At 44.3% G+C, this 72089-nt stretch overlaps 1 protein-coding gene across 1 annotated transcript; it reads right to left on the bottom strand.

Annotated features, from left to right (window-relative positions):
* Window positions 1-12524: 12524 nt before the first annotated feature.
* LOC146069234 (vomeronasal type-2 receptor 26-like) lies at window positions 12525-65128 on the bottom strand. The gene is made up of 6 exons (XM_083179294.1): window positions 64878-65128; window positions 54634-54925; window positions 44754-45587; window positions 24310-24522; window positions 13977-14100; window positions 12525-13444 (listed from the first exon to the last, which is right to left on the bottom strand). Exons 1-6 carry the CDS (start codon window positions 65126-65128, stop codon window positions 12525-12527), a joined length of 2634 nt encoding a protein of 877 aa, XP_083035420.1.
* Window positions 65129-72089: the final 6961 nt, after the last annotated feature.

Below are 72089 nucleotides of genomic sequence, written 5' to 3'. Positions count from 1 at the left end.
AGAGGTGGGGGCTGCTAAGGGCTGGGAAACCCCCCTCCCCCTGTATAATAATAATAACTGGACACCACCGGGTTCTCCCCCTGCATAATACCAGGACACCACAGGATGCTCCTCCTGCATAATAGCAAGACACCACAGGCTGCTCCGCCTGCATAATACCAGGACACCACAGGCTGCTCTCCCCCGGCATAATACCAGGACACCACAGGATGCTCCCCTGGCATAATACCAGGACACCACAGGCTGCTCCCCTGGCATAATACCAGGACACCACAGGCTGCTCCCCTGGCATAATACCAGGACACCACAGGCTGCTCCCCTGGCATAATACCAGGACACCACAGGCTGCTCCTCCTGCATAACATCAGGACACCACAGAATGCTCCCCCTGCATAATAACAGGAGGACACCACAGGATGTATATGGCAGACATATAATATGACCACTGTCAGCACTGCCGCGCTCACACTCTTCCTCTGCGGAGTGTTACACAGCACCCAGACTCACAGCAACAGCAGCCCCCCAACCACTCATGGGCACCAGCACCAGTCCCCGCTCTCCACCGGTCCCCGCTCTCCTGTCCACAGCCTTACCAATTGCTATCAGCCTCCTCCGCATCCAGCTCTGGTTAGGGGCTGACATGATGGCTCCCCTTTGCAGTGGCTGTCCGGCTGCTTCGTTCCTGCTCCATTCCTCCCCAGTCACCTCCTCCTCGCCGGCTCCCGCTTCACTCCCTTTTCCTGCGCCCGCCCAGACTCTTCCCTAAACCCCACGTGTCAGACGCAGGGGTGGACAGTCAGTGTCATGTGCACTGAGGACATGTCCTCAGTGCCGGGGGCCGGTGGCCATTTTCCTATAGCCGCGGCCATGTTCTGGCAGCCGCGGCCAGCGCTGGACGGCTGGAGGAGGAGGTAGACAATGTGCAGGATCACCAGATGGTGATCCAGCACGGCCCGCAGGCAGTAATTGGTAAAGCGGCCCGGGGGGGGCACATGGCACCCTGACCCCCGGCCCAGCCCGCCCCTGCATACATGTCTTCCTCAAGGTACTTATATAGCTTCCCTTCTGGAATTGCAACTTGGTGGGACTGATATGCTATTACTGATGCCTGTCCTTTTAATACTTGATTAGATAGGGGCATTACGGTTTGACAATTAATATGCTGCCATGTGACCTCTCATTTTCCCTACCTATCAATCTACTACTCAATAATCACATTTGCTGCATTCTGCACTCCAGATGTGACACTTGTCATGCAAGACCTCTGAAGGCCCTTCTTGCTCCTGATAAAGCCGGACGTGTAAGAGCCGGAGAAACACGTTGAGCCCACCTATTGAGTTGCTGACAATCCATCTCCATCGTGAGACCTGTCCACCTCCCACTAGCGTGCCTGCAATTTCTGGACTCCATCTCTTGGGATATGCCTTATTGCTAATTGTTCCAGCCACAATAAGAGGAAACGTCAAAACAGGAACCTTGAGCCCTTGAAATCATACGGCAATTCAGGTCTCACGTGTCACCCCCAATCTGGATCAAACAATCACCAGATGGGATCATTTGATGGTAATATACAAACTATTTGTCAGCAACTCCTAACCCCAATATATACCTTGCCACCATCCATGCAATCAGTGCTTAATTCGGCACCAGAACTTGACATGTTCAATTTTTAGATACATTATTGTGTTATTTATTTTAATAATTTTCATGTATTTTTAGTGATTAAAATAATTGATCAAAATTATTGATTTTTTATTGAGAACCTTCTTGTCTAAATCATTGGAACAGCCTGCGCTGGCACTTCTGTTTGTTTTGCACATTATATTAGGGCTTGACAAACCCATGCCAGCAGCAGTTGATAGTGCACCACTCCATTTTTTTCTTGTACTCTGAAGGCCCTTCTTAGTCTGCTGCAGCAGAGGGCAGTACGGATGGTGTAATGGTTAGCAGTACTGCCTCCCAGCACTGAGGTCATGGGTTCTATCCCCACCATGTGTTATATATACGGGGCAGTACAGATGGTGTAATGGTTAGCAGTACTGCCTCCCAGCACTGAGGTCATGGGTTCTATACCCACCATGTGTTATATATACGGGGCAGTACGGATGGTGTAATGGTTACAGCATTACTGCCTCACAGCGCTGAGGTCATGGGTTCTATTCCCACCATGTGTTATATATACAGGGCAGTACGGACAGTGTAATGGTTAGCAGTACTGCCTCCCAGCACTGAGGACATGGGTTCTATCCCCACCATGTGTTATATATACAGGGCAGTACGGATGGTGTAATGGTTAGCATTACTGCCTCCCAGCACTGAGGTCATGGGTTCTATTCCCACCATGTGTTATATATACGGGGTAGTACGGATGGTGTAATGGTTAGCAGTACTGCCTCCCAGCACTGAGGTCATGGGTTCTATCCCCACCATGTGTTATATATATACGGGGCAGTACGGATGGTGTAATGGTTAGCAGTACTGCCTCTCAGCACTGAGGTCATGGGTTCAATTCCCACCATGGCCCTAACTGTGCGGAGTATATTCTCCCCGTACTTGCCTGGGTTTCCTCTGGATACCCCAGCTGCCTCTCACAATCCAAAAATATACTGCTAGATAAATTGTCTTCCAACAATCTTAACCCTAGAATTGGTGTATGTGTACATACCGAATATGTGTGCACTATATAAATAACTGTTAATAAATAATCAAACCCCAAATCCTATATTTGAGGCAGGCACAAAAATCAAAGTGATGTTTAGATTTTTTAAACTGTGACACTGCATCAATGTAACTAATTAAATGTAAAGGTGTGAATAGTAGATGTAGAATAAAACAATACTATACGTTGGGTGAAATTTAATAGCATGAGAGATTCAGAAAGTGAGAGATTTGGTAAGAAATCTCCAATTTTTTTAAAGCAGCAATCATTTACACTGCAAAACCAGCTTGATTTTGAAGTGTAAATGATTGCCGCTTTAAAAAATTTGGAGATTTCTTCCCAAATCTCTCACTTTCTGAATCTCTCATCCTATTAAATTTCACCCTTTAATTCTGCAAATCCGTACAGGCCACAACTGTTATACTAGATCTAGGCAGCACTGTTGGGCAAGTTGGATGGACAGTGTAATTTCAATAAATTTATGTTAGCGCAATTATTCAAACTCATTTAATAAACAGCATGTACTCTATAACAGTAACAAAAAAACAATATAATAGAAAGCACACAATCCTCTCATTAACCTTATGAGTACAATAGGTTCTGTAAAGGTATCTATCCTAAAGGCCCCCATACACTACTCAGATTTGGTCCAATTTTACCTGATTCCGACAAAATCAAAAATTGCACTTTTTGCCGTGAAATCGCAAAGTCACACTTCAATTCACATCCAGATGTTTTCCCATTGGAAAGCATCTAACTCACACATGTAATAGGGGGCGATTTTTGGTAAAGGTTACCAAAAATCGCAAAAAAATTAGACTAGGTTCTGGCTGGTGAATTTGACAGAACCATGCACAGATCATTGTGATCTGTTCATGGTTCTGTCCAAAATAATTGTTTAAAAAAAAAATGGAAAAAAAAAACTGCGTGGGATCCCCCCTCCTGAGCATAACCAGCCCCGGGCTGAAAGAGCCGGTTCTGGTTTCATAAAATCACAGGAACAAACAAGTCGGGGTTCCGTGGATTTTATAAAACCAGCACCAGGCTCAAGGGCTGGTCCTGGTTCCAAAAAAACGGGGGACAAATTGACTAGGGGTCCCCCGTATTTCAAGAACCAGCCCAACCAGCCCGCAGGGTAATGCCACAGCCGGGGGGAGACTTTTTATACAAGTACCCCCGGCCAAAGCATTCACCCCCTGACTGGTCAGCATGGGCAGTGGTCCTGAAGGAGTGGGGACCCCCCCAAAGAAGAGGTCCCCCCTCCAAAACTTACCTGCCCATGCTGAAGCCCTGGGCTGTCCTCGATGCCCCTGGGTGGTGGGCATCGAGCTGATAAATGGTGTAAAAAAATAGATGAAAAACTAATCTTATACCGTGGAATTACGAGTCCCAGCAAGCCTCCCCCCGCATGCTGGGACTTGGAGAACCACAAGTCCCAGCATGCGGGGCATTAAAGGGTCCGCTGGCACTTGTAGTTCCACAGTAAAAGAAATAGGTAAAAATAAACACACTGACACCCATTTAAAATAAAACTTTAATACATACAAAGCCCACACATACCTATCTTGAGCCTGTCAGTAGGTCCCTGGGTCCTGTCCGGTGGCTTGGTTCCGGGGCTGGTCCGGGGCTCCAGGGCTGAAGAGTCCGGGGTCCTGGATCAAAAGAAATCCATGGGGGACCTGTGGAAGGAAATCCTACTCACCCAGGTCCCCTGGCGAAGATCCCGACATTTTCTCCATCTTCTGTGTCTCCGCCGTCTCCGCTGCCGGTACACGATTGGAATGAGAGGCGCAGAGATGTTTCAACTTCCGCGCCTCTCATCCAAATCAGGCCAATCAGGAGCCGAGAAATAGCAAAAACATTGGTGGCCAGTGGCCAAAATACTTAAATAAATATTGGTGGCCAGTGTCCAAAATACTTAAATAAACATTGGTGGCCAGAGACCTTTAACATTGGTGGCTAGTGCCCTTATACTTAAATAAACATCGCTGGCCAGTGTCCTATTATTGGTGGCCAGTGGCCTTTCTACTTAAACATTGGTGGCCAGTGGCCATTAAATACATATTGGTGGCAAGTGGCCTTTAACATTGGTGGTCAGTACCCTCATACTTAAACATTGGTTGCCAGTGCCATCATTGGTGGCCAGTGGCCTTACAGTACTGAAAGCATTGGTGGCCAGTGGCCTTACAGTACTGAAAGCATTGGTGGCCAGTCGGATTCATATTCTTTTAATACAGCAGACAATCCTTTCTTTCAGCAAGCAGCTCCTCTGGATGAATGCTGCTGCTAGTTTGTGCTGGGTGGGGAGTATCCGGCAGGGACGAGCAGCGGTCATAGCTACAGGGGGAAGTTGCTCATGTCATTTGTCTCCCATACACACTGAACAATCTGTACAAACAACATGAGCGATTTCGACCAGAATAAGCTGAATGTCAGGAGGACATCAATGTTTAATGATGCGTGGGAGAGCGCATCATTAACGAAACACACTAAGCAATAATGTGCAGTATGTAGTTCATGAAGCTCTTTCTGAAAGGTATCTTGCACAATATCTTCTAGTGTGTATGGGATTTAAAGGCTCATACACACTAGGTAATTTAGGTCATTTTGAGCAACTTTGAGCTGAAAGTCGCCTAGTGTGTATGCCACTGTGATGGCTGGCTAGCATTGTGGGCCGTCGACTGATTTTATGAGCACGTCAAGCGATGATTACCAGTTTTTCAGCCATCATCACTATGTGTGTGCAGCTGCCGGACTGAAAGATGAGCCACTTGCAGCCTGGCTAACCGCCCACTTTCTCCCCCTGCTTCCCCGCACTGCTCCAGATGGAGCATAGTTACGCACCTGTCCATACGGAGGCCTTTTCCTCCTGCACTGCTCCACAGCTGGCTGACCGCTAGTGGCACAGGACAGCAATGTATATATTACTGGCACCACTGCCTACCAATAATTATTTATTAGCCAGTAATATACAGTATAGATTGCTGGCACCACTGCCTACCAATGATTATTTATTAGCCAGTAATATACAGTATAGATTGCTGGCACCACTGCCTACCAATGATTATTTATTAGCCAGTAATATACAGTATAGATTGCTGGCACCACTGCCTACCAATGATTATTTATTAGCCAGTAATATACAGTATAGATTGCTGGCACCACTGCCTACCAATGATTATTTATTAGCCAGTAATATACAGTATAGATTGCTGGCACCGCTGCCTACCAATAATTATTTTTTAACCAGTAATTTATACATTGCTGGCACAGACCAGCAATGTTTATTTATCTATTAGCCAGTAAAGCAGGCCAGCAATATATACGTTTCCGCCGCCACTGGTCAACATATTTTGTTATGGCAGTAATGTATACATTCCTGGCACAGGTGAGCGGATTTCTGCCTATGTGCACGGCTGCAAATGAAATTGTAACTGCGCACATGGGTGGGATTTTGCCTGAGTGGGGCGGCTTTTACCTGATCGCTGAGCTCCGAGTATACACAGCCCAGCAATGAGTTCTGAATTAGGCCCCAAAAACAGGAATGCACTGAATTAAATGACACCCTCTCCCACCCTTGGAATTCAAACCCAGATACGGTATATACTCGAGTATAAGCCAAGTTTCTCAGCCCTTTTTTTGGCTGATACTCGAGTGTGGGTCTGGGGCAGTAGTGTGTATTAGAAAGTGCACTCAGTGCACTCAGGAGACTTAATTGTAAGTGAAAAGCTGCAAGTTTAAGCCGACATATGTTTTGAACGGCGACGACGAGCGTTGCCGCTCAAAACAGATCAGATTAAATTTACAGTACAGGTTGAGTATCCCGTATCCGAATATCCGTTATCCGAATTATTCCGAAAACCATACATTCCAGAAAGTTTTAAAAAAAACTCACTGAGGACATCTGTAACAGCACTACTGAGGGAATGATTTGTAATTGGCACTATATATGTGAAAGACAATGATTGCTTGGCATTCAAATTCAATATCTGAAAAAGTACACAAATTTTGTTTCATGTTTTGAAATCTTGTTTTTTGAACAAATAAAATCTATTTGTGTGCATTTCATGTGCTTGATGTGTTTATACAGCAAGATACTTCAAAATACATCCTTGAAATATTAAAATATTCCGAAATATGGAATAATCCGTTATCCAAAATTCTCCTGGTCCCGAGCATTTTGGATACGGGATACTCAACCTGTATTTCACTTGCAATTAAGGGGCAGATTTATTAAGCTTGGAGAAGAGATAAACTGGAGATAAAGCAGAGAAAAGGTAAAAGGAGATAAAGCACCAGCCAATCAACTCCCAACTGTCTTTTTCAAACACAGCTGATTGGCTGGTGCTTTATGTCCTTTTACCTTTTCTCCGCTTTATCTCCAGTTTATCTCTTCTCCAAGCTTAATAAATCTGCCCCTAAGTCTCCTGAGTGCACTTTCTTTGACTACTATATATATATATATATATATATATATATATATATACACACAAACAGTTGCGGATTCAGGGGGGGGGCACCTGGGCACGTGCCCCCCCTGTCATTTCATTTTGTAGCTGAGGACCAGGGCTTTCCAACAAGCCCAGCCCGGTGTCTCTAGCCCCCCGGGAACCGGAGATATCGCGTGGCAAAGCTGTAACGTTTTTTCCCCATAGGATAATATGGGACCCATCAATTCCGACCCCCACCCGGGTCCGACGGCTGCCAGTTTTCCCCCTGGCATCACAGAAGCTTGTGGTTCATCTCATTCAATTCCATATCGCTGGGCCTTCAATATGATACTGGTCAATATCGGTCAATCGGTTCCAGAGATATTGCGGGTAAACCGTTTTTTTTATTTTTGAAATGTAATTTCATAGCTGTTTATGTTCTTTGAGGGCAGATTACTCTGGAACCAAATATTCCAGTTTCACGGGACCAAAATCATTCAAAGCCCACTCAAAAGTTCTTCAATATGATACTTGTCTCCTGTAAATGGGTCAGTTGGTTCCGAAGATATACCCGGTTAAATGAGATAACTGGTTAAAGAGGGGGAGGGGTGATTTTCTCTCCCCCTCACACCAGAAAATGCAGGGACTAGGCTGGTGTAATTGGGCCAACCTGGGAATGCATTTTCTGGTGTGAAAGGGGTATTATTTCAAATAGCCGGGACCTGCAGTGCTCTGAATACAGCCAGGCTCTGCCACTGTTAGTGGCTATCACTTCTGCCTGGCGGTGGCTGTCCACCATTTACCGCGATCATGTATTCACCCTTGGCAATGAGCATGTAATCCCACATGGCAACAAGCATGGAACCTCTGGTAATGAGCATGGAACCCTTGTCGCCATGGTGGGCCTGCGTACTTTAAATGCCAGGGCCTATTTTTAATCCCATTTCCACCCTCTCTCTGCCGCTCTCTTAGCATGTACACTGGCACCACTAACACCGCCCCTCTCCCACCCAAACCCTCTTTTATCATGGTGCCCCCCCCTGTCATTTTATCCTGGATCCGCCCCTGTACACAAACACAGGGGGCCCAGCACTCACTACAACAAACTAACTCACCTAAACATTCAAATAATCAATTAAATAAATAATGGGGTTTTAGTTCATGAATTGATCAATGCATTTAAGCTTGCAGCCCATCGCCAAGTGACCCCATTTCACTGCAAGTCCTACACTTTTTTTATGGGAACCTGGCAACTGTTTGCACATCATAGCTAAAATGAACATGTGTTATTTTCCTGGGTTAAAGCTCAACTGCCAAGTACCTTATGGCTTTTAAAGGTGACACCATCCCAAACACAGCACCTGAATTAGTACTAAAGGGGCAGGAGCCCACATTTTTTTTGGGGCGTGGCCTAACGATATGGGGTGTGGTCTATTTCAACTAGGCCATGCCCCATTCTCGCCGCTGTGGGGGCATGGCTAGTGGCTCTCTGAGCTGCTGGCTATATCCCCAGCCCCTCAGGCTGCAGAATAGGCGCATGCGCACAGCATCTATTCTGCAGCCTGTGGGGCTGGGGAGATAAAGACAAAGGGTGACAGGGGGACAACCAACCCTACCTCCCCACACCCGCCGTGGGACACTGCCAGCCTCGGGCGGGACACGGGAACGTCCAAAAAAAATGTGAGGTTCCCGCGAAAAGCAGGACAGTTGGGAGGTATACATATGACGCAGGACATATATACACACACACACACACACACTGTAACAGCAACGTTTCAGTTTTATATACTGTAACTGTTGTCAAGTCATATAAATGGAAATTTTTCATACCTTTGTACTACCTGTTGTTAAGTCATATACAAAAATAACAGTGAACAAACCTCTTTTAAAAAGAGCATATCACCCATGCAAATGAGGACCGGCGTTGCTGGACAGTGCTACTGTCCCGGCTACGGCCACCTCTGATGACGTCAGCGCGTCCTATTTTCAAAAAGAGAGGCTGGGGGGACAGGCTGTATGTGTGTGTATATGGATGGGGACTATGTAAAAACCGGACCGGACTAAACCCTGGACTGGACATCAAAATCTGCAGTCCGGAGCTTGTAGGGTCCGGTCCGGGGGGTGTCCTGTCCAGGGGTGTCTTGTCCGGGGGGGGGGGGGGGGGGGTCCCTGTGATAGCTATCACCAGGGACATGGGGGAGGGGAGATTACAGCCTCCCCGTGTGGTCCGGACCGTCCGGTTTTTGCTACATGCCCGTACCATACAGGGAGGCTTTATTTTCCCGCTCTGTACTTACACAGGATGAGATGCTGGCATCTGGACTTGCTGCACCCAGGCTGCGCTCTTCTGTGCAGGAGACCAGGTGACTCAGGCAGTTGCCAGCCCCAGTGCTGCTGTACAGTGAGTGTGAGGACAGGCCAGGGTGGGACACTGTTTGTCTCTGCTCCCTCCCTGCATGCTTTCCGGCTCCTCTGCCTCTGGCCTCTCCAGCGTGTGACATGATTAAGTCACATGAATGGGAGATGTACTTATGGAATAAACCACATATTTTTTCTTCACTACTTGTGTGCCGGTTTGGACTCCTTCCGCAGTGGGGGGGGGGGGGGGGGGAGGGGGGGGGAGGGGGGGGGGAGTGTACTGTATTACTATTATGGACCAGGCACCGAATTCTACTGTTTAAATGATTGGAGTGCCGCCCTGTTACCCAATCCCATATATATATTATACATACAGCACTGGTCGCACACTCATAACAGTAGCCATATACCCCCATGCTGTTCACATGCCCTTTGCATACCCTCCAACATTTGGAGGGCAGAAATCGGTACAAATCCAGAAAGGGGCGTGGCCACAGGTAAACGGGGCGTGGCCATCAAACCTTTCAGAATTTGTGCAGGAGGGGGATTTCTCTATGGGGGGATGGAGGTGGCAGCAGTCAGACTGATGGGCATATGAGTACAAGCCAGAGAATGACCCTGTCCCCCTCTGAGCATGCACAAGACAATCCCCGCCAGGCCCTGTACCTAACAGATGCTGCTTGCCTCCTCCGTCTGGTGCTCAAAACCTCCAGTTCTCCTGCAGCAACAACCCCAGCACAATGTGGCCTCCCTGTAGTACAGGCTGCCTGGCTACATGCTTCCACAGCTGCACATACTCCTGGTTCTCATCCCGCAGCACGACCTATGGTCACGGACGCTTGCTCCTGGAGTGTGAGGTGATGGATAAATCCGGGGCACAGTCCAGCACAGGCGAACCAATGCATAAATCATAGTGCTCACGGCCCGTAGTACTACCGCCGCATGCCCGATAATTAATATGCACTGCCTGCACAGCCACAGCGGTTCCAGACTTCTCCGTTCAAGTAGCCCGCCCCGCGACTGCTGAAATCAGCCAATCGTAGCATAGCACAGGCAGACGTCACAAAGCCTATGGTGGCTGGCAGGGACAAAAAGAACAAAAAGCGGAGCTCCAGCTGTGCAGATTATCATCAGCAGCGTATATAATCTGTGATTCCTAAAAACCGGTACAATCGGTACAATGGATTTTAGCCGGTACAGACCGTTAAAAAACGGTACTGTACCGGCTTAATCGGTACAGTTGGAGGGTATGCCTTTGTGGCACATAATAGGCCCTTAAGAAATTACAGCTCCAGGCCCAGGAGGCCCTTAATCTGGATCTGGGAGGGAGGGAAGGCCGTCGAATGGGAAGTCGGGTGGGAAGGCGTGGCCTGGGACAGAGTGTCAGAGACAGGGGAAGCAGCAGTGTCTGCTGGTCTCTCTGCCTCAGCTTCAGCTTCTCCCATTCATGTGACTTAATCATGTCACACGCTGGAGAGGCCAGAGGAGCCGGAAAGCATGCAGGGAGGGAGCAGAGACAAACAGTGTCCCACCCTGGCCTGTCCTCACACTCACTGTACAGCAGCACTGGGGCTGGCAACTGCCTGAGTCACCTGGTCTCCTGCACAGAAGAGCGCAGCCTGGGTGCAGCAAGTCCAGATGCCAGCATCTCATCCTGTGTAAGTACAGAGCTGTCCTCTCCTCTGTCCCTGCAGCCAGCATAAAGCTTCTGCACTCCAAATTTGCATGCACGCTCATACACGGATTCAGGGGGAGGGCGCCAGAAAATATTTTGGCTGGGGGGAGCAAAATTTATAGTTACGCCAATGCATCAGAGATATTTTTAGCTGCTGCATTTCCCACCCTAGGCTTATACTCGAGTCAATAAGTTTTCCCAGTTTTTTGTCGAAAATTAGGTGCCTCGGCTTATATTGGGTCGAGTTATACTAAAGTATATATGGTAATTATGTAAATAGCCTTTTATAATGAAAGATTTTTATCAACGTCTTTCGCCTCCTGAAAATCTCTTGCTCTTTTGGAAAATAGCTCAGTGTGTACACACTACTCTGGTGAAAAATATATGTTTCAGAAATGAAAATCTCCTAGTGTATATGGGCCATAATAAAGTCCCATACACAGTGGGCGACTTTTAGCTGAAAGCAGCTCATTTTTGTCTTTTGAGCTTGTGTGTACAGCACTGGTGTCAAACTCCTGGCCCTCCAGCTGTTGTGAAACACGTCCCAGCATGCCCTGCCATTAGCAATCCATTATATAAAATCTGTGGCAGGGCATGCTGGGACGTGTAGTTTCAAAACAGCTGGAGGGCCATGAGTTTGACACCACTGCTGTACAGGGCAGCCTTGAGCGGTGTGCACTGAAGCGCACGCCCGCATCATCGCTGGCCCCACTGCTCATCTGCTGGTATGACCTCTGCAGTTTTGGATTCAGCCGGCGGGTCCCTCTGCACATGATCCGGCACCAGAGGTCCTGGAATGCGGCAGGGAGGTAAGGGGGCAGAGCTACAACTGGGTGCTGAGCAGAGAGCAGGGAAACAGTTAGGGTTCTTGCAATTTTCGCAGATATATTCTGATTCTGTGATCGCAAACCTGAATGCCATGGAGAAGCAGAAATCACAGATATAAATTCTTTCCTTTATGCCACAGAGTTGGGGTGCCACTGGAAAAGTCTGGAAGTTCTTCATGGTAACCTACTCCGTGAATAGCCTGAAGCACAGAAAAGTCAAAAGTGGCATTTCTATATCTTATGAATAGACCCAATCAGTGGCGGCTCCAGAGGGGTGGCTGCAGCACAGCCCAAAATGTAAATGGATGAGTTACACCAACTGCCACCCAAAACAATGCCAGTAAGTCAGTTGGCTATGTTTGGTGTGGCAGTTGGTGTAACATGCCCCAACAATCCTTTGCCAACAAGTTAATAAGTATTTTCCTGATCTAACTACTAATCACATTATTTTGACCCAATTATAGTACTTTTAAAAATGGGACACTTCAGTAATTATTTTGGCTTACCCAAAGGGTACCTCGACTTCAAAAAGTTTGGGAATCACTGGTCTAGGACATAATGATTATTGCTATTTACTATTGAACTGAATCTGTAGGATTTATTTTTCCTAGTAAAATACTTTTTGAATTCAAGTCTGGCCTCGCCAGTATAATATAACATTTGGGATAAAATATACAGCCTAATATTCCAATACTGGAAGACATTATAGCAAATATCTCTACCAGCACTGTGCCTTTCCCAGTGACACTCATATGTGCCGGGATAAAAGCCACCCAGACACTGCAGAACACCAGCATGCTGAAAGTGATGTATTTGGCCTCATTGAAACTATCTGGCAAGTTCCTGGCCAGGAAAGCTGCAATGAAACTCACAGCTGCGAGAAGCCCCATGTCATCCAGCATTATGGAAAATGCCAATATTGAGCCTTCATTACACTTTATAATATTCTTATCAAGATACGTGTTACTGTTACTTTCTGGAAATGGAGGTGCTATACATAGCCAAATTATACTAATTACTACTTGGATACAAGAACAAATGAGGACCACACAGTTGGTAATTTTGACTCCAATAAATTTTCTCCAGGAGCTTCCAGGTTTGGTGGCTGTGAAAGCCAAGTAGACCATCATAGTCTTGGCCAGGATGCAAGAGATGGCTACTGAGAAGATGATCCCGAAGGAGGTCTGGCGAAGCTTGCATGTTATATGTACGGGACGTCCCAGAAACAGCAGGACACACAGGAAGCTCAGCATGATGGAGACCAGAAGAAGGAAACTCAGGTTCTGATTGTTAGCTCTGACAATTGGAGTGTCCCGGAACACAATGAAGATGACCAAGATACTTAAGGTTATAAGAAAACATAACATAGAAATAAAGCAGACAGCAAGAGCTATGGGGTCATCTCTGTAGGACAGGAATTCAACTGGTTTTGGTACACACTGGAACTTGTCATTTGGCCAGTGGTCTTCTGGGCACTTCTGGCATGATGTTTTGTCTAGAAAGAAATGTATTATTTAGACAATTATTCATATATTGCTTAATATAAAATGAGACAAAGTAAAGAAAGGAATACAGATTGTATCATGTAAATGACCAATGAACAAAGCTCTTATCAATAAGCAGATTGTGCAATGATTAGATGCATTCGTGTTTTGACACTTTAGTGCAGGGGTTCCCAATCTTTTTTGAATCACGGCACCCTAGAGTATCAGAATTTTTTTACGGCACCCCTAGGCCCCCCAAAAAGGTAGAAAAATATATTTAAAAAATTAGATTGTGTTTATATGTGATCCTGATGTTCAGTTATGTGGTAAAGGGCAGGATTTGCTTCTGTTTGTACACATAGTTTATGATTGACAGCCACCAGCACTGGTTTTGTCCATAAATAATTAACCATAAATAATTTGAATTGATCCAGCACCACCAACCCGTGGCACCCCTGCAAGTGTCCCGAGGCACCCCAGGGAGCCGCGGCACAAAGTTTGGGAACCACTGCTTTAGTGGCTTCAGAAATTGGCCATTCTCACCTGTGTCATTGGATATTTCTCCCACTGAGCATTGTACACATTCAAAGCAGCACTGATGGATCCCTCTCTGTAACACTCTCCTGTATCCTGAGGGACAATCTGCAGAACATACAGACACCGGAACCTAAAAGCAAATACCAACATGTGGAAAATGGGTATTAACAAAATGATACCGGAAGGGATCAGTGGGAGGTAATAGCTTTATTATTGATTATTTAGATACAGTTGAATCATTAAAATTACTTTTGTATGATAAATATTAAAACCTCATAAAAAAATGCACAGAGACTAGGAGGATTCAAACCCCAAGTGTCTATGCTACTATGTGCAGTGACTGTACCCCTACACCACAATACCTGCAGGTAGATGTCATCTGTCATCTCCCTCTGACTCCCATGTACTATACTTGCTTTTCTAATAAGATAAAATATATATTTTTTACTAAACTGATTTTTGACATTGAGACAGCATATCTCCACATGAAAGCAATGTGGAGGATCCAGACCAGGGTTTGGAGCAGTAGCAGAAGCCAGGTGTGTACTTAGCAGCACCTAGGATTTCCTGATATAAGGGTTTCCAGGGTAGAGTTAGCTTGTCCTTGATGGTGGATTTGCTGCCCAACCGATAGGCTTAGTTGTGGGCTATGGTAGGGACCATTGTAGCCCTTACAAGAGGGAGGGAGGAGAAAACACGCCAATGCATACAGTTAAGGTTCTTTTGGCCTGGCATCTATGTCTCTGTTAAGAGGTGTTGTTAAGAATGCACAGTGTACCAGAATTTCGGGCTCCACTGGTACTATTTCCTATCATTTCTCTCCCTTTTGAGCAGATTGGTATGGATCTGATAGGGCCAGTGGAAAAGTCTGCTCGATTATGCCACCAGGTACCCAGAGGTTATACCCCTGGGTAATATACTGTATCTGGCACCATTTCCAAAGAGCTGCTAACCATGTATAACCAAGTATAACCATGTATAACCATGTATAACCATGGCAATCCTTTTGTGTCTAAACTAATGAAGGATTTATGCCAGTTGCTAAAAGACAGGATTACCACCTCATCGTACCACCTGCAAACAGATGGTCTGGTAGTAGGGTTTAATCAAACCCTTAAGCAAACTATATGAGGGCAGTGTCACAGGGTTTAGTCCCTTTGAGCTCCTCTATGGGAGACAGTCCAGAGTTATTCAGGATCTCTTAAAAGAAAGGTGGGAAGAACAACTATGCCAGGACCTTAACATCATGCAAAGTCTCCCAGGTTAAGCAAGATGTATGCACAATGGCGGGGCCCATCTTGCCCAGAAAGCAAGATGTATGCACAATGGTGGGGCCCTATTGAGATCATAGAGGCGGTTGGACCAGTCAATTATAAGGTCTGACAGTAGGGTAGAAGGAGGTACAAATAAACCTGTTAAAACATTAGAAGGAAAGTGACAGTCAAAGGCCATAATAAATACTCAAAGCGGGCGGCAGTAAAGTAGGAGGTGGAAGAGATTTTACACCTAGGGGTTATAGAGGAATCTGCCAGGGAGTGGAATAATCCAATATTATTACTACTTAAGCTTTCAGGTGCTTTAAGGTTCTGCAATGACTTCCGTAAACTAAATCAAGTGTCCCGGTTTGATTCTTAACGTATGCCCCGGATTGATGAGTTGGTAGAAAATGTAGCCAATAGTCCAATAGCCAGGAGAAGCCCATCCTCTACCTTAGGCATAAATTATTTCCCAGAGAGCACAAATTTAGCCATTAAGTGGGCAGTTGAGTCCTTGAGATATTATTTAGTGGGATGAGCGGTTTTGATATATATATATATATATATATATATATATATATATATATATATATATATATATATATGGAGGAAGAAGGCGAGGTGGGCATAGGTGCCGATTCTGTGGGTGCTTTAGGGACCGAGCACCCACAGAAATGAATGAGCACCCACTCAGCAGCGGCCCACCCGCCCGTGTCCCACTGCACTCCCCCTCCCTCGTTGCTGGCACAGGTACTGTGTGGGCATTTATGTACCTGCACTGTGGGGGCATTTATGTATTTGGCACTGTTGCCATAATTTTAATATTGGAGACAACTGTGCCGCGTAATAAAAATCTGTATTATTTTGTGGCCACGCCCTTTTCCCAAGAAGCCACTCCCCTATATTTTTGGCTTGAGCACCCACCAGCAAAAAAATAAATCGGCACCTATGGAGGTGGGTGACCTCTGGAAAGTGGTGGAGGGCTGTGTACCTTGGCAGATGACTCAAGTAGGGGTGGGCGAGTCAGAGAGTTTGCCTGATAATGTTGTAGCTTCGCATGGGTGGTTGAAGCTAAGGGAGGAGGAGTGTGGCAGAGACAGCATATCTCCACATGAAAATAATGGGGGATCCAGAACAGGTTTTTGAGCAGTAACAGAAGCCAGGTGTGTATTTAGCAGCACCTGGGATTTCCTGATATAAGAGTATCCAGGGCAGAGTCAGCTTTCTTTTGATGGTGGATTAGCCGCCCAAGCGATAGGCCGGGGTGTGGGCTATTTAGCCCTTGCAAGCGTCTGTTATGCTACTGCTCCTGTAGTCTACTGCTTGTAACCATGCTTGCCTTTGAAATTAATCTGCTATGCTGTGACCTACATCGGAAACATAAAGAACAAAGTCTTCATCTGAGTCCCCGTGTGTGTGACCCTTGTCACAACTTCTACGTTTGTAAGAGATTTATATGAAATATTGTTTCCCTGATGACAGTTTCCTAGGGAGGTAGATTTTAACTACAGGTAGAGTTTCCCGTATCTGGAGATCTCTTATCCTAAATATTCCAAAAACGTGTTTTTTTAGAATATTTTAGAATCCCCCCCCCCCCCGCCCCTATTTTCATACTTGCCAAGTTGCCCGATGTCCACGGCGGCCTTTAGGAACTTCTTTAGTGGTCCCAGAAGTGCATTGCAAGGGCGCACCGGTGACATCATCGGCGCACCTGCAAACATGCATTCCTGGGACTGCTGAAGAGGATCCTGAAGGACGCCGTGGGACCATCGAGGGGGACCAGGTAAGTATGTAAAAAAAAAAACTTAGAAATCCCTTATCCAGAATGCTTGTGGTCCCGAGCATTTTGGATAAGGGATACTCAACATGTATCACTAGTGTCATATGGATTTACCATTTTCAGTAGGACATTTTACTGTATGTAGCCAAAGTCTGATGAGTATTTGATAAAGCTGTCTGTCACTGCAATGGGAGTTTTCTAAATTGCCACCTGCTGTCTGAAAAGTGGTACTGCTCTATATTTTAGCCTCCTTAAGCCACATAGACTTTAGGCCATATTGTGAACAATATCTCTCAAAAAGGGCTTTCTGAGCAATATTGTTCACAATATCGCCTAGTAGGTACACTCGATATCAATGCACACTACCCTCAGACGAGGGAGGTCCTTGTTAGAGTTAGAGTGTGGAATAGGGTACATGCATGTGTTGGCATGTGGGAGAGAGTGGGTGGCAGCGTGATAGGAGGAAGGGAGGGGACGGGGAACAGTATGAGGCAGTGTCTGCCAGTGGTGCTTTTCCCACAGCACACTTGTCCCCCGACTATCCCTGCCACAGACAGTAACAGTGCGTTCCCATTACTCTGCACTGTGTGCCCCAGCCAGTGGATCGCCTGTCAGTCACAACGCAGCAGTCTAGGACTGTGATCGGTGCTCGTCCTCTGTGTCATAGACTCGGACTCTGCTCAGTAGGCTGCAATAAGAATGGCTAACTGAGGATCTGCCAGCTGGGGAACACTTGTGCAGTGAGGAGGGAATAAGCTGTCACTGGCTGTGCTGGGGGTGTGGATGGAGAGCAGCAGGTGCAGCGGCAGAGGGTATTGACAGGTCCCATTTAATAATATGTAACACAGGAGAAGGGGGGACATGGCTGCCTAGGTGACTTTGAGGAAGGGAATAGGGCTGACATTGGGGGAAATGGGGATAGGGATGACATTTGGGGAAGGGGGACAGGGCTGACATTGGGGGAAATGAGGATAGGGATGACATTTGGGGAAGGGGGACAGGGCTGACACTGGGGGGGATAGGCATAGGGCTGACACTCAGGAAAGGGGGCACTCTACTCATGTGGATGATGTGTGCATACGAGGCCCTTGTCCTGTGGACTTTATGTGCATACATGGTGCAACTCCTGTGGGCTTTGTGTCTACCTATAGTATGCCTTCTGCAGTGTGTCTTAGGGTTTCTACCTGGCACCAGTGTGGTGTAATGTGAATAACTGACATTACTCTGTGGTTAATGGGAAATGGAACTGTTATGTGACCGTGCCCCTTCCCCATGAAGTCACACCCCTAAATTTTTCAGCACGCCTTGAAGTGTAGCTGCAGTAACGTCGCTGTTGCTGCATGGCTAAAGGACCCGACGATGATGACATCCCCTCTTCCCATTTGTCTGTATGTCCGTCCATCTATGTCCCACATTGTGCTCTGTCTGTCTATATCCCTCTGTCTGTTTGTTCTTCTATGTACAACACTTGTTCCATCTATGCTCCTATATGATGCTCCATATGTCCAAATATACCCCGTTTATCTGCCCGTTTGTATGTCATCTCCTGTCCAGTCTTCTTTCTGTCCATGCCCTCTCCCATCTGTCTATCTATGACCACTCCTGTTCTTCCTTCTGCCTGTGTATGCCTCTCATATGGTGCTCTGTCCATCTGTTTTTCAAGTGATGCCCCCTTTTTATCCATCTATCCATCTGTCCATCTATGTCCCCATATTATTTTCTGTCCGCCCATTTGTCTGTATATGCACGTTTCTCCCCATCCATCCTTCTATGCTGCATATGGCTTTCGGTCTGTCTATCTGCCCGTCTATGCCCCCATATGGTATTATGGCCATCCATCAGTCTGTCTTTCCATCTGCCAATTTCTGAACACATATGGGCCCTTATTCTGATTAAGTCGGATGGCTCTGAGTGCGGACGGACAGCCGATGGTTGGTGTTTGCGCATGTGCAGAGGCGTATCTGCGCATCTGCGAAGCCTCACACGTCTGAACACGGCGTGAGGTCCATGCAGAAAATTATCGTATGGAACCATCCGAGCAGGGGGTGGAGAGGGGCGTGAAGGGCTGATTTAGCTCATTACCATATGCGTACGCCCCGCGTTTCATTAGCGTTCCCATGAAAACGCTGGGCGTATGTATGGTAATCCAGCTGTAACGCACGTGTGAGGGGGGGGGACATATGACATATCCGGATGCCAGCTGCCCGCCCATATCCCGGCTTTTGCATGTAGAAATGCCCGAGTGATCTGGAGCACTCGATGCTGCCTGAACACTTAGTCCAGCATTCGATGGTCGGCGACCATCGAAGGATAGGGGATGTTCCCATAGATGGAGGAGGTGTTCACATGAAAAATCCACTCACGTTCGTTCGGTCGGTGTCTTACCTCATTCGGACGGTGTGAGCAATCCGTATGGAAGGCGGGGCTAAGAACACTCAGTTCCTGTCTGAAAATACGCATCCATACGATTCAACTAGAATAAGGGCCTAGGTGTTCTGTCTGTCTATGTCCCCATATGGTGCTCTATCCATGCATCCATAAATTTGTCTGTTCCTCTGCTCATCTATACCCCCATATTATGCTCTGTCCATCTATCTGTATGTCCCCACTATCCATTCCCTCCACCCATTTATGCCCACCCTATCCTGCTCTGTAATCGGTGCCACGTCCCACTGCAGGGGGATGCCGGCGGTCCAGGACTTACCAGTGCGGGCACTCTGGAGGGGTCCCACCAGTGGAGGTGCGGGGTGCTGGCACTGGTCTTGCGTGGCTGGGCGGTCTCCTGGCAGGCAGGCAATGTGTGGGCTTGCTGGAGCCGGGAGCCTTGGATGTGGGCAAACAGCGTATTTTGCCCTAACTTGCCTCCTGAATACCCCAGCTGCTGGGAACCACCCCTAAGGGTATTTAACAGGAAGGCCTGCTTCTGTGGCCATTAGTTCTCTTCGCTCCACAACAGTCTTGATTAAGATCTTAAGATGTTCCTGCTGAGGACTTGCCCGCCAGTATATTCCTGCTGCCTGTACTCTGTGTTCCCAGGGGTTAACCAAGGGTTCCCACACCACAGCGAACCCCACCGACAGTGCCTACCCTAGCATCAGTGATATCGGCAAAACTAAGTGTGGACGTTCCTCATACTGTCGCAGTAATTCCAAAATAAAAACTATTCATGCAACAGTCGATCATTTGCCCAGCACGTCTCTTATACCAAAGTCCAGACACCCCTGAAGCTCCCGGGTCAGTTCTGGGTCCACAAATTACCCCAAGCGTGACAATCTGGTTGTATCGTTTCTGCTCGGTACTCTCCCCGCTCTCTACCTGATGCTCTCTCTATCTCTCCATCCAGAGTCTCCACTACCAATATCTCCATCACTGTTGACAGCACCACCATCATTTCCCCCATTTTCCAACTCCGCTGCTTGGGTGTCACTCTAGATGCCCACTCCTCCTTTGCCCCACATGTCCAATCACTGGCTCAATCCTGTTAGTTCCAGCTATGAAAAAAATGTATCTCCCAAAGTAGAATTAAACTTTTTATTTACTCACCATTCACCTAAAATACTGCTACAGTCACATCATTGGCCTCTTCCATTACCAGCTCACTCCCTTCAAGTCTGTCCACAGCTCTGCAGCTAGACTTATCTTCCTCTCCCAATGCTCCACTTTTGCCAAGTCCATTAAGAAAATTTACACTTCTCAAATCTATCTGCCCCTCTTTTCTAGACTGTAAGCTCCTGAGAGTGGGGCCTTCTTCCTACCTGTTCTCACAGCCCTCTTCTTTTACACTTCAGTACTCTTACTACTACTACAATCTATTCCTTTATCTCTTTTCTCAGTTGTGTTCATTCAACTCTGCCAATGACAACATTACTAGAAAAGCGTGGTCTTGTAATAGGTTACAAGAAAAAGACTGAATTAGTCTTGCCTGGGGCCTCAGGCAAGACTAATTCAGTCTTTTTCTTGTAACCTATTACAAGACCACGCTTTTCTAGTTGAGTTCTCTGAAACTTCTTCTGGGAGCACCACCAACCGGCTATATCGTAGATCACTATTCTAGATGATACGCATGTTGGTTAATTCTATATATGACTAATTAAAGACTGTGTGCGATTCAAAAAAAAACTTTTTTTCCAATGACAACATGGCCCCTGGTAGTATGCTTCCCTACATATCCGCTCTGTACGAATTGTGCTGCTATTTGTTACCTGTTTTAGTTTCTCAGTTACTGTTATGTTTAGTTCTGTGTGCCCTAGTGTTTTTGAAAATCCATAAAGTTCCTCTTCCCTGCCTTGGGTCTGCTGTGCTGTTTCTAGCACAGGTCTAGTTTGCATATCAGTGCTGAGATACAGACCACACTGTGCTACAAGCACTACAGCACACAGCGACACCCCAGGTAGGGAAGAGGAACTGCATGGGTTTTCAAAGATAGCGGGTGCTAGAATGAACATTAGTGTACCCTGTATTGCTCTAATATATGCCATATATAGGGCACTGCCAACCACTTGTGGCACCTTCTAAACAAAATGTAGTAGTAGTAATAGTATCACTCCCTGACACTCTCCCTCTTTCACTGACACCCTCTCTTCTTCTTTCTCTCTCTGACGCTCTAACTCTCTTATGCTCCCCTTTTTCTCTCCCCTCCATCCCTGACACTCTCTTTTTCTCTCTCCCATTTGCACCCGTCCTGTATATCTCTTGCTCCTCTCATCCCCTCTGACACTGCCTTTCTTTGTCTCCCTGATGCCCTCATGCTCTTTCCTCCTCGTATCCCTTTTTCTTGCTTGCTTTCTTCCTGACTCTCCTACTCATTCCCTCTTTTTCCATAAAACCCTCTTTCACGCTTTCCTATCTCTCCTGGCTCCATAATTGGCATTGTAGGGAGGTAAGCAGCACGGGGGGTGGGCTTTCAAAATGTTGCTATGGGAGACACAACATTCAGTTGGGCCGACGTCTAGGTCAACAGTGACTAGGTCAACACCTATAATTGGTCCACATACACTAGGTCAACATTGACAGAAGGTCAACATAAGCGAAAAGTCGTTATTGACACGGTCGACTCGACACTGGCAAGGTTGACACAAGTTTTTCACATTTTAGTCTATGTGACACCATATAATTGTACACATCACCTCAAATGGCTCACTATGCTTTGGGCACTGTACCGCTGCGCTCAGCACACTGTTATAATCTAACTCTATGCCCACTGGGATGGTATGAACCAAGTCAAGTCACCCAAACATGAAACGCTTGTGTTAACCTTTTCAGTGTCAACCATGTCAATGTTGACCCAGGGTATGTTGACCATTTATAGATGTCGAATTAGTCATTGTCGACCATTTAGGGGTCTACCTAGTGATTGGCGACCTAGACATTTTCAAACCAGGGACAGGATACCCAACATTGTAGTAATGCCCTGGGACCATTGCTTCATAATGAATGCAAATACAGGTTGAGTATCCCTTATCCAAATATCTGTTATCCAAATTATTCAGAAAACCATACAGTACATTCCAGAAAGTGAAAAAAAAAAAAAAAATGATTTGCTAAAAACCTACTTGGGACATCTATAACAGCACTACTGACGACATGATATGTAACTGGCACTACTGGGGACATCAGTAACAGCACTACTGAGGACATGATACAGTATGTAACTTCCACTAATGGGGACATCAGTAACAGCACTACTGAGGACATGATATGTAACTGGCACTACTGGGGACATGATATGTAACTGGCACTACTGGGGACATGATATGTAACTGGCACTACTGGGGACATGATATGTAACTGGCACTACTGGGGACATGATATGTAACTGGCACTACTGGGGACATGATATGTAACTGCCACTACTGAGGACATGATATGTAACTGCCACTAATGGGGACATCAGTAACAGCACTACTGAGGATATGATATGTAACTGGCACTACTGGGGACATCAGTAACAGCACTACTGAGGACATGATATGTAACTGCCACTAATGGGGACATCAGTAACAGCACTACTGAGGACATGATATGTAACTGGCACAACTGGGGACATGATATGTAACTGCCACTAATGGGGACATCAGTAACAGCACTACTGAGGACATGGTATGTAACTGCCACTACTGGGGACATCAGTAACAGCACTACTGAGGACATGATATGTAACTGGCAATACTGGGGACATGATATGTAACTGGCACTATTGAGGACATGATATGTAACTGACACTACTGAGGACATCTGTAACAGCACTATTGAGGACATGATATATAACTGGCACTACTGGGGACATCTGTAACAGCACTACTGAGGACATGATATGTCACTGGCACTACCTGGCACATGATATGGAACTGGCACTACTGGGGACATCTGTATTAGCACTACTGAGGACATGATATGTAACTGGCACTACCTGGCGCATGATATGGAACTGGCACTACTGGGGACATGATATGTAACTGGCACTACTGAGGACATGATATGTAACTGGCACTACTGGGGACATCTGTAACAGCACTACTGAGGACATGATATGTAACTAGCACTACCTGGCACATGATATGGAACCGGCACTACTGGGGACATGATATGTAACTGGCACTACTGAGGACATGATATGTAACTGGCACTACTGGGGACATCTGTAACAGCACTACTGAGGACATGATGTGTAACTGCCACTACTGGGGACATCTGTAACAGCACTACTGAGGACATGATATGTAACTGGCACTACCTGGGACATGATACGGAACTGGCACTACTGGGGACATGATATGTAACTGGCACTACTGAGGACATGATACAGTATGTAACTGGCACTAAATATGTGCAAGAAAATTATTGCTAAGCATTCAAATTCAATATCTGAGATAGTACACAAACTTTGTTTCATGCTTTGAAACCTTGTTTTATGCACAAGTAAAACATATTAGTGTGTATTTCATGTGGTTGATGTGTTTATACAACATAAATGCAAGATACCTCAAGATATATACATCACTGATTTATTGTAGCAATAAAGGCTTACATTTTTTATTGGTAATAATTATGATTTTACTGAGCAGTTTGCATTTGCTGAGCGCTCTTGTTCTATTAGGAGTTTTCTCCTCATGTCATCTAAATTTTGATGAAATCGTATATATTTATTTCATGGAATCTATATTTATTCGCACCACGGGGTCAAGTGGTCATAGATTTTATTTAAAAATCTGTCAGCTAAGAAGTACAAGAGTTGTTAGTATCTATTTTACCCCACATCAACAGGACACTCACCTGACCATAGGGGGAGGGGCCCTAAACTCACCTGACCATGCTTCCAAAATATGGAACGTGTATTGAAAACAAGCTGCTCTTCTGTAGATGAAGCATTAAAGGTCGCCACTTTCCTGAAGCGATATCTTCTATCAGATACAACTGCGTAACTATTAATGTAGTAGAATGCGGTCATTTCTCCTCTCTCATTAAAATAGACGTCTTCTCCGAAGGGATCTTGGAAATGAACTCTTCTTAAAATGTGCTGGAAGGAGGAACATGTATTTGTAGTTTCCAATTAACATTATATTGATAGAGTTTTTGTAATGTTAACCCTTGATTTACCAAGTTAGAGCATCAGACATTCAAATCAATATATAGATGCATCCACAGAGAGTGAAGTCCCAACAAGCATTTTGTCATCTCAGGATCACTCCGAACTGCTTTATTGTGTACAAAGATTTAAATCGTTTTTTTTTTTTATTTTTATCTGATTTTTAAATTGCTCATGCGCCAAGTTCCAAAAATTACACATGCATAAGAAAAATTGCAGCAGTAGAGGGCAGTAATGGCTAACTTACTGTATTAGTAAATAGCAAATTTGCAGATAATCGCAAGTGGTTAGCCAACACCCAGAAAGACTTAAAAAACCTGTGTAAATCTGAGAGTGAATTGTGAAAATATCACTATCCACTATCATGTTGCACATCCATGTGCAATTATCTAACCACTGACTGATTTTCCCAGTCTGTGCACATTAGTAATACCCCTTTCCCACTGCAGCTATTAAACGGTAATTTGCCATTTTTTTAGGCTTTTAAACGGTTAGAGCTGCAGTGGGAAAGCTACAGGTTGCTTTACCCGGTTAAAAATACAGTTTTTTTTTTTTTAAAACAGGTAAAAAGCAGAGTTTTACCCATTTAAAAGCCGTTTTTCGGCAGTGGGAAAGGGTTTTACCCGTTAAAAAAAATGGCATGGGGTCCCCCCCACTGCCGTAACCAGCAACAGGCTGGTATTAAAAAATCAGGAAACCCGACAAATAGGGCTTCGCTGATTTTTTTGAAACCAGCCCCAGGCTCCAGGTCCGTGGCTGGTTCCCAAATTACGGGGGACAAAATTTCTAGGGGTCCCCCGTATTTTAAGAACCAGCCCCAGGCCAAACCAGCCAGCAGGGTAATGCCACAGCTGGGGGGAGACTTTTTATACAAGTCCCCCCGGCCAAAGCATTCATCCCTACCAACCAGTGAAATATCTGACTGGGAAACGCAATTAACAGGCTTGGATGGGGACCACTGCTTTGAATTCAGATATCTCCAGTTCCCCAATGCCGAATTTTGAAATTCTTGTACCCATGGAAAGAGGGGACCCTCGGCTTTCAGACTAGTGCCCTTAGATTCCTGGGGGGGTTTCTGGGTACTCAGAAAGCCCCCTGCGTGTGCCACTGGCATCAGCCACCTGTACCCGGACTTTGAGAGGCGCAGAGATGTTTCATCTTCCGCGCCTCTGATCTGAATGATTCTATTGGCCGCCTAGCTAGGATCTTCACCAAAGGACCTGGTGAGTGGGATTTCCTTCCACAGGTCCCCCATGGATTTCTTCGGACCCGGACATGGACGCCGACACGGACGCCACCGACATGGACCCAGACGTCGACATGGACCAGGACCAGGACACCGGACCAAGACCCAGGGACCTACCTACGGGCTCAAGATAGGTAAGTATCAGTATGTGTGGGCTTTGGATGTATTAAAGTTTTATTTTTATTGTGTCAGTGTGTTTATTTGACAATTTTTTTCTGTGGTTTTCCAAGTCCCAGCATGTGGGGGACGCTTGCTGAGACTCATAGTTCCACAGTAAAAGACAATAGTTTTGATTCTATTTTTTTACACTTCAATCAGCCCGGTGACCACCGTACAGGGTCACCGGGGACAGCACCGGGCTTCAGCCTTGTCAGCTAAGTCCTGGAGGGGGGGGGACCCTTGCCAGGCTGACCGGTCAGAGGGCTGAATGCTTTGGCCGGGGGGACTTGTATAAAAGTCTCCCCCCCGGCTGTGGCATTACCCTGCTGGCTGGTTTGGCCTGGGGCTGGTTCTTAAATTATGGGGGACCCCTAGTCATTTTGTCCCCCGTATTATAGATTGGGAACCAGCCACAGACCTGGAGCCTGGGGCTGGTTTTAAAAAATCAGCGATGCCCTATTTGTCGGGTTTCCTGATTTTTTAATACCAGCCCCGGCTCTTTCAGCCTGGTGCTGGTTATGGCAGTGGGGGGGGGGGGGGGGGGGGGGGGCACGCTGTTTTTTTTTTACCCCCCTCCTCCATCTTTACTATTTTAAACGGGTCTTTAAACGGGTAAGTGGGAATGGGACAAAAACGGAATTTAAACTGTAATTTACCATTTAAAAGCTGCAGTGGGAAAGGGTCTTACCCGTTTAAAGACCCATTTAAAAAAACAGGTCTTTACCCGTGAAGGCAGTGGGAAAGCAGCATAACTCTGACCCTTCCACAAATCTGCAATTGAAACAGGCTGATTGAGGCAGGCAATGACAACACACACTCTCCCTTAAAACGCCAGATAACATCTGCATTTTTTCTGGCACTCCCAGAGAATGGCAGGTGTCCACCTCCAAACGCCAACATCATGTCGGTTAAAATGTGATTGTCACATCTGAGGGGTGACTGGACTGGACCTGGAGTATAACGAAAGCTGGGTTCTTTAATAAACTTAGACAGCATAGAGAGTGCAAAAGGTTTGTGAGGAACCCCTCACAAGGGAAGATGGAGTCTCTGAACGACTAGATGAGCCAGGGAATAACCGGTAAGTATGGATAGGCTCAGATTGAATAAAACAGTGGTCAGGGAACTCGGTCCTCATTACCCCACGCAGTGCATGTTTTGCAGGTCTCCTCACAGAGGCCCTTATTCTGATTGATGCGGATATTCCCGAATTCTTACGGTGCGGTCCGCACGCCACGGTGTGCTGCCGCGCGCGGCCATCGTCCGTAGAAACGCCCACGTGTCCTCCGCATTCGGACGGACTCACTCTTTAAGAACAGGGCGTGTTTACGGACGAAATACAAACCATACGTGTGCGGGTGAAACACTCCGATTCTGCACGGTATTACAGAGTATGCACGGGAATCCCGCATCCAAACGGATGGCAAGCGGTGCTTCCGCACGGAAGCGGTGTATTTACGCCAAACTACAAACTATTATGTCTATTCTACAATACATCACATGACCCACTTATTCAATTACCTATCCTCATACAAAAATGCCTGTTTGGAATTGGAATCAATTAGATGCCAATATATCCTTACAAGCATGCCTAACACATGCATTGCACACATTAACCCTTACAGCAATTGAAGTGCAATGGTTTCAATTAAAGCACTGACAAGCGTCCTATTAGTGAGTAATGAGTAAAGGAGTCGATTGTATTGGGTTCAGGTGTTAATGCTTGTAGTCATTAGGCGTTCCGCAAGACCGAGTGGTTTCCGCAAAGCAATACTTGACTTATGGACACCGCACATTTCTATCGGTTTTGGTCGCGTGCATTCGGAGTGCTATCCGAATGTACGCCCCCCAACATAAGTGTACTCCCCCGTGTCCGCCCATGTTTCCTCCCAGTTTTTCCCACTTTGAAACTACGCCCATGTCTCATTCCGCATGACGCCCATAATACGCCCATATTTCAAGACTGATTGCGGGGCACAGTTTTGTACGGGATTTGCACGAACAGGTACGGAGTCAATGCGTGGCACATGCGCGTGGCGTTCTCCACGCATGCGCAGACGCCGTAAAGACGCTATCCGAAAGTATGCGGAAAAATACGCATCAATCAGAATAAGGGCCAGAATCACAAGTGAAATAATTAACTCCACCTGCGGACCTTATAAAATGTGTCTGTGAGTAATTAGTGCACCTGCTGGGTTACCAGCAAAACATGCACTGTGTGGGGTAATGAGGACCAAGTTCCCTGACCACTGGAATAAAATAATAAGATCACTGCAGGTAGATACGCACTGGATATCACTATGGCTGTCACAGGAGAGGTTCACCGATGATGATAAGGGCAACAGCAGGTATCTGTATTTAGTGCCGGTATTGATGTTTGTCTCTCTGACTGGTGGCTTAACAGCTGTAGTTAGGATGAAGCAATTGTACTGACTGACCTCTGGCTCCAGTATCAGTGTATATAGGCGGAGCCTGTAGATGATTGGCTGTTGCAGGGTGATGTCAGAATAACTATTCCCAGATTGGCTGGTGAACTCTTGTGAATCAAACCAATATGGCCACTCCCATGTTGGTGACACAAATGATGTTTAGTGTGCATGTGGAAAGGCCTGAGGCATATAACATAGAGAAGGCCCAGTGCTGGGAGTTTATGAGCAACAAGGGTGCAGGCTGTGTCCAGCGGTACCCGCTGAGATGATATCGTGGGAGACGCTGACCTGCGCACCCGGCACCAGCTGGAAACTGGGACGCCTCAGCGGTGACCTGGATTATAGTCTCTGGAACGGAGATAAGTATGTCGCAAACCCTGCGTAGTGACAGTAATGACATTACGATAAGATATTTTCACTATTTTTGTTGCTTTCTTGGCTCTTGTACAATCCAACCCCCCACGCCCCCCCCCCCCCCCCCCACCAAAATCCTTCATTGGTTACTTACCATCAAAACATTTTTCCTCTGCCCTAAAAAAAAGCCCAGGTCTTACTTTCCAGCTGCGCGGTTTTCTCCAAATTGGGGGCTGACGCTAACGTCATGTTACGTCGGCCACCCACCCCAAGTAGACAGGGGAACGATTCCGCTCTCTGGAGTCTGCCCAGCATTTCTTTGGACACGCCCAGGAAACACCAGGTGTCCACCCCATAACGTCCCCTGTCTGTCAATCAGGCATCAAGCCCCGGTGAATTACATTTTTGCCGACTCTCTGCAGGGGTCTGCACATACGGATGAGCAGACCCCCCCCCCCCCCCCCCCCCGGTCGACAGAGGGACCAAATTCGCTGCTCTATGACCAGTTCTGAATCAGCCACTCTGTCTGTTAACATTGAGCAGACACATTGGAGTCATGTTAGCGTAAACACGGCTTTTTCTTTATCAGTAATAAATACAATAAAATAGTTTGTATCCTATACTTCTGTTTCTGTACATTAGTCTTTTAGTTACACATAATCTATTCCAAGAAAGAATCATATTTACAGGATTTCTCATGCAGTAGTCAATAGAATAATACTGATTTCACATCTCAAAATACAGGGTTGTACCGGGAATTTGAAATAGTTCAATCCCGGTGCGACATTGCATTTTGCTCTGTTCGGATCCCTTCAGCGACCAAGCAATATTGCCGGTTCGCTGACGTCATGGTTGGGTGGGGTGGAGCGGCGGAGCGTCAACAGGGGTGGGGGAAGAGGCAGCACTTGGAGCTGACGCTGCTCCAAGCACTGCCTCCTCCATCAGTATGAACGGGAACCAGGTTGCTCGACCCGGTGAACCTATTCACACTGCACAGAAACCTGGCACCGAACTATTAAGAACCCTTCTTTTTTACTGGTTCATTATGCCGGATTATTGGACCCGGTAAGCCCTTTCAGATCACACTTATTTCCAGATCGAACTGGCAACAAACCGGCATAAACACGGTAAAAAGGTGAGATGTGAAAGGGGTATCAGTAAGTTTTCCTTTTATCATTACTATTGGTGAGATGGGAGAATTGTACACAAATTTGCCAATATTCACAACTATATAAATATTCACAAAAAGTGATCAAGTAAGTTTTTATGCAAAGCTTAAAAAGCACATAGAGCAAATTTTTATGGAAAAATCAGCCTGTATTTGCTATTAAAACAATTTTGTTTATTAAATCCAATATTGTGGATAACTACATGTGGTTGTTTGTGGATTTATAATGTATGTATTGTGGACCTGGTTTATAGTTGCCAGCTTGTCTCTCTCCCTGGGAGAGAACAGCCAGGTCAGCTCAGCAGCAAGGAGCTACAACACATAACAGGAGGTGAGGGCATTACAATAGAGGAGGTACTGTACGTAAGTGGGGTGTAGTGAACATGATTCTGTCCCTGTAGCCCCGACTCACACCAGTGGAGTAAGTTTATCCCAGTTGCTCAGAGGCAAGATAAGAATTAGTGCCCCCCCCCCCCCACACACACACACACACACACACATAGCACCTTATATAAATATGTGTATGCATGTGTGTATGTACAGTATGTATGTTAAGTATATCATATTTAAAATAAAGAGACTGGAATCTCTGTTCCTCAGAGGAGGGCGAGACAGCTACAGAAGCGATATCAACAGCTTTCAATTAACTGATTCAAGCTTGCAGGGAAGGAGAAGTTCTCCCTTGGGAGCAGGAGCCCAGCGGCAGATGACTCCATTGCCTCCTAGAGTTACTCCTCTGCCCCACACTATACAATGCTATTGATTTGGCTACAGTACCATTGCACTATTGTTTGTTCCAGGGAGTAATGTGTATGCAGCTGAAGTCAACCGCCTCCTCCCAATACAGGACATTACACTACAACATCTCCTGCAGCGCTAATCCACGAAGGTGCACCAATAGAGCTGCGGATGCCACTGATTATATCAGCACTCTACAGACCATACACTGTGTGTTGCTCCGTGTCATGGATAGCTGCGCGGCTCTTCATGCTGGAGACCCGTGTTCAACTACGGTGTCAAATTTTTTTTTTCTTTTATTCGAATATTTTTTAAAGTGATATTTTAATAAAACTTAAGACATACAGTACAGTACGTAAAATAACTTGTTTCCATAACAATTTGTTGCTTCCATTTCTACTGTCTATTACACATTTTGCACATGGTGACCCAGATGAACTGCAATGCAATACTGTCACTTCCAGGGAGTAATGTGTATTGAGCTGAAGTCAACCGCCGCCTCCCCTCCCCCAGGAGACAATAGACTCAGACGCTCATACGGCTCTCGTCTCGGACGCTCATACAATGGGGGAAATTTATTAAGGTAAAATCGTATAAAAAATTCGTATTCGTACAGCAAAATACGATTTTTTTATGCATATTCGTATTTTCAGGATTTACTATCCTTAAAATACGGTGATGTGTATTCGCATTTATGGTGTATACATGGCGTATTCGTATTTTTGAATACGAATACGAATGAATACGACATCGATAGAATACGCCTATTTTTAACATGAAAACAATGTACTTTAGTCATTTACTAACAATTCGTATTTGTAAAAAATACGAATATGAATCATAAACGCATACAAATTATAAAAAATTACGCCAAAAAAATACACCTTGATTTTGAAGTGTATTTCACATCTTATAATTTTACACATGAAGAAAAAAATCAGAAAATAACCCCCAGCTGATCAAAATCACAAATGTGTGACTAATAAAAGGCCACTAAGCACATACACACTTTTAAAATTATTTATTTATTTTGACATTGCAGCCTGCACGGAACTGACTGATCCATGCAGGCTAAAACCAATACGAATTTGTATTTAAAATACGAATTCATATCAGAAAAAATATGAATCAATACGCCATCGGATAATACGAATCAGTCAAATACGACTGATTAGTAAATTATCCTCTGGAATGCGAATGAAAATACGACTACACCAGTCATATTCATTCGTATTCATTTGTATTAAGAATACGAATACGATTTTTTGTATTTGTATTCTTAGTAAATTTCCCCCAATATGTCTTTCATCTCCGACGCTCAAACGAGTTCCGTCTCAGACGCCTACTCGTCTCATGCGCTCATATGAGTCGTTTCAGACTCATACGGCTCGCTCATGCGACTCACGTGTGTACAGTAGACAGAGTATTAATATTTTTTTATTATTATGGAAGTCTGTGTGTGCGTGTACATGTGGTAGGGATACAGGTTGAGTATCCCCTATCCGAAATGCTCGGGACCACGAGCATTCCGGATAGGGAATATTCCGGTTTTTGGAATAAATTGTTTAAGCCATACTTACCTGTCCCCTGATGGTGTCCGGTGGTCCCTCGGCGTCCACGCAGTCCCCGGGCGTCCACAGCAGGCCTCCGGCATCTTCTCCGGGTCTCCAGCGGTCCCAGGAATGCATTGCGCGAGTGTGCGCGCGCGCCGGTGACGTCACCGGCGCGCGCGCACACTCGCGCAATGCATTCCTGGGACCGCTGGAGACCCTGGAGAAGATGCCGGAGGCCTGCTGTGGACGCCCTGGGACTTGGTAAGTATGAAAAGAGGGTTAGGGGGGGGGTAAAAAAAAAAAATTCTAATGATTCCAAAAACCACGGTTTTTGGAATAATTCGGATAATAGATATACGGATACGGGATACTCAACCTGTATATAGATTATAAGCTCCACTGGGGCAGGGACTGATGTGAATGTTCAACTATTCTCTGTAAAGCGCTGCGTAATATGTATGCGCTACAGTATATAAGAAACTGTTCATTAATTAATAAATAAATAAGATAAAGGTTAGGGATAAAAGCTTTATTTATAAAGGTTACATGTCATAGGATTGTACACACAAACTAACAGCTTACATACTTTAACTACGATAGTTGTCTTAGCGATTCAGTATCTTAAAACTCTTTCAAATAAAGTTTTGGGACGCATGATAAAAGTCATGTGTCGCACACAGCGTGTGTGACTAGGACGCCCGCTCCGCCATTTTGAGACTACTGTACTGTATGCTGTATAATGGCGCAGCGCAGCAGAAAAGGCCCGTACTGCACTGTAGAGATATCACTGTCTCCAGCAACAAGGAGAAGCTGCGGGCATACAGAAAGGCCTGTAGGGCAATTCTGGCTGACACTGGCCGTGAGCGGTCTGTCCGCTCCCTAGAGCGCCGGTGGAGCGACCTGGTCAGGAGAGATCCTGACAGACTTCAGGCCATCAGGCGCTGTAAGTACAGTAATGTGAGGATACAATGTACCAGAATAAAGTGTTAATAAAGTGGTGACTGCAGTACAAGTGTATACAGTAGTGACGCCAAGTGTACCCTTTAAATCCTGTGTTCACTCAAAGTTTACTGTACACAGTGTACAGTACGTGGGTGCCCGCCATGTGTATCCTACTATATAATAATACAGTACTTGGTGTCCCACACAATACCAGTGGGGCCCACCATGTGTATCCTATAATAATACAGTACTTGGGGTCCCACATAATGCCAGTGTGGCCCTCCATGTGTATCCTTTAATAATACAGTACCTGGGGTCCCGCATAATAACGGTGTGTTTCCACCATGTGTATCCTATAATAATACAGTACCTGGGGTCCCGCATAATACCGGTGGGGCCCTCCATGTGTATCCTATAATAATACAGTACTTGGGGTCCCGCATAATACTGGTGTGTTTCCACCATGTGTATCCTATAATAATACAGTACTTGGGGTCCCGCATAATACCGGTGTGTTTCCACCATGTGTATCCTTTAATAATACAGTACTGTACTTGGGGTCCCGCATAATACCGGTGTGTTCCCACCATGTGTATCCTTTAATAATACAGTACTTGGGGTCCCGCATAATACCGATGTGTTCCCACCATGTGTATCCTATAATAATACAGTACTTGGGGTCCCGCATAATACCGGTGGGGCCCTCCATGTGTATCCTATAATAATACAGTACTTGGGGTCCCGCATAATACCAGTGTTTTTCTTTATATAGACCTGTCACGACAACGGCGGAGGGAGGAGAGGCGCTGCCACCCCGTACCACAGAGGCGGAGGAGGTGGCAGGGGTCAAAACAATTTACTTTACTGTACAGTATGTTGACAGAATTTTTTTTTTTATTTGCAGCGTCGCTAAGCCACACCCCCACTCAGGAAGAAGAGGTGGTGGTGGAGGAGGAAGAGGAGGAGGAAGAGGAGGAGGAGGAGCATCCGTTTAGTAAGTACAGTGGTACAGTACATACAGTATAAACAATTGGGGTTGTGTGTGAATAGCGATCAGCAATGCGGTGTTATTGCTAAACAAGGTTTACAGTATTTAATAAAACAATACACGGTCTTGCATACAGTAAATTATACATTACGAGAGAAGTGAGAGATCTCACAGTACAAAGTACAGTAGGTGGTTCTATGGTGATGTGGTCGCTTATTGTAATTGGCCAAGGGTACTGGTGGTCATAGGTGCCGATTCTGTGGGTGCTCAAGGGCCCGAGCACCCACGGAAATTGATGAGCACCCACAGTTTCGAGTCCTGCTGCTGGGCCACCGTATTAACTTGCTATATTGCGGCTGCAGCACCCACATCTCCAGACCGGCCACCTGGCAAATAGTATGCCAGGATGGTGGGAAGAGTGTATTCCGTCCGCGAAGTAATATGCGGACGTGGGCCAGCCAGCATGTGCATGCTCTGGGCGAGCTGTGGGGCTGAGTAGGGTGTGCTGTGCGACTTAGTAGCATTTATGTACCTGTACTGTGGGGGCATGTGGGTCCCACAAGTATTATAGGGTTCACATGGTGGGCCCACAGGTGTTACGCAGTACACATGTCGGGCCCACAAGTATTATATTATTCGGTACACATTGCGGGAACACTGGTGTTATACAGTACAATACTTACCATCCACGCTGGTTCCCGGCTGCTGCTGCTGCTGCTCCTCCCTGGCGTCCAGGGCGGTGGCCATGGTTTCAGACACTGCAACAGAAAAAAAAGACAAAATACAATTAACATACTGTACTGTACAGTAAATGGCTGGACCCCCAGATGGTATAAAGTACACAAGGTGTTATACCGCATGGCACATATGTGTGTCCCACAAGTATTATAGGGTTCACATGGTGGGCCCACAGGTGTTACACAGTACACATTTCGGTCCCACAAGTATTATATTATTCGGTACACATGGTGGGAACACTGGTGTTATACAGTACAATACTTACCATCCGCGCTGTGTCCTGCCTCCTCCTCGGGGGTGGTGCTGCTCTCCTCCTCCTCCTTGGCAGTGGCCTCCTGGGTGGTGGGGCGTGCACGCCGCCGCGGGCTGTGCTGCTGACTTGGTGGCACTGTGGAAAAGCAAACAAAAAAAAGTATATTTTGTAAATCACCTGTACTGTACAATGTATTACAGTATGACGCCACATGCATACATTACTGTACCTCCCAACATGACCCATTTTAGGAGGGACAAAATGCTCTGTTCCTTGACTTCCATGCCAGTGGCAGTTGCAGAGGGGAGCCCCACCAACTGCCACCCCAAACACCACAGTCCAGGACTCACTGTGTGGCTCCCCTATTTGAACTTTGGCTAATGGTGCAGTCCCACCTCTGCAACTGGCACTGGCAAGGAAGTCCAGGAGCAGAGCAGGTACAGTACAGTATGCCACATGTTCAAAAGTCAAAATCCATCTTTGTGTGTACAGCAGGCTACTGTATACAGTATGCACTGCACTGTACTGTACTTACAATGGCGTTGGCGCCTCTCCAGCGGCGTCATCCTGCTGATCTCTGTAAAAATAAGAAATACAGTATACAGTACTCACATTTAATTGCCCCATGAAAAAATGCACGCAAATACTGTACAACATGGCAATGAGAATGTAAGGACATGTAATGACCCCATGGCAACAGGCATGTAATGACCACATTGAAAACAAATACTGTAGGAAAACCCTCGTGCCAACCAACTGGCATGTAATCACCCCATGGCAAAAGGCATGTAAAGACCACTTTGCAAACAAATAATGTAAGAAATCCCTTGTGCCAACCAAGTAGCATGTAATCGCCCCATGGCAACAGGCATGTAAAGACCACATTGAAAACAAATACTGTTGGAAATCCTGTCTGCCAACTACAGAAGCAAGTAATCACCCCATGGCAACAGGCATGTAATAACCACCATGAAAACAAATGCTGTAGAAAATCTCTCGTGCCAACTAGCATGTGGCAACAGGCATGTAACAACCACATTGAAAACAAATGCTGTATGAAATCCCTTGTGCCAACTAGCATGTAATCACCCCATGGCAACAGGCATGTAAAGACCACATTGAAAACAAATACTGTTGGAAATCCTGTGTGCCAACTAGCATGTAATCACCCCATGGCAAAAGGCATGTAATGAACACATTGAAAACAAATACTGTAGGAAACTAGCATGTGGCAACAGGCATGTAATGACCACATTGAAAACAAATGCCGGCCCTAGGCATAGGCAAATTAGGCAAATTTCTAGGGCGTTTGGAATGCCTAGGGGCACCAGCAGCTAGGCATAAAATGATATGCAGCATGCCTATATTCTGTGTGTGAGTGAGGCTGTATCTACATATGAAATAGTGTACTCATGGAAATCACTGTAACATACTGTACCAGTGGCGTAACTATAGAGGGTGCAGGGGATGCAGTTGCTATGGGGCCCGGTGGCTTGGGGGCCCCAAGGAAATCCACTGCACCCTCTATAGTTCTCTCTATAGTGATCATCGTCTGGAATAATTACTTGTTGGACTGACGATGGAAGTAGGAGCCGAAGCCCCTGCATGCATAGACTCAGCAAGCCAAGCGAGTTCTGCTTCACAGATAAGGTGAGAGTGCTGTGCAGTGCCAAGTGCAGGCTGATCTCCCCTCGCCCAGGTTTTTCATTCCTCTTCTCCTCCCAGGGCTTCATCATGATTATGAGGGGTGTATGCTAAGCACAGCACACAGGTTGTAGCTCAGGCTCTCTACCTCCCACTATCCTTTCACCCTGCATCTATCACCATCCTACCACACTGTCTGTCTCTCTCCCCACTCCATACCACCCTTCATCCATCCATCCATCTATCTATCTATCTATCTATCTATCTATCTATCTATCTATCTATCTATCTATCTATCTATCTATCCCCATTCTACCTCACAGGTTCTCTCTCACCACTTCCTATCCACTCCCTATCGCCCCTGCATATCTATCTGTCCCCTCCCTACCTACATTCATTTCTCCATTCCCTCCCTACCACCCTGCGTCTCTCCATTCCCTCCCTACCACCCTGCGTCTCTCCATTCCCTCCCTACCACCCTGCGTCTCTCCGTTCCCTCCAGGGGCGGATTGGGAATTCAAACCAGCCCGGGAAATATTTTGAAGCAGCCCTAAAGTTAGAGGCGGGGCAGTCGGTTTGTTGCGCGCCGAAGGCGCGCCCGGTTTTTGGGGGCGTGGCCTATCAATATGGGGGTGTGGCCTATTTCAACGAGGCCACACCCGATTTTTGCCACTGTGGGGGCATGGCTAGTGGTTCTCTGAGCTGCTGGCTATGTCCCCAGCCCCTCAGGCTGCAGAATAGGCGCATGCGTACAGCATCTATTCTGCAGCCTGTGGGGCTGGGGAGACAGAGACAGGGTGGGGGGTGACAGAGGGTCTCCCAACTGTCCCCCACCCCCCTCCACACTGTGGGACACTGAGTATGGGCCACCTCCCTTGAGCACATTATGCACCATAACAAGAGGGCCCTTTTTTCTATAAAAAAACTGTACACCTTATGCCACACAGTATAAGCCAATATTCACATTATGACACATGGAATGATCCAAAATTCACAAAATGCCACACAGAATGCGTAAAAAAAAAGCTAAAGTTTACATTATGCAACGGAATGAGAAGACACAGGGGGAGAGGGGGTTGGTGCAGGGTGAGAGGGGTTGGCAATGTGGCAGGGTGTAAGAGAATGCAGGGAGGGAGGGGGGACGGAGGGTGGCATAGAATGCTGGGAGGGGAGATGCAGGGTGGCTGAGGACGAAGGGAGTGAGGAATTACACAGGGTGGCACAGGATGCAGAGTGTGAGGGGGGCATGGTGGCACAGGATGCAGGGTAGGAGGGGGAATGCAGAATGGCAGAGGATGCAGGGAGGGGAGTCACAAAGTGGTGGAGGATGCAGGGATGTGAGACAGTGATGCCCATTATACATATGCCACACACCGTGATGCCCATTATACATATGCCACACACTGTGATGCCCATTATACATATGCCACACACCGTAATGCCCATTATACATTTGCCACACACCGTAATGCCCATTATACATTTGCCACACACCGTAATGCCCATTATACATATGCCACACACCGTGAACCCAAGACGCTCCCGGGTAATGCTCCACTGGGAGCATTGCCCGGCAAGACGCCGGGAGCGCTGCCCAGCAACCTAAGACGCTGGGAGAGTTTCCCCCACATGACGCATCACACCGGTAGTGACATCAGACGTCGCTCGCCCCAGTACTGGGAGCTCCCGCACGCACCTCAGCACTGTTATATAAGGTATGTTTGATTTGTCTTATTTTATACACCTTGACAATCCCCAAAAAGTTGGTATTTCTCTCTAAAAATCGTTTCTATACAAAGACCTCCAGAGTGCCTCTTTTTGTTCATCCAATCACTGTATGTATGTATGTATGTATGTATGTATGTATAAATATATATATATATATATATATATATATATATATATATATATATATATATATATATATATATATATATATATATATGAAAACATATGCATCTACATTTCGGGGAATGCAATCCCCTTCATCAGGATACAGTAGTGTACAAGTGAACTGTTTATATAGCATATCTTACCACGTGTGAAGATCACCAGGTCCATTGCTTCGCCGCCCGCAGCCCCGTCGCGTCTGTGACCGGCGCTGGACTTCCGCTTCCGGCTCACCTGACGTCGGCGCGCCCGGCGGCGTTGCCTTGGAAACCCTGACACAACAACAAATAACAGTGAATATCACAGTGAAACAATCGTGCGTACAATAAGAACCCGTGCCAACAGGTACTGGGTATAAGTGCTATTGTGCATGTAAACATTCTGTTGCTGACATAAAGATTTAAAAGCAGGTGCAAAAACTGGACTAACTACCTTTGAGGCTGACAAATTAAATGAAAAATAAGAAAATTATAAAAAACACAGACTTAATTCCCTAGCACTGGTGGAATTTATATACAAATATATATACCACATCTTATGGAAAAGCTATTAGATTAGACACAACCCATTCTCCTAATCCCTCCTCTCCTATGTGAAGCATTAGGTTGACCAAAAGTAATGATTTGTGCAAGGGCCTAGTGTCTCATTTAGCCCCTTTGGTCGCAGCGTATCCAGTCTAAATATCCATTTAGATTGTAATTGCAGCAATTTTTTGGATCTGTCTCCACCTCTTATTGATTTGGGTATGTGGTCTATTATTTTATGTTTTAATGTGCCCATGCCATGTTTGGCATCACCATAAAAATAATAATAAACATCAAATATGGTGATGGCCATTTTACACATTGTTGCTGGGGCACGGATGGGAGGAGGATGACGTCATCAACTTGCGTCTCCACCAGCGTCGCCGATCAGCCGGCACCTCCCGTCCTGTGGCTTCCAGCGATTATTCACTTGGGGATTTGTCTATAAAGGTATTTTATGTTTGTATGTTGCTAATATGAATTGAAAACAGTTTAATAAAATAACAAACGTTGTCTACAAGCTGCTGCTTGCGGAGCATTTATTTCTATCATCACAGAGCCCGAGTGCCGCACCTCTGCTCGATTTTATATATATATATATATATATGTATATATATATATATATATATAAATAGAAGTGATGTGAATAAATCAGCGGCACTCAAACGGGTTTTTTCAAAGTGAATATATTTCCAAAAAATCGGACCAACGTTTCGGGGTCTTAATCACCCCTTTGTCAAGGTGCAAGTGATATCACTTGCTAATATATGAACAAATTCAGCAAGATTAATGAGTATACATTGCGTTACCTTAAATAGAGCAAATCTGGGTACTTGTTTAGTTTCACGGCGGCAGATGCGATCTCGCACGATTTTGTACCTGTTCACAACCCCACTATCCACTACGCATGGAGTTGATTTTATACAGTGTGGCGAGCGCAGCGAGCCACCGAGCCCGAAGGGTGGTGAGCCCCGCGAGGGGCCGCGGATTACTTTACATGTATTACACGTCCCCTAGCGGGGATCGCTGCGCTCGCCACGGAATACATGTAAAGTAATCCGCGTCCCCTCGCGCCCCGCTTCGAGTTCACCACACTATATAAAATCAATACCATACGTAGTGGATAGTGGGGGTATGAACATGTACAGAATCGCATCGCATGCAAATCGCATGCGATATCTGCCACCGTGAAACTAAACAAGTACCCAAATCTGTACTAAAAGGTGCAGGCCAGGACTGGGGCAGGAAGGACATGTTGTAAGCCGCTTCTGGGTCCGCCACTGATGACATCAAGAGGTGTATGTCCATTGCCACGGAGTCCCTAAACGGCGTCAGGGCATGTCAGATGCACCTTTCACTACAGATTTGCTCTATTTAAGATAACGCAATGTATACTCGTTTATCTTGCTGTGTTTGTTAATCTGCATATATATATTAACATGTAGCATGTACAGTCTTGAGAAAAGGGAAACATTGGCCTCAAATGTACAGGAAAGTGTCAAGGTGTCACTCTGCATTGAACCGCGGGAGGAGCTGCGTGCGGCCGCGCATGCGCAGCAGCCCTCCCGCAGCCATCTTTAATCCTGTAAAAGTGACAGCCGCGGCCATATTTGGTGTGGGCATGAAAGGGATGCTGCGGCTGCGGCCGCTAACCAATGTGTTAGTGCGGTCTGCGGCCCAGCCAGGGGGTGCCCGGCCCACCGGAAAATGGTAGACACCGAGGGATATTAGACAGGTGGACGGGACGCCAGCCTCCCGCGCCACGCTTACCTGTGTTGGAAAAAGTTAAAAAAATTTCCAGTGACTTTGTCTACTGCCCATCAGCTCACCTGCCCTTCCATCAGCCTTAGCCCCATCTGTGTGTGTATATATATATATATATATATATATATATATATATATATATACACATACATACATACACATATATACATATACACATATATTTATACACATATTTACATATATACATATTTATATGCATATATATATATATATATATATATATTATACATAATATATATATATATATATATATAAATATATATGTATATATACACTTTACTGAGGCCACAAGTTATTACTGCTGCCAGTGCCACCCACTGCCATTTACCCGCCTCCTGTAGCAGCCGGGCGCCGTCAGTAAGGCAGACAGTCCTGTCACAAGCTGGCTTCACAAGCTGGCTGCTGACAATTTCTGCTGCCGCAATTTGGATCCGGCTCCCCAGCGCTGCTGCTGGGGAGGATCACGCTGGCAGCGCAGCCATTCTGCCGACGTCGGACCGCGGGAGCGGCTGTGTGCGCCCGCGCATGCGCACCAGCCCTCCCGCGGCCATTTTAACTTTGGAAAACGCGAGGCTGGCCGCGGCCATCTTCAATGAGGGCACAGTGCCGCGGCCCAGCACAGAGATGCCGCGGCGCAGCCCAGTTAGGGAGGGACGGGTAGGCGGCCACTTAAGCAATAAAATGTGCCGGCCCACCGGGAAACGGCCCGGTTTCCCGGTGGGCCAATCCGCCCCTGGTTCCCTCCCTACCACCCTGCGTCTCTCCATTCCCTCCCTACCACCCTGCGTCTCTCCATTCCCTCCCTACCACCCTGCGTCTCTCCATTCCCTCCCTACCACCCTGCGTCTCTCCATTCCCTCCCTACCACCCTGCATCTCTCCATTCCCTCCCTACCACCCTGCGTCTCTCCATTCCCTCCCTACCACCCTCCGTCTCTTCATTCCCTCCCTACCACCCTGCGTCTCTCCGTTCCCTCCCTACCACCCTGCGTCTCTCCGTTCCATATGCAGGTACAGCCACAGTTGTACACAGAATATCGGCATGCCGCATATTATTGTAATCATCAAAAACTCCTTGTGTGTCCTGGTCACATAGCAATGCAAATAAGATGAATTTTCAGCTAAAAATGTTAGCAGAACTGGCCAGGAGCTGCTTGGCCTATTGAGACAAGATGTACAGTACTGTATGAGTAAACATCTGTATCCAAGCAGAGGCAGAGGTCACAGTGAGCAGAGGCAGAAGTCACAGTGTTAGCGGCTGTGCGAGTGCTGTCTGCAGGTGGGCTGGTTGTGCAATAGTGTTCGGTATACAGTATGAGGGGTGCTGGGAAAGGGGAGCAGGGTCAGAGGTAGAACTAGTGGCGGTGCTAGGGGGCACCAGCCAAAATCTTGCCTACAGTAGGGCGTCATTTAGGCTGGGCCAGCTCTGGACCACATTGAAAACAAATGCTGTAGGAAATCACCCATGGCAACAAGCATGTACTGTACAGCATAGTTGCCTACCCTCCTGCATTCTGCAGGAGACTCCCTGAAATACTGTAGCAGCAATCTCCCTCTCTCCCTCATTAGTCTAGCAATCTCCCTCATTTCACCTAACCCAGATTACATTGTTAAATGTTTTGGGGAAAAAAGGAATGAGAGAAAGATACTGTACTGTACATTTACATTGAATCATCAGTGCCATTTCCCTGCACTTTACCACGTACTGTATAGTACTGTAGCTCTTACTAACTGCTTTGGGGCTCATCTACATTTGGATATAATATACTGTACATTATAAAATGACTATTTTAAAAGATTCCTCTCAGATGTAGCAGTACACACCCACGCTTCTACTGTAGGTGCCACGTTCACAATCTCTTTTCACAATATCTCCATATACAGTATGGAACTAGACGGGCCCTTTGGGTGGAGCATGACATGCCCTCTCAACCTGTGCAAAATTCTACTACCAACTATAATCTCCCTGAAACTCATTTTCAAAAGTAGGCAAGTATGCTGTACAGTAATCAGCACATTAAAAACAAATAGGAAATCCCCAATGGCAACAAGTAGAAAATACAGCACCCAATACTGTACAGTACTTACATTCCCTTAGGGAGTCCAGCAGTTGGGGGTCCCGAAGGACCAGGTCGCTCCATCGGCGCTGGAGGGCCCTCACTGTCCTGTCCCTCCGGAAGCGCACCTTAATGGCTTGGCTTGCCTCCTGGTAGGCCTTCAACAACCTCTCGGTTGGAGACCAGGGGCCTGTCCCGCCAAGCCACCAGGATGAGGAGCTCTCCTCTTCTGAAGGGCCTTGCTCTTCTTGCTGAGCGTTCTGCCATAGTTACTGTATGTCTTCTGCAGTAGCTCAGCAATAAAGATGGCGCCCTCACGTGCGTCCTGTGCGGAACAAGCGTCGCACGCCACTGAGTAGTGAGTACAGTAGTTTATCACTGGCCAATCAGCTCCTACAGTAACTGTGAATTTACTGTACTGTACATGCTTGGCTTGAATAAATGACAGGTGCTGTACAGCACAGTAATGTACTTTACTACAGTATACAGTAGCAGCTGATTGACCACTGATAAAAACCAGACATTGTATCACTTCAACGAGCTTACTTAATCTACAGTACCACTGTATACTGTACATGACTGTCACAGTACTGTATGTAAAAGTAAAATGATCCCTTTACGAATCAGTGACTTCCTGTGAATGTCATAACACCAAAATGTGGCCACCTTTAGAACAATATACTGAGACGCATTAGCGTCCGTGCCGCTCCAGTATAGTACCCGTGTAGACGCTCAAGTGTCCATGCAAATTTAGACGCCTGGAAAGCCTTGGTAACCGGAATTTTTGATGTGTGTTAAAACTACAATACTGTACTAGCCAAAGGCCAGCACCTTTCAACAAAACCAATGAGACGTACAATACAGTACAGTATAATTTAATGTAATGATTCTGTACGCAATTCAATGTCATTTTATTTATTAGTGTGTACACTATCTATAGAACAGTACAGCTTGCTGGACACAGCACAATAGTAGTAAAGTACTTTACTGTAGTACCCTGCCATAATAACAGCAAAAGCATCTCATTACTGGAACGTCTGTGCAACTGGGTCGCAAGAGCATCCGTCAGAGACGCTCCTTCGTGTCAAACAAATGCAGCGCCTCTCTGCCCGCGTCAGCATGATCCTCTCCTTCAAAGAGATGGGATCATACTCGTGCCGGCGGTGTGAGAGAGGCGCTGACTAGGCTTGCCAGGGACAATAAATTATTTACTGTAGTTCCTGCGCTTCATGCACTCGCTGCAGCACAAATTTTACACATACGCAATGAGGTTTTCAAAAGTGACATCTGGTGGATGATCACTGGTATTGCACTCATCCGGAGACGCCACGGCGAATCGCCAAGCATTTAAAATGTATTGCGATGGCGGGCGCCGTGGCCCGCCATGGCCAGCTGGCGGAACTCTCGCCATAGTTAGAAAGGATGAGACCCGCTCCATCTGTACTCCCCATATTTGCATGGGTTTCCTCCGGGTACTCCGGATTCCTCCCACAATCCAAAAATATACTGGAAGGTTAATTGGCTCCCAACACAATTATATTTGAATGTGTGTGCATGTTTATGTGGTAGGGAATATAGATTGTAAGCTCCACTGGGCTCCACTCTGTAAAGCGCTGTGGAATATATGTGCGCTATATAAATAACTGATAATAAATAAATAATAATTACATACAGTATACAGCACAATAATCGCATTACCTGGAGCATTTTTTTATGATTTCTTAGGCTGCTTGTGTTTGGATTTCTGGATGTATAAAGCCGAAAGTCATGCAGAGAATGTGCTATGGCATAGACAGCTCTGTACACTTGGTATGTGATGCCAAAGCTATGAGTGTAATAGTTAGCATTGCTCAGGGTACGTAACTGTACACTCTCATTGCAGCTGAGAAGTTTATTGTTATACTCAGCTTCAATTATTGTATTGAGTGAAGAATTGGACGTTAAGCAGTTCTTATACAATGCAAGTATGTACTCTAGTAATAGGTCATTGGGGCGATTTGTGCGGCTGGCCTCCTCTAGGAACCGCTTCAGTCCCGGCATCGTTTTGGTGATGGGTGAGAACACCAGACTTCCATGTAAGAATGCCCTATACTTTGTAGACAAAATCAATTGAACATTCGCATTCATCGGTAAGATGAAGGTCTTCTCATGGCCACCAGTACATCGTTGTTCAATGAAAACTAATGTATACAATGAAATTGCTCCACAAAATACAACAATTCGGGATGTTGAATTGTTAAAAGTTTGCATGTTTATCTTGGGAATTGTGTAGTATTCATTTCCACTATCCGTTGGTATCTTTAGAATAAACTCAATGCAGACACCATGGACAACAGACACTTTCTTTAGCTCCTGACTCTGTTTGTCACCATCATCATCATCAGAGGCAATTACACCAATCCATGTCCAGCCAAAATGTCTGAGCAACTGAGCAATGGCCAGGTACTGGGTCTGGTCACTGGGAAGAGTTTGGAAAAATGACGGATAGATGTTCTTGTTGGTTAGAACAGGATCTGTTGCCCCATAGCTGATCTATGTGATGTAATCAGAGTAATACACAGTTATTGTTGTAGCCCCTGTGTACCCCTATACTATCAGCAATACAGGATGAGAATTATGTTATATTTTTTATGTCAACAGAAATACATGCTTACAGCTCTACTTTCACTATTATGTAGCTAGTGATACAATCAACCTAATAAAGAAGCTTACGTGTACAGAAAGATACAAAAGAGGTCATTATAGACAATATATCCCCATCACAAACACCCCCATTTTATTACATTGTTTACCAATCTAAGGGGCAGATTTATTAATCTTGGAGAAGAGATAAACTGGAGATAAATCGGAGAAAAGGTAAAAGGAGATAAAGCACCAGCCAATCAACTCCCAAATGTCTTTTTCAAACACAGCTGATTGGCTGTGCTTTATCTCCTTTTACCTTTTCTCCACTTTATCTCCAGTTTATCTCTTCTCCAAGATTAATAAATCTGCCCCTATATCTTTTAAAGACCTTACTCACACATACTTACACCACCAACCTCCATATTGATTGCCCTCTTCCATAATGTCCTCAATGAGAATTAATATCCTAGTTGCATGCGGAATTGATAAGACAAAAAGCGAGTATTGTGAGAACCCATGACTTCTGAGAATTTTCTTTGTCAAACTAAATGAAGTACAGTAGAAATAGATACTATAAATAGATAGATGCTACAGGCAATGCCCATGATCATGTTCTGTAGGTACAGTAAGTGCCAACCTTTGTCCCTGGATCTCCATAATCCTTGCATTATTTAGGTAGTCATCATGCTCGCATCCAGTGCACTGTTTTGAAGCAGGTTTTACTAATGATGTGTACTCATACATCATTGCTTCAGTTGGGCTAAAGATCCTCTGGCCACCATCTTGCTGAAGTCCACCAATCCCTACACAGGACCCAGGTCAGCCAATAATCAGCTGAGCCCAGGAAATCCCATAGACTGTTGCCAGTACATTGCTAACCTTCCAGTTAGAAGGATCTGTGCCATGAGCTCCAGCTAATCCATGAATAAGCACCATTGATATTCTCCAGATCAAGTCTGCAGTTAACCTGTTCAGCTCCAATCCATTCTATTTGGTCATTATCCGGCCATGTCTGCAGGTAACTTCTTCACCTCCAGCCCACTCTTTTTGGTCATTCACCGTATCAAGGGCTTGATTTTGATCTGATTGCATGTTAAAACGGGGGAGCAATGTTTAAGGTCTCGTCTACTGCAATTACATTTTTGGATGTTCGCATTGAGAAGGTTGGTAGTTCCCTCAAAACTAACCTTTTTGTCAAGCCCACTGATCGTAATATATTTTTACCCCCCCTCTAGTTTTCATCCCTTCATACCAAAAAGGTTACCCCTTTCCCAGTTTTTGAGGGTGAGGAGAATTTGTAATAAAGATGCATAGGCAGAAAAGCAGTTACACATTATGATAGACAAATTCGTACCTTGATACAAAGTATTGAAGAAAAAACTGAGGCCCTTTGGGTGACCATAGAAACAGGGGAGAAGGTGATTCTTCGTATAGGGGTGATCTACAGTCCACCAGGTCAGGAAGAGGAACTTGACAAGAGCCTATTGCAAGACATCAATAAAATGGCATTAAAAGGAGAGGTGATAATCATGGGAGACTTTAATCTGCCTGATGTAAACTGGGAGCTGCCTGTTGCAAGTTCCACGAGAAGTAGGGACATTCTGAATTCCTTGCAAGGAGCATCCCTCCAGCAATTGGTGAGGGAGCCCACTCATAAGAACGCAATATTAGACTTAATACTTACAAATGGAGACAGAATATCTCCCATCTCCCATCAAGCAGTATGGTTCAAAATAAAGACAGAGACCTACTGTACTTATCGCACACAAAAACAAAGGTGTTAGATTTTAGGAAGGCTGATTTTGTAGAGATGGGAAACTCTGTAAGGGATTCTTTGGCAGAGTGGAGGAACTTGGAAGGAGTGCAGGAGAAGTGGGAAAAATAAAAAAGTGCAATACTGAAAGCAACAGAGCTTTGTGTCAAAAAAGTTAGGAAAAATCCCAAGGAAAAGGAAGGCATTGTGGTTTGCGATAGACGTAGCAAGTATTGTGAAAGCAAAAAAGTTGGCCTTTAATAAATTTAAGCAGACGCAGAATAATGAGGACAAAGAGGTGTATCTTTTTAAACAGAAGGAGGCTAAGAAGGTAATCAGATGTGCAAAAGCACAGGCTGAAGAGAAAATGTCCCAGTCAGTGGGTAAAGGGGGGAAACCTTTTTTAGGTATATAAGTGAAAGGAGAAAATAAAAAAGTGGAATAATAAGACTAAAGACAGAGTTGAAGTCTTCTTGAGGGGGAAAATGTAATAGCAGATCATATTAATAACTATTTCTGCTCAGTATTCACTGCTGAAAGAGAGGGGAAGGGGCCACAGTTAAGTTGCAAGAATATTTTATGTAGAGAGAAAAACGGACTGTTCTATGGGAGGCACACTAATGCAAATTTAATAAAACTTAACTTTTAATTAAATTATTATCAAATTCCCTTTTAATATGTCGAGTGAAATAACTGAAATAAAGAAGTTAACATCACAGACAAACACAAAACATACACACATATATAGTGCTCAAATTAAATAAAGAGGTGTATTAAAACCACAGTGACGTATTATTGAGAGATATTATGTCAATTATCGCACGACCTCTGCAGAACTACAGTTGTATGATATAGACTTTATTGGCTTATATGTCTTATGGCATTTTAATTTGGGAGATTCGAAAAAATTATTACAACAGACAGCTGTCCAATCATTGGATGAATACTGTGCTTGAACCCACACACTGAGGTATTTTACCGGTATACCATAAATGTTATCTTTGTTGGAGCTCCAATTTTCCCTCCTTACTCGAGGGGGCTCAGTCTCCCACTTGTTCTGGTAAGCTGGGCAGCTTGTCAGCTCTCAAGTGTATGGTAAGTATTGTATATATTAATGAGTGTTGGATATAATCCAATAATACTTTGCTGCCACCTAGTGGTTAGCACATAACAACACACATCTCCATACTTGCAGTATGATACTATTCAAATGAATTGCTCAGTAAAATATTCTGGGCAAATGATCTGATAAATAGGTGCAGACTGTTTGCTCATATGCTGCTACCTATTGGTCTCCTCAAATTACCTGCACCCTAATGGGTATGCAGTAATGCCTATTATCTGAGTTCTGCAATAGTTTAAATTATACTAAGTCTCCCACTTGTTCTGGGAGGCTGGGCAGCTTGCCAGCTCTCAAGTGTATGGTAAGTATTGGGTATATTAGTAAGTGTTGGATATAATCCAATAATACTTTGCTGCCACCTAGTAGTTAGCACATAACATATGCTGCTACCTATTGGTCTCCTCAAATTACCTGCACCCTAATAGGTATGCAGTACTGTCTATAATCTGAGTTCTGCAATAGGTTAAATTATGCTAACACATATCTTAATAATACAATCCTTTCCTACACGTGTTTCACCTAATTAACAGCTTTCTCAAGAAAGAATAGTCAGAAAACTGAGGGAGAAACAAGTACATTTACATAGGAGTCCTCGCAGAACTCTCAAAACTGAGAGTGGATAAATCAATGAGGCCAGATGGGATACATCCAAGGATACTAAAAGAGCTTATAGGGGAGCTGGTAAAACCAATTACAGAATTATTAAACCAGTCACTAGCTACTGGAGTAATCCCAGAGGCCTGGAAAACAGTGAATGTAGTCCCACTGCACAAACGTGGAAGAAAGGAAGAGGTAAGCAACAATCGACCAGTGAGCCTTAGTAGTAGTAGGGAAATTGATGGAAACACTCTTAAAACAAAGAGTTGTAGAATATCTCAAAACCATCAATTTACAGGATCCGAAACAGCATGAGTTTACTGGGGGAAGATCATTTCAAACAAATCTTATTGACCGGGTGACTAAAGTAATAGATGAAGGTGGGGCTGTAGATGAAGCTTACCTAGACTTTAGTAAAGCTTTTGACACTGTCCCACATTGCAGACTGTTAAATAAATTTAATAGCTTGGGATTGGATTTTAAGATAGTTGAATGGATAAGAGCGTGGTTGTAGAAAGGAAAACAGAGAGTTGTAGTAAACAGAGTACAGTGAAAGGAGGGAAAGGTTACAAGTGGGGTACCCCAGGGATCTGTACTTGGACCAGTGCTTTTTAATATCTTTATTGGTGATATTGCAAATGGAATTGAGGGTAAAATGTGCCTTTGTGCAGATGACACAAATGTATGCAATAGGGTGGACACACCAGGAGGGGGTAAAACAAATGATTAATGATCTAGGTAGATTAGAGGAATGGTCAAGACCATGGCAACTACAGTTTAATGACAAAAAATGCAAAATCCTGCACTTGGGTCTCAAAAATCCAAAGACTAAATCTATATAATAAGTTGAAGATTGTGTGTGTGTTTGCGTGCGTATTTGCGTTTCTGTTGCATTGCGGACACACCGTGGCACTCAGAGCCACCAAACTCAGCAACAAGATACCTCTGGACCCAGTGGTGTGCACCTCGAAGCATTTTCGGGGAAATTTCACTTAGAAATAAAAAAAAACACCAAGTTTTAAATTGCCTTCATTGATTATCTGGGAAAAAGATCGAAGATCTGGGAAACCGTTGATGAAGGAACACCTGATTTCATTGCTGTCATTGAGTATGAATGACACATTCTAACATTATGGTGAAGGCTTTAAACAATTAGGAATAATTGAGGATATACATAGACCACACATAACACACACACACGTACACATTATACACGCACACACACAGTACACCACATACACACACATAGCACACAATACACACATATATACGTAGCGCACCTCACACACTTACACATTGGAGAGATACACACAACAAAACACACACATAACACACCACATGCAGTACAACACAAACCCATATACACACCCAAAAACAGTACAACAAACATTGTGCAGATACAGAAACACACAGAACACACACACACTTAAACATTGCCAGGATACACACAGTACACTACACACACATATATACCTAGTGCACCTCACAAACTTACACATTCGACAGATACACACAACACACACACATAGCACACCACGCACAGTACAACCCACACTCATATTCACTACAACACACACTCTACTTTATTAAACAGTCTGTACCGGCAAATAAAAACTGTACCTAATGTACTGTTTTTTTTTTTCTTTTTTTCCATTATCCGTCTCTCCAGTCCTCCAGCCTGTCAATGCGCTCCCTGGCCAGTTGCACTGAGAAATTTTGTCCTGGCCAAAGTTTGTCCTGGCCAATACACTGCACTCACCTTGTTAGTCAGTTGGATGTTAGGCACTGCTCTGCCTTAAGGGTTTCCCAGACCCTTTTGGTTCATAGATAAATGTTTGGTCGATGGGCATGAGCACTGCATGTATTTGTTTGAATGTTATGAGTGTAAGAAGTTGAAGAATAAGACTGAGATGAAGATTTGTCACGTTAAAGTGTACAATTTACTCAATAAATCGTGAAAAAAATATGCGTACATAGAAGTACAATCAAGAAATGACAGTAGGATTAAAAAGTAAATACTGATTCAAACTGATAATTGTTTGGATGGGGGTCGGTTGCGAAACAAATCTATAGGTGGAGGGGGGTATGGATATTGGTGGCATAATTGTTTTTTTGTACACCTACAGGGGGTCCCCATTTGATGAGAAATTTTCACTACAGTGTAACCGTAGGGGGATTTCCAATTGGGGTTCAGGTGGTCTTTTAGGGACCCCTTTACAATCCCGTTGGTCTCTTTTCCTGGATCCTATGGTCTCCCTCAGTGATTGACTATCATTAAGGGAGACCATAGGCTCAAGGAGAAGAGACCTACGGGATTGTAAAGGGTCCCTAAAAGACCTGGACCACAATTGGGAATCCCCCTATGGTGACACTGTAGTGAAAATCCCATCAATTGAGGACCCCCTGTAGGTGTACCAAACACCAATTATGCCCACAATAGCCATACCCCCCACCTATATATTTGATTCGTAACCCACCCCCATCCAAACAATTATCAATTTGAATCAGAACTTATTTTTTAATCCTACTTTAATTTCTTGATTGTACTTCTGTGTACACTTATATTTATTTTCACAATTTATTGAGTAAATTGTACTCTTAAAATGGCAAATCTTTATCTCAGTCTTATTCGTCAACTTCTTACACTCCAAACCTTATTAATACACTCATTGATAATTGCGATGGCTGGATCGGTGGATTGGCCCGGCGGGTGTAGGGAAGAATTTGGCCCATTGCACCCATTCCCAGTGGTGCATTGCAGTCCAGGTAGCGTGCCTCGCGTCATGACATCATGTGGCCAGGCCTGTGGACCTGCTCCCACACTCTGGGGCTGACCCACTGTTTGGTAGAGATGGCCGGTGCATGTGCTTTACAAATCTCCAGTCTCAGAGACTGCTGCAGGCAGGATCGGTGAGGGGAGCGGCAGTGACAGGGAGTGGTGAATATTTGATTAATTATGGTGCGGTAAGTAACGCCCACCCCGGTGTCCACGCACTCAGCGCCTATAATTACACACCCTAGAAATGGTACCATTGAAAGTATAGAAATGGAGGTGTGGTCATGCCCCCTTTCCCGTGGCCACGTCCCTTTCTGGTTTTGTATCGATTTCTGACCCTCAGATGTTGGAGGGTATGTCATAGGTGCTAAATCTCAGGAATGGATATGGAATTCATCAACACATACAAGTTATCAACTCAGGAGCGTTGTGTTTCAAACAACAACACCACACCTGATTTCATTGCTGTCATTGAGTATTAATGCAAACACATTCTAACATTATGGTGGAATCTTTAACAAACTACAATCTTAGGTCTTTGGCACAGCATACTGTAAGATGACATTTTTCAGGAATTTTGGAAATAAAAACCCCAAGGTTATCCCGGGCAAGGCCGGGTGGGTCAGCTAGTATAGTATAAATGGCACTATAATGGAAACTACTGAGGAAGAGAGGGATCTAGGTGTCACTATTTCAGGGGACTTAAAGGCAGGTAGACAATGTAACAAAGCAATGAAAAAGGCAAGTCAGATGCTTGGTTGCATAGGGAGAGGTATCAGCAGTATAAAGAAAGAAGAAATAATGCCACTGTATAGGTCATTGGTATGACTTCATCTAGAGTTCTGTATTCAGTTCTGGAGGCCATATCTCCAGGATATAAATACATTAGAGACTGTACAAAGAAGGGCAACTAAAATGGAGCATGGCCTACATCACAAAACGTACCAGGAAAGACTAAAAGATCTTAATATGTATACTTTGGAGCAGAGAGGGGAAAGGGGGGACATGATAGAAACTTTCAAATATATCAAGGGCTTTAACAAGGTCCAGGTGGGAGAAATTCTTCACAGGAAGAGGAGAAGCAGAACACAAGGACATGCACTGACACTAGAGGGAGGAAGATTCGGGGGAAATTTGAGGAAGAATTACTTCACAGAAAGAGTAGGAGATAAGTGGAATAGCCTCCCATCAGAGGTGGTAGAGGCAAATACAGTAGTACAATGTAAACATGCTTGGGATAGGCATATTGATGTCCTTACAAAAAAATAAGGATCAAATATGGTTTGAGGTAACATGTTTAAAAAAGGGGCAGACTAGATGGGCCAAGTGGTTCTTATCTGCCGTCAAATTCTATGTGTCTAATCCCAGAACGATTGGAAACGTGGTACGGGGAATAATGAGAAATTCACTCTTTTATGTATTATTAATTATATGATATGATTGTTCATTTAAAACATAACTTTTAATGGACTCTTCATGTAAAAGGTAAGGAGCACTTTCATTGCTTTTTTAATTAAAAATTAATCAGTTACACATAGTATCAGCTGATTGCCTTAGCATATCACAAAATTCATCTTAATCAGTTTTACCCAGGTGATCCCACACCCATTTGGTCTGTATCTGTTAATTGCTATTGGTACTTTATATTTTCAGATAGATGCTTTGACATCTGAGAATTGTTGGATACTTAAAAAAAATGCTCTAATCATCTTGCAGCTCTCAACTTCCTGCAGCAGCCTGGTCACCCATAAGTCCTGGCGGCACTGGGGTTGGAGTGAACCTAACTTACCCCTTCAAATGTGGATGTTAGAGGTGAAGTCTTAGCCTGCAGGAGGCCATCAGGACAGTATAGTTCCGCAACAGGGTTCCGTACACACCCGTCATAACACATAGAGCACACACATATATATATATATATATATATATATATATATTCTGGTTGTCGGTCCGGCACTCACCCACTTGTGCAAACACCCGGGTGCCTTCTGGTTATGATAGTGGTAGATCTTGCAATAACAGACAGCGGCACTCACACGGGAACTTTTCAAAAAGTGTATTCAGAAAATCACAGCATTAAACCAACGTTTCGGGCATTATGCGCCCCTTTGTCAAGGTCGCATCACTACACCTTCCTGTGTGAGTGCCGCTGTCTGTTATTGCAAGATCTATATATATATATATATATATATATATATATATATATATGTATGTATATATATATATATATATATATATGTATATATATATGTATTTGTTCGGTGGCGGCACTCAGCCAATAACAGGAGTCCCACAGAGGTCTTGTAACCAACGTTTCAATGCTTTATTTGCATTTTCGTCAGGGTGCTGTAACGAAAAATGCAAATAAAGCATCGAAACGTTGGTTACAAGACCTCTGTGGGACTCCTGTTATTGGCTGAGTGCCGCCACCGAACAAATACCGTATAAGTTTGTGGATCAAAAACCATAACCGTACGCAGGATCTGTAATGCATATGTGCAGTCATTGCGTGTCTAACTACACACGTCCCATGCTGCACATGACTTGTACAGGTCTGATGCATGCGGAAAGTACCAAACATCCAAACTCGGTGCCTGTAGCCACACTTGCATTGGAACCTGAATCAGGCCCAATATTGATATTTAAGCACAAATGTTTATAATAATAAATATATTTTTGTATTTATTGAACAGTAAATATGCATTACCTGCGTGTATCCATAAAGGTTTAATATCTGTGCTATCTGTAAAGATCTCTCTGAAGAAAAATCTCCGATAAAACCAGCCAGCTTGTCATGGTCTAGACAGGAGAAGTTAGGAATGGTCTTCCCGGGACCAGATATGATTTGTATAACACTCAGAATAGCCTTGTTCACACTGCTACAGGAATCAGTCACATGGTAGCCCAGAGTGATGTTAGGTAAGAGATCAGGATTCTGATTTATCTCATCAATAGCATAAATAAAGGACAAGACATATCTGTAGTAACGAGGTATAGGCCTGTTTGGAAAAAAATTATACAAAAATAACAGAAATATCCCCATTTTGGAAAATCAATAGTGCAATACAATGGGGGAAATGTACTAAAATACAAATGACTACAAATACGCCTATTCGTAGCTAGTCATACACTTATTTGAATTTACAAAGGCCGGTATACAGATATTCGTACTCATAGTCTAGGCGTATTTGTATTCATATTTTGGAATAAGAATGAATACGTCATTGATAAAATACGAATACACGTCACAATTCATTTGAAAGGTTATTACTTATTTACTAACTGGACATATTATTTATCGAAGAAAATCGAGCAACCCAGATTTTCGATAACCAAACTTTTTCACGTTCATATTATTAAATACTAGCTGACCCGCCCGGCGTTGCCCGGGAAACCCTTGGGGTTTCTTTATTTCCAAAATTGCTGAAAAATGTCATCTTACAATATGCTGTGCCAAAGACCTAAGATTGTAATTTGTTATAGATTCCACCATAATGTTAGAATGTGTTTGCATTGATACTCAATGACGGCAATGAAATCAGGTGTGGTGTTGTTGTTTGAAACACAACGCTCCTGAGTTGATAATTTGTATGTGTTGATGAATTCCACATCCACTCCTGAGATTTAGCACCTACTGTATGACATATCCTCCAACATCTGAGGGTCAGAAATTGGTACAAAATCAGAAAGGGACGTGGCCACACCTCCATTTCTATACTTTCAAATTGTACAGTTTCTAGGGTGTGTAATTACAGGCGCGAAGGGACCGGGTGGGCGTTACTTACCCCGCCATAATTAATTAAAAATTCACTGCTCCCTGCCACTGCCACTCCCCTCACCGAACCTGCAGCAGACTCTGAGGTCTGGGGATCTGTAAAGCACATGCACCGGGCATCTCTACCAAACAGTGGGGCAGCCCCTGAGTGTGGGAGCAGGTCCACGGGCCTGGCCACATGATGTCATGACGTGACGCACGCTACCCGCACCACTGTAATGCCCCACTGGGAATGGGTGCAATGGGCCAAATTCTTTCCTACACCCGCCGAGCCAATCCACTGATCCAGCCATCACAATCATCAATGGGTGCATTGATAAGGTTTGAGTGTAAGAAGTTGAAGAATAAGACTGAGAAAAAGAATTGCCATGTTACAAAGTGTACAATTTACTCAATAAATCGTGAAAAAAATGTAAGTGTACATAGAAGTACAATCAAGAAATGAAAGTAGGATTAAAAAATAAGTTCTGATTCAAACTGATAATTGTTTGGATGGGGTGGGTTGTGAAACAAATCTATAGGTGGGGGTATGGATATTGTGGGCATAATTGGTGTTTGTTACACCTACATGGGGACCTCAATTGATGGGATTTTCACTACAGTGTCACGGTCACAGTGTCACCATAGGGGGATTCCCAATTGGGGTCCAGGTGGTCTTTTAGGGACCCTTTACAATCCTGTAGGTCTCTTCTCCTTGAGCTTACGGTCTCCCTTAATGATAGTCAATCACTGAGGGAGACCATAGGCTCCAGGAGATGAGACCAACGGAATTGTAAAGGGGTCCCTAAAAGACCACCTGAACCCCAATTGGAAATCCCCCTACGGTGACACTGTAGTGAAAATTTCTCATCATCTGGGTACCCCCTGTAGGTGTACCAAACACCAATTATGCCCACAATATCCATACCCCCTCCACCTATAGATTTGTTTTGCAACCCACCGCCATCCAAACAATTATCAGTTTGAATCATAATTTATTTTTTAATCCTACTTTCATTTCTTGATTGTACTTCTATGTACACATATTTTTTTCACGATTTATTGAGTAAATTGTACACTATAACATGACAAATCTTCATCTCAGTCTTATTCTTCAACTTCTTACACTCATAACATTCAGACAAATGCATGCAGCGCTCATGCCCATTGACCAAACATTATCTATGAACCATAAGAGTCTGGGAAACCCTTAAGGCAGAGCAGTGCATGATATCCAACTGACTAACAGGGTGAGTGCAGTGTACCCACTTTGTATTGATCAATGGGTGCATTGGCCAGGACAAAGATTTCTCAGTGCAACTGGAGGACTGGAGAGACGGATATGGGGAACAAAGTAGAAATGGTACATTAGGTACAGTTTTTATTTGCTAGTACAGACTGTTAAATACATGGCAAATTCTTTTTTATGTGTTCTGTGTGTTTGTGTGTGTTGTACTGTTTTTGTGTGTGTGTTGTAATGTATGTTGTTTTGTGTGTTATATTGTATGTATCTGTCCAATGCGTAAGTGTGTGAGGTGTGCTATGTATATACAGTATGTGTGTGTTGTGTCTTTGTGTATCTGTGCAAAGTTTAAATGTGTATTTTGTGTGTGTTGTACTGTTTTTTGGGTGTGTGTGGTGAATGTGGGTGTGTGTTGTGCTGTTAGAGGTATGTTATGTGTGTGTGTGTGTGTATGTGTGCAATGTTTAAGTGTGTGTTCTGTGTATTGTACTGTTTTTGGGTGTGTGTTGTAGTGAATGTTGGTGTGTGTTGTACTGTGAGTTGTGTGTTATGTGTGTGTGTTGTGTGTATATCTGCCGAATGTGTAAGTTTGTGAGGTGCGCTACGTATATATATGTGTGTAGTGTGCTGTGCATATCCTGGCAATGTTTAAGTGTGTGTGTTCTCAGTGGCGTAGCTTGGTTTGGGGCGCCAATCCGCCGTTAATGGGGGGGCGCCTCTCCCCCTCCCCGCCAGCCTCCCCACCCCCGCCGTTAATGGGGGGGGCGCCTCCCCCCCTCCCCACCCCGGCCGCCGGTGCCCCCCCCCCTCAATCGCCGCAGGCTTACCTGTCTGCGCGTCCCGGCTCCCCTCCTGGCTTCAATTAATAATTCTATGCAGACGGACCACGATAAAATGGCCGCCCCCATACCGCAAACAGTTTCAGAGAACTGTCTGCTTTATGGGGTGGCCATTTTATCGTGGTCCGTCTCCATAGAATTGATTGAAGCCAGGAGTTGTGTGTTTGTTGTACTGTTTTTGGGTGTGTGTTGTAGTGTGTATGGATTTGTATTGTACTGCATGCGGTGTGTTTCCAGCAATTTCAGCCCCTATCTCCCCCATGTGTACACAGCTTAAGTGTGTGAGGTGCGTGTGTTGTAAATGTGTGTTGTGTGCTATGTGTGCTTAAGTGGTGTACTGTGTGTGTGTGCGTGTACAATGTGTACGTGTGTGTGTTATGTGTGGTCTATGTATATCCTCAATTATTTCCTAATTGTTTAAAGCCTTCACCATAATGTTAGAATGTGTCTGTCATACTCAATGACAGCAATGAAATCAGGTGTAGAGTTGTTCCTTCGTCCACGGTTTCCCAGATCGTCAATCTTTTCCCCAGATCATCAATGAAGGAAAATTAAAACTTGGTGTTTTTTTAAAATTCTAAGTGAAATTTCCCAAAAATGGCTTCGAGGTGCACACCACGGGGTCCAGAGGTATCTTGTTGCCAAATTTGGTGTCTCTGAGTGCCACGGTGTGTCCGCAATGCGACGGACACGCACACACACACGCACACACACACGCACACAGACTCTTCAACTTATTATATAGATGGCTGGTATTTGACCCAAAAATACTTTTTTGGGTCAAATTTTCCAGGCGTTTTTCACTGAAGCCAGCCTGGATCAATCAGATCCAAGCTGGCTTCTCTGTGTAAAAAATTAACAAATAAATAATAATAATATAAAAAATGGTGCCCCCCCCCCCCCCAGCTACTATAACCAGCCTGGGCTCAAAAAGCCAGTCCTGGTTTTAGAAATTCTGGGTCCAAACAACATTGCTTGTGCGGTTCACATCCAGACTGGCCCATGAGGGTTAGGTGAGTCCCTTCGGTGATAGCTACATCAATATGGGGGGACATCTTAGTCATTTCCCAGAGCCCAGCTCTGGTTACAGAGCTGGAGCAGAAATGCAGCATCTATTTATTTATTTACAGTTACTTATATAGCGCAGCAGATTCTGTTGCACTTTACAAATGTTGACAACACTGAAAGAACAAACTGGGTAAAACAGACAGACATAGAGGTTGGAGTTCCCTGCTGCAAGCTTACAATCTATAGGGAAATAGGAGGGAAACAGGTACTTGTGTATTATCACGGCGCCCCCGATTTCCATCGCAGGGCATTGTACGATGAAAAATCACGTTGCATGGCATGGCATGCAATATGATCGCATGCCATGCCATGCAACGTGATTTCACCCGATTTTTAATTGTACAGGCACCCAGATGCCTTATTACCATGTGAAATCCCACCCCCCAGACCATATTTTTAATTGTATACCAACCCTTATGGGTCATGAGTATGTGAAATGCCCCCCATTGTTAACGGCACCCCACTATGAACACCAACCCGAAGCGGGGCGAGCGCAGCGAGCCCGCGAGGGGCGGCGGTACGCATCCTCTGACCTTTTCATACCCCCACTATCCACGTCGGCGTGGAGTTGATCTTATAAAGTGTGGCGAGCGCAGCGAGCCACCAAGCCCGAAGCATGGCGAGCGGACACGTATACCTGTGAAGTAATACGCGTCCCCTCACGGGGTTTGCTGCGCTCGCCATGCTTCGGACTTGAAATCAAATCCATGCCGACGTGGATAGTGGGGGACGCGTACAGCCGCCCCTCGCGGGCTCGATACACTCGCCACGCTTCGGGTTGGCATTGATAGTGGGGGGCCGTTAACAATGTGGGGGCATTTTACATATTTATTACCCATCAGGGTGGATATACAATTAAAAATCGGGACTGGGGGTGCCATTTAACATGGGACTCAATGGCAAATCGCGTTGCATTGCATCGCATGCCATTGTAATGGCATGCGATGTGACCCGATTTTAAAATTGTATACTCAGCCCGTAAAAAAAGGCTGAAATCGGGTCCATCACATGCCATCGCATACCTTAATTAGTGGTATGCAATGCGATGCGATGGGCGCCGTGATAATACACAAGTACCGGGAAACAATAGGACAGGCACCAGTAATAGCATAGCAGTCCCACCAAGTTGCAAATCCAGAAATTAAGCTATATAATACATGAGTGCCTCTGAGGGTTATGTGGGTGATACCTCAATTTGATAGACTTGCCTGGAGAGGTGAGTTTTCAGGGAGCACTTGAAAGTGTGGAGGCTAGTAGAGATGTGCATGGAAGGGCATTCCATAGGGTGGGTGCAGCTCTATAAAAGTCCTGTAACAGTGAGTGGGAGCTAGTGATCCATGCAGAAGAGAGACATATATCTTGTGCAGAGTAGAGCGAGCAAGTTGGGAGATATTTTGTGATAAATGAAGAGATATAGGTTGGTGTGGTTTGGTTAATAGCTTTATATGTGAGTAGAAGTATTTTGTATTGACTATAGTAGAATACGGGCAACCAATAGATGGACTGGCAGAGCGGATCAGCAGATGATGAACGTCTGGTGAGGAAGATCAAGCTTTCAGGAGCATTTAAAATAGATTGCAGTGGTAAGAGTCTGTTCTTGGGAAGAGCAATGAGGAGACTATTGCAACAATCAATGTGGGATATAATGAGTGCATGGATTAGTGTTTCAGCAGTGTCGAGTGTAAGATAGGATCGTATCTTAGATATGATTTTTAGATGCATGTAACATGATTTTGAGACAGACTGAATGTGGGGGAAAAAAGGACAGTTCAGAGTCAAGGGTGACCGCTAGGCAGCGAGCTTGAGGAATATGGTAGATTGTCGAGTTGTCAGTTATGGAGAAATCAGGATGGTCATATTAACAAAAAAAGAGAGAAAAAAGAAACTCGGTGGGGTGCACTCTAGATCCCCTAACTGAAGTTGTTCTGTTAAATTAGATCATTCATTTTTTGTACATTTTTTCTGCTGTGCATATTTTATTTTTATTTTTACATATTTTAATTAAAATATTTTATCAATAAATATTAGTGATATTTTTGTTGCTAATATTGCTGTGTAAAGAATTGGTTTTTCAATCCCAGCGATTATATGGAAGTAATTAAATCAGATACCGGTATCTCAATAGTGTGTATCCACTTCTCAGTAAGCATTGGCATGGTAATGACCACAAAATTATGACCATCATATCACCCTATCATATGCACCATAGGTTTTATCGGTGTTTCACTCAAATGAGTGATGGTAAGGTTTTAATCATTGGTCAAAGAATTTTTTTTTTTTTTTCAAAAGGACATACCAAGGCAAACGAAGTATATACACACAATTTGCATATATACAAAAATGAACAAAAACTGTCCATGTGTATCTCTGTGCTATCCTCAATAGTTGACGTTTCTGCAGGCAAACTGAATTATCATATCGTGATCTCAAAATGAACGTGTAATCATTTGTGCTATTCCTTTCATACCACAGTGATATTAAATGCTGATATGCCCGCAAATAAAACTGCTTGTACTCCCAAATGGCGGCACCCCTAATAATATCAAGGAGGTTAGGGCAAACTGGGCACACAAAGGAATGGCTATATTTTAGTATGCACGCTAATTCTGAGTAGAGGAGGTATAGACTTTCCACTTTAGATCAAAAGCAAAGTAGCGTTCATGAGGACAATCACAGAGAGGACAGGGTTAATGTACTCACAAGCGGACCAATACCCCACTGGATACAAGCGGGACTCTGTTGGGAGTCTACCGTCCGCACCATTTGGGGGTCTGATTACCGGGTCTGGACGCAGATGCGGCGTCTCCTCATTGCTGTAGCTGTGCTTCTCGGCTGGACGGAGACGGACAGCCGGTCATGTGAGCGCCCACGTGATCGACGAGGATGACGTACGTTTCACCAGGGCTTGTTCACACGGCAGCAAATGCAGGCTGGTAACTGCTCCTGGTTGGTGGGAATAGAATTAATTCAGTCTTGGAAATGTTAAGTTTGAGATAGGGAGAAGACATCCAAGATGACATCTTCTTAACACAAGTGGTAGTGGATCTATCGGTAGCGAGGCCGATTGGTGTATGTTACTTTAAGGTCTCTCAAACCTTCACCAAATCACCTAAACACCAAAAGTTGGAACATAACCTCTCTGGCATTCTGAATCTTCAATGCAGTATTTCCTCTCCCACACATGCAAAAAAAGATTTAAATATGATAGTGAAGAACGTTTCACACACAATTTAATGACAATAAAGTTAAAAACATCCACAAATGACAAGTTTAAAATGCTGGAATAAGGCACTATTGAATAAAGTGTAAAGTGACAAGTTTCACACGGAGTTGCTGTTAATTATCGAATGCAGAGGAACTGATCATTAACAGTTCCACACAGCCATGAACCGTGGTCCCAAATTTGGCAATCAGCTGGGCGTTCTGGTTCATCGGTCACCGGCTCCTCCGTCTCCTGTCTCCTCATGTGTTAACTGCAGAAATTCACCAACGCGTTTCCTCCCTCCACTGGGGACTTTTTCACCTTGAAATCTCATCTCCGTCCAAGATGACATGGCAGAGAGGCATTCAGAGACATGGGCCACAACCACTGGTGACAACTCTGGGGTTGATAGATAGATTTGAGTGTCATCTGCATACAAGTGATACTGGATTCCGAAAGAGCTGATTAGTTTGCTAAGAGATGAGTTATAGATTGAGAAGAGCAGATGACCTAAAACTGAGCCTTGTGGTACTCCAACTGACAGAGGTAGTGAAGATGAGGTGGTATCAGACAAGCCAACGCTGAAAGAGTGATTAGATAGGTAGGATGAGAACCAGGATAGAGCTATATCATTTAGACCTAGGGAGTGCAGTGTTTGTATAAGGAGAGAGTGGTCAACAGAGTCAAAATCAGCAGAAAAATACGGAAGAATGATAAGTAAGTAATGGCCTTTAGACTTGGCAGTTACCAGATCATTCAGCACTTTAGTCAGTGCTGTCTCAGTGGAGTGTTGGGACCAAAAACCTGACTGAAGTGGGTCTAATAGGGTGAGAGTTAAGAAAGTGTGTGAGGCGAGAGTAGACAAGTCTCTTGAGTAGCTTGGAGAGGCATGGGAGTTGAGAGGAAAGGTAGTTAGATAGTTACGGTCAGAATTGTGTTTTTTCAGAATGGGAGCAATCACTGCATGTTTGAACAGAGAAGGAAGGATACCTGTAGCAAGAGAGGGTTTGCAGATATTAGTCTGTTGGCCACCTTTTTCTCGTTAAAGTCAATTAATGATTGGAGTAAAAAGCTGTGACCTGTTAGCCAAGACGTACTGTGTCCATGTCTTTAATTATTAGATACGGGTTTAAGCTAAGGCTTACATATTATGTTACTGGTAAATGAGTTTTACATGGTTTAGTTATGTATTACAGGTTCAAGGTTTTAATGGGTTTTAATGGGAATTAACATATTAAGCTCTTAAAATACCATGCTATGGCCCTTATTCTGTTTGAGTCAGATGGCTGTTTGGTCAGATGGCCGATGTATTGTGTTTGCGCATGTGCAGTGGATAACATAATTTTTTATTTTTTATTATTATTATGAATAGATTTTTATCTCAACTTACTGCGGACAGTGCTCAAAAAATCAATAGCCATTCAATATCAATGGACTAATTAGCATCATATCTATTTATTTCAAAATGTTTGTTTTTATCACTGGCCAGTGACATATATTTGTTTAATAAATGTTATTATTTTTCATATATTTCAATATATTGATTTAAGCGTGTTGTTATATCTTTTGTTTTCTTGTGTTGATACCTTCTGGGAATTGGCATTTCCCTGTTTTCACGCTGCTAGAACCTTTCCATGTTTAAGAGATTTTTATTTTTGTATATATATATATTTTTTTATTTTTTTATTTCTTAATATATAGGGAGATATAATTGTGTTTATCTACAAATACGTGGTTAGGTATATAAGTTTACATTAAGTAAAATAAAATAAAAGGAGCCCTGGGTTGATCTGGGCTAAGCGCTGATTATATTCCATATTGTACAAATATTCAGACTTTTGAACACTGTCCCAAAAATACTATTCATGTGTCTAAAAAAATGTACAACCCCCAAAAAATGTAGCCACATATGGGGACTGCGGCAGCTAGCCTAAGTAAGTCATATGCAGGATCGCCATTGCAAGGGGCATTGGGGCAGATGTATTAAGCTTGGCAAAGAGATAAACTGGAGTTAACGTGGAAGGAGATAAAGCACCAGCCAATCAGCTGTGTTTGAAATATGACAGTTGGGAGTTGATTGGCTGTTGCGTTATCTCCTTCCACTTTATCTCCAGTTTATCTCTTCACCAGGCTTAATACATCTGTCCCATTGTGAGGCCAAGGAAACATTTCCCGGACATGATAACCCATTTTCCCAAAGTCCATCCATGCTCCACCCCCCATCCTTTACCAAGAATGCCTCTGACTGTCAATCAGGCAGAGGCTTTCACATTTATGAGATGTGAACTCAGGACCCATTTTGTACATGCACACATTTCTGCCCAGCGTTTAGTGGGCATGAAATGTTGGGTGGACCCAGAGCTATTTTTCAGCAGGCTCCAGCAGGAACTGAGGCCCTGATTCTAGTTCACTCTTTCTGCCAAAATATTTCTTAGATGGACAAAACCATGTGCACTGCAGGTGAGGCAGGTGTAAAACCCCACCCAAATCTAATTATCTCTGCACAAGTAACACCTGCCTCATCTGCAGGGCACATGGTTTTGTCCATTTAAGAAATATTTTGTAAGAAAGAGTGAACTAGAATAAGGACCTCAGTTCCTGCTTGAGCCTGCTGAACAATAGCCCTGGGTGGACCCTAGTGAACATAGGCATCCCCTTGCCTGCTTAGGGTGGGTGGATAAAGTCACATGATGTCAGCACCCACCCCCAAGTCGCACAAGAACAGCCAGTATGTAGCTACCACTTACAGCAACAATACAGGTGTATGCTTCTGACTCACATTCTACACATGATCATGAATGTTCTGCACACAGTTATTTAAGATGTTGGCACAGAGATTACTTACAGGTAACACAAGAAATTTTCACCTGAAGACACAAGGCTGTAACCAGAGCTGACGGTGAATATTCCACCAATAATAATGTCTCCATCCTGGGTATACTTGGTATTAAATAAAGGATATTTATCCTGCTTGATAAAACACTGAGGTCCTGAGCGTAATATCTCACAGTGCATCAGAGACAGAGCGAGGAGACAGGATATTGCTTTACAGAGAGTGAATTCACCAAACATCACTGAGCAATGGGGCTGTTCCATAGACGGACACATATAGTAACCATGCAGGTGGTATTCCAGACACAGTGTGCGGCTGCTGAGTCCTGCAGGTAACTGCTCATCTTATATAGACCTGAGAGCGAGAGAGATGCCTGGGAATTATATTTAGACTGTTTCTGTTTGAAAAGATCAAACAGAAAGAAGATATATATATATATATATATATATATATATATTGTTGTTTTGCATACTATTAACAGTTAGTACAGTAAGCCTGACTGCAAAGTTTTTACTGTTTGTTCTTCTATTTATGTGTTCATCATATTTTGGAGAAGGGTCTGTGCAGGCCCTCATGTGTGTTGAATCCAAATATAGGCAACTGTCCTAAGACTGGGATACAGTTGACTCACAGACTTTGGGCCAGATAGAATGTCCCGGCAGCCAAACGTGGGCTTTTCTTTAAAGTGATAATCAACTACCCCTTTTAAAAAACACCAGTACACAGCAGTGTGTGCTGCGCTGGGGAGGGAGGCTGCTGCCACTGAGCAGTCTGAGCGATGCGCATGGTCGGCAGTAAGAGTGCGGCAGCTCGCACATATGAAGACAGCCAGCAAAGGCTAGCCTTCGCTGGATGCTCGCAGGGTGATTTAAACCCTGTGGCTCTTTGGGGGCAGTAATCATGCATTTTCTTCATTTAGAGAGAAGACTGCTGACGTCATTAGCAGCCTCCTTCTTTCCATTTACACTGAGTAATTCTAGATTTACTCGATGCTGCAAACAGGGAAAAACATTAGATGGTGAGTAATTCTGAATCATTTTGCCCTAATTTATACTGCAAGCTCAGCCGGATTCTGATGTACTAATGAATACATCATCGATAGAATATGAGCTATTTCACAGGCTCTGGCAGACACTGGGTGTCAAAACTCGGCACGGCAAAAAACAGTGCTTTACATAGAAGTTTATAATAGACAGGATGGCCACAGCCTAGCAGCCATCCTTTCCAGGGGTGACATATGGCTGCAACCCGGTGGCCGGGCCGTGAACATCCCTTGTGAAAGGACACAATGCTGTCCATTGTTAACTACTGTGTGCGGCACAACTTTTGGCTGTGCGGAGTTTCGCCGCCTGGCATCAGCCGGAGCATGTGAAAAAACCCTAAGACCATGAGTTCTATGGTGGTATGTTCATTTACTATGATTCCTACTGCTGAATTCCACCGGTAATTCAGCCAAAAATATGACTCCAAAATACTATTTTTTCATGCAAATTTGGCTGAAGCTTGCAAGGATCAGTCAGATCCATGCAGGTTTCTCTGTGTAAAAAAAATTATGAAACAAGTCAAAAAAATTGTGGGGTCCCCCCCCCCCCCCCCCCGCCCAGCAGTTACCAGCTCCAGGCTCATATAGCCAGTCCGGTTGCAGAAATACAGTAGCATAAAAAAATAAGATCCCCCTATATTTCTATAACCAGCACCACACTCTTGATCCGGTCCTGGTTACCAAAATATGGTGGACAAGAGGAGTAGGAATCCCCCATATTTCTTAAACCAGCACTGGGCTCAAACAGCCAACGATGTCATGCTGAAGCCCGGGGCTGTCCCTGGAGTCCCTGGGCTGTGGCTGGTAGCAAATAAAGTGTTAAATAAGTGTAAAAAAATTATATTGGGCTGTGTGGTAGAACTCCCCACATGCTGGGACTTGAGGAACAACAAGTCCCTGCATGCAGGACATTAATGGGCCCACTGGAACTTGTAGTCCTACTACAAAACCAATAGCCCAATAACTGACACACACACTGATTTTAAGTGCATCTGAAAAGTATTCACAGCACTTTTTCCATATTTAGTTATGTTACAGCTTTATTCTAAAATGGAATAAATGTATTTTTTCCTCAATATTCTACACACAATACCCCATAATTACAATGTGAAAAAAAGTTTTTGGGAGATTTTTGCAACTTTATTAAAAATAAAAAAATAAGAAGTCACATGTAAATAACCCGACGTCTGCGTCCCACCTCCTGTGACCTGGACCCTGCCCCAACTAAGCTGGTAACAGGGTGCATGAATATAATCGGCCTTGTATTTGCAAAAATAGTTCAACGCTCTCTGCAAACAGGCATTTTTCCTGAGCCACTAAAGGAAGCAATTGTTAGACCACTTCTTAAAAAAAAAAATTTAGACCCAGTGAGCAACTACAGACCGGTATCAAACCTTTCTTTTCTAGGAAAGGTTATTGAGAAAGTGGTAGCAACTCAACTAGAAACCCACCTGTAAGCCCATGATATTTATGATCCATTCCAGTCAGGATTCAGGAGAAGACACACCACTGATACAGCCCTGGTATGTGTGCTTAATTATCTTCTTGTGGCAAGAGACAGAGGTGACTGCTCAATCTCAATCTTTCTGGATCTCTCAGTAGCTTTTGATACCGTGGACCATGATATTCTAATTCAGCGCCTGAAAAATTTCTGTGGGTTGGATGGCACAGTTCTAAGCTGGTTCAAATCATTTCTCACTGGTAGGTCACAGAGAGTTTCATCTGGAGTGTATTCATCATCACCAGAGGCACTTCCATGTGGTGTCCCACAGGGTTCCATATTATCTCCCATGCTTTTTGCTATTTACATGCCACCACTGGGTGAAATAATCAGACGTCATGGCCCGGTTTACCACTGTTATGCAGATGATACACAACTATACCTGTCCTTTTCTCCAGGTACTGAGAACCCAATACCAACCCTAAATGGCTGTCTAGCTAAGCTCCAGGAGTGGATGAGTGCCATTTGGCTGTGACTGAACCCTGATAAAACCGAGGTCCTTATTATATGTCACAGGACAAGACTGCAGAAGAGCCAACCAACAGGACTTACGCTTGGGGGTATAGAACTTCAAAATATGGAACATGTGTGGAATCTTGGTGTTGTCCTGGATTGTGGCTTGACACTTATACATCAGGTATCAACCACAATTAAATCCTCATTATATCATCTAAGGAATATGGCCAGAATCAAGCACTTAATATCCTCAGATCTGCCTAAAGTCATTCATGCATTTGTATCATCACACCTTGACTACTGCAATGCCCTCTACCTCGGTCTCCCAGCAAAATAATTGCCCTGCTTGCAGATGGTACAAAATACAGCTGCCAGGCTATTAACCAATGAGCCTCACTCCAGCCACATAACACCCATTCTGTACTCTGGCTGCCTATAAGATGGCGAATAATTTTCAAGATGGCTTACTGACTTTTAAAGCTATACATGATCAGGGCCCAGGGTACCTGCAGCAGCTTCTGATCCCTTATTTTCTTCCTCGATTACTGTGATCGGTTGATGAAGTACTAACAGTACCCAGAATTTCCCTGAATTCATCTGGGGGTCGAGCTTTCAGAGCTGTGGCCTCAACTCTATGGAACTCACTTCCCCGCTCAGTTCGAGAAGCTTCCACTCTGGAAACATTCAAAAATAGACTCAAGACTTTCCTGTTCATCCAAGCATTTCACTAATGTCCCTTGTTAAGTTGTTAAGTTTGTTTTGTATTTTGAGCTGTAAAAGGCTAATGCAAGCACTTTGTGTCCTATTAGGAGAAAAGTGCTATATAAAATTAAATTATTATTATAAATAAATAACATTATTATTGAATATTCACAGCCTTTGCCATGAAACTAAAAATTGAGCACAGTTGTACCCTGTTTCCGATGATCATCCTTGAGATGTTCCTACAGCTTAATTGTAGTCCTCCTGAGGTTAAATAAGTAGATTGGACATGATTTGAAAAGGCACTCTCCTGTCTATATAAGGTCCCACCCTTGACAGTGCAAATTAGAGCACAAACTAAGCATGAATTCAAATGAATTGTCTATAGACCTCTGAGACAAGATTGTCTTCAGGCAGGGAAGCCCTAACAGGAATTGGGTGGGAAACGGTTATGGAGGGAAAAAATGCAGAGGAAATGTGGGATACTCTAAAAAAGGTGCTTGATTCACTAACTATTGAATACATTCCTAAAGTAACTAAAGGTAAATTCAACAAAAAAAAAGCCACCATGGTTGGTCAAAGAAGTAAGGTCAGCTATCAACAATAAAACCAGAGCCTTTAAATTCTATAAAAATAACTTGAATGAGGAGGCGTTCGCAAAATACAAAGAATCAAACAAAACTTGTAAAGGGGTAATCAAAGCAGCTAAAATATTATATGAAGAGTGCATAGCCACTGAAAGCAAAACCAACCCAAAGAAGTTTTTTAAATACATAAATAGTAAACGTTTAATTAAGGAAAACATAGGCCCACTAACTGATACTAGTGGAAAAAGTGTTACTGAGGACAAGGGAAAAGCGAAACTGTTAAATGAGTTCTTCTCATCAGTATTTACTAAGGGAGAGCAGACTGTGGAATGAACATTTACCACAAACGGGACAAATAAGCCAGATCTCATTGTGGATTTCACGCCGAAAGAAATAATACTGAGGCTAAGCAAACTCAAAACAAATAAGTCACCAGGGCCAGATGGGATTCATCCGAGGGTATTAATGGAATTAAGGGATGAACTAGCTACCCCCCTACATTATATCTTTAGCAAGTCACTATCGTCAGGTATAGTACCAAAAGATTGGAGAATAGCAGAGGTAGTGCCAATATTCAAAAAAGGAAAAAAGGAAGATCCAGCTAATTACAGACCCGTTAGTTTAACATCAATTGTGGGTAAACTATTTGAAGGATTTTTAAGGGATGGTATCCAGGAATATTTAGATCATCACCGTCTACTCAGTACTAACCAACATGGGTTCGTGAAAAATCGTTCATGCCAAACTAATCTACTAGGGTTCTATGAAGAGGTTAGCAAAAACCTCGATAATGGAAATGCTGTAGATGTGATTTTCCTAGATTTCGCTAAAGCATTTGATACTGTCCCACACAAGAGATTGATTAATAAAATGGAGAACCTAGGATTGGGTGAAAATATCTGCAGATGGGTAGGGAATTGGCTATGTAATAGAGAACAAAGAGTGGTTGTGAATGGTGCCGTATCAGATATGATACCGGTACTAAGTGGAGTGCCCCAGGGTTCGGTTTTGGGGCCCATTTTGTTTAACATTTTTATTAACGATATTGGGATAGGGTTACTCAGCAATGTATCCATCTTTGCGGACGATACAAAACTTAGCAAAGTCATCAAATCACCAGAAGATGTCACCATGCTTCAAAATGATCTTGCAATTCTAGATGAGTGGGCAAAAAAATGGAAGATGAGGTTCAATGTAGATAAATGTAAGGTTATGCACCTTGGGAGACACAACCAGTGTGCAAGTTACAACCTTAGCGGAGAGGAACTGGGTAATTCCATACTTGAAAAGGATCTAGGAGTCCAAATAGACAGCAATCTAGGATGTAGTGCCCATTGTAATGTAGCTACAAAAAAGGCCAATAAAATTCTGGCATGTATTAAGAGGGGAATGGAAACTAGGGACTCAAGGGTAATTATGCCACTATATAAAGCATTGGTGAGACCTCACCTAGAGTACGGAGTACAGTTCTGGGCCCTACACTATAAAAAGGACATCATAGAATTAGAAAAAGTCCAAAGGCGAGCAACAAAGCTTATTAGGGGAATGGAGAATTTAAGCTACGGGGAGAGATTAAGCAATTTGGGACTACAGTATTTACATTAGAAAAGAGACGTTTAAGGGGGGACATGCTCAACATGTACAAGTATATCAAGGGCCAATATAAGGAACTGTCACACACCCTATTTTCTACTAGAAAGGAATCTAGGACGCGAGGGCATGAGTATAGATTAGAAGAAAAAAGATTTCATTCAGCTAGTAGAAAGAATTTCTTTACGGTCAGAACAGTCAAACTCTGGAACTCTCTTCCCAGAGAGGTGGTAACGGCTGGCTCATTAAATGCGTTCAAGGCAAAGTTGGACAAACATTTACTGGAGAAAAACATTCATGGGTACAAATAAGAAATATAATTTGTCTGTAAAATACCAGAACCTACCAAATCAGCAATGGATACCAGGTTGAACTAGATGGACGCAAGTCTTTTTTCAGCCTTACCTACTATGTAACTATGTAACAAATCTAGGGAAAAGTACAGAAAAATATCTGCTGTTTTTGAAGGTCCCAATGAACACAATGGCCCTCATCATCCATAAATGGAAAAAGTTCAAAACCCCCAGGGCTCTTCCTGGAGCTGGCCGGCCATCTAAACTGAGCAATCAGGGGAGAAGGGTCCAAGTCAGTGAGGTGACCAAGACCCCGATGGTCGCTCTATGAGTGCTACTTCATTCCTCTGTGAAGAGCGGAGAACCTTCCAGAAGTATAAGCATCTCTGCAGAAATCCAACAATCATGCCTCTATGGTAGAGTGGCCAGATGGAAGCCAATACTTAGTGATGGAAGCATCATGCTGTGTGGATAGGGCAGGAACTGGGAGGCTAGTTAGGATAGAGGAAATTATGAATGCAGCAATGTAAAGAGAAATCCTGGATGAAACTCTGCTCCAGTCTTCAGACTGGGATGACCGTTCTTCTTTCAGCAGGACAATGACTCTAAGGACACAGAGTGTCTTCAGGACAACACTGTGAATGTCCTTGAGTGGCCCAGCCAGAGCCCAGATTTGAATCCGATTGAACATCTCTGGAGAGATCTGAAAATGGAAATGCACCGATGCTTCTGGGCTGCTGTGTCCTACAGTGCAGGACTCACGTGAAGATCCGGCATTCAGGGGAAGGCAGCTTCTTCAGTCCTTTTGGAATCAGGTTTTTTGCAATTTTTAACCTGTGGATAACTACACCAGGTGGATGGTGAGTATATATTTTTTGACAGGTACATTTTGTATTCTACATGGTGAAGTAGACCAAACCTATGTGATCAAGATAGGTGAGTATGGATGTATGTGGGGTGTAATAAAATTGTATTTAAATATGTGTGTGTGTATCAGTTATTGGACTATCAGTGCCCTGCATGCTGGGACCTGTGGTTCTCCTCGTGGTAAGT

The sequence above is a fragment of the Crinia signifera genome, chromosome 1 (assembly GCF_055691185.1).
Source record: "Crinia signifera chromosome 1, ASM5569118v1, whole genome shotgun sequence".
Taxonomy (NCBI): domain Eukaryota; kingdom Metazoa; phylum Chordata; class Amphibia; order Anura; family Myobatrachidae; genus Crinia; species Crinia signifera.
The sequence above is the reverse complement of the archived record's forward strand: the minus strand, read 5'-3'. Positions and strand labels throughout refer to the sequence as shown.

Bases quoted from the DNA above. Each gene is read 5' to 3' on its own strand.
- LOC146069234 (XM_083179294.1), bottom strand. From the start codon at position 65,128: ATGGAACAGCCCCATTGCTCAGTGATGTTTGGTGAATTCACTCTCTGT. The intron at 54,926-64,877 runs GTAAGTAATCTC...TTTTCCAAACAG, and splicing joins GAAAATTTCTTGTGTTACCT to GCCTATACCTCGTTACTACA. The intron at 24,523-44,753 runs GTAATGCGATTA...TCCTCCTTCCAG, and splicing joins ATCATAAAAAAATGCTCCAG to CACATTTTAAGAAGAGTTCA.